Source organism: Euprymna scolopes, chromosome 46 (genome assembly GCF_053919585.1).
Source record: "Euprymna scolopes isolate OS-2025 chromosome 46, ASM5391958v1, whole genome shotgun sequence".
Classification (NCBI taxonomy): domain Eukaryota; kingdom Metazoa; phylum Mollusca; class Cephalopoda; order Sepiida; family Sepiolidae; genus Euprymna; species Euprymna scolopes.
Window position 1 is genome coordinate 205227441 of NC_136527.1, and position 72089 is coordinate 205299529.

Below are 72089 nucleotides of genomic sequence, written 5' to 3' on the forward strand. Positions count from 1 at the left end.
TGGAAATAAGGATAAAACAACGACAGGCTCGCAATGTCCCTTCTGTGAGATATAGGTTGCAGGGAAGAGAAAAGGGCATCCCCCACTAGGCTACGAAGTCTATTTTGTACTCTGTCAAGGAAGAATAGACTATTTTTCGCAGCTTCTGCTCAGATATGGCAGCAGTACTCCATCCTTGAACGTATTTGGCTTTTATATAGATAGAAAATTGCATCAGGAGTGAGATATCTACTGGAGCGGTAAAAGTATCTCATCATTTTCCAGCGACCCTGGCAACAGATTTAATGTACGTGTTCCATTTCAGATCAGGAGTAAAGGTCAAACCCAGGCGCTTATCAAAACATGGAGCCTTCCCAAGACGAGGGCATCCATTTCAATTGATGCCAGATGAGATCAGAGCGTTGATGATGTAAAGATAGAAGCTTGGTTTTAGATGCATTAAAAGTGACCAGCCACCTCTTCCTTACGTTTTATATATTTATATATTTTAAGTAATATTTCTTATGAGGGTATTTGTAATAAGGCGCTTTATATATTTTTAGTGATATTTCAGGTGTGAAAATTTGATTAAGGCGCGTTATATATTTTAAGTGATATTTCCAATGTGAGAATTTGATTAAACGCTTCATATATTTTCACTAAAACTTATTTCTAAACATCCAAGACTGATATAATCTTCTTGAACCTTGTTTCATAATCCGCCAGATAGCATCCTAGGTCTTCAAAAGATGGCAGTTATTTTAAGTGAGATTTCTTTTATTATGGCGGTTGATTAATTCTCCCCGAACCTTATCTCTCATCATTCGAGACTGATGTACTTTTTGGACCATTATGGTTCATCATTTGACTCGTTATATACTCTTTAACTACGAAGTATTTACAGCCAGCATTCTCTCTTAGGTATTCAAAGGAACAGGTGGTTCTCTTGGTTTTGTTGGAAGTTTTAGCTCAGGTTGTTTACATCTTCTCACTTATTGACCAGCAGATTCATTGTTACACAATATGTTGTATTTAAAACCTTGAAAATCTTAGATTATTACATAGTTGGCAGTTTTAGTGCAGTTGTTAATACTTTCTCATGTATTGATTAGCATATGGAACCAATATATTTTCTGTAGCAAATTCATTATGTTTATATTACTTTCACACTATGTTAATATTGTTAATTTCCAGTAAAGTGTTGTAAAAGTTAAAAATTGACAAAGCCATATTTTGGGGAAACATGCATAATCTTTTACTAAGTCTGGTAAATTCAAACAAAGAAAAAAGTCTATAATATTGAGACATAATGCCACAACAAGTCCACATAAATCTGCTGTGCCTCTACAATATATAAGTTTTCACTTTCCTAGTTGCATACTTCATCTATGAACCATTCTTGTCTACATCGTCTATTATAAAATAACCAACAGTATGAAGCAGGAAGTGTTTTGGCATCAAGAATCGGTTGCTGATTAAAAAGAAAATCACTGTGCGTTGTAAGAAGCTGCGGAGAAATCTAAGCATTGCTTGGATTGATTACCAAAAGACATACTATACTGTACTATACACGTATCTACTACGATGCTTTGAATTACCATCAAGTAATAAACACTAATTGAACAAATAATATTTTACATAATGATAAATCTGCTAATTAATTCTCAGTTAAGAAATGTTCATTTGGAAATATTCGTGTTTTACTAGAGAATGTTCAATAAGCCTAGGCGATGGCAAGAGATAGTGTTATGTAGCAGTGTGTACATATATCAGTGTGTGTATGTATATATCGTGTGTACATGTATCAGTGTGTGTGTGTATACCGTGTGTACATATATCAGTGTGTGTATGTATATATCGTGTGTACATGTATTAGTGTGTGTGTGTATACTGTGTGTACATATATCAGTGTGTGTATACCGTGTTAACATATATCAGTGTGTGTGTATATACCGAGTGTACATATATCAGTGTGTGTATATACCGTGTGTACATATATCAGTGTGTGTATATACCGTGTGTACATATATCAGTGTGTGTGTATATATATATATACTGTGTGTACATATATCAGTGTGTGTGTGTGTATCGTGTGTGCATATATCAGTGTGTGTTTGTATATACCGTATGTACATATATCAGTGTGTGTGCATATCTATGTACATCAGTGTGTGTGTGTGTTTGTGTGTGTATATACTGTGTGTACATATATCAGCGTGTGTGTATATACCGTGTGTACATATATCAGTGCGTGTGCATATACCGTGTGTATATCTCAGAGTGTATATCGGGATGAGAGATAACGGGGGAAACATTTTTAACGGGAATGACATTTATATTCTGGGAGAAACATTTATAACTGATGCTGAGAGACATTTATAACTAATGCTGAGAAACATATAAACTGGGGGAGAATTTAAAATTAAATAAAAACTAACTACACTTTTTTTTAAAGATTTCTAAATTTGATTTTTTTTAGCTTTGTAAATATGGATTTAAATTGTATTTTTTGTTAATCCTACTTTGTAAAATGTATTTCTCAAATTATTTCACTTTAAAACCATTTAAAAAAAAGGAATACAATAATATCGAGATTAATATAGCAGAAAAATGCCTTAGGCAAGGCAAGTACCGCCCAGCCCTTGAAATTTTCAAATGCATTTCTATAATTAAATGGAATTTTAATTAGATATTGAGATAAATTTTAAATTTAAAAGGTTAATTTTAAAATAAATATTAGAGTTAATATTTAAAAAAAATGAAATTAGACTTTAAACTTAATAAGGCGCATCCGATAAATATGGGTGGGGGTGGGGGTGTATTTCACAAAACGAGAGTTAAACGTGAACTCCTTATGTATATATATATATATATATATATATATATATATATATATATATATATATATATATATATATATATATATATATATATATATATATATATATGTTTCCACTTCTCGTTATAAAACAGATGAGTATTGGTTGGAGAGACCTTGAACTAATCTAAGCTTTCTGTAAACACACACACACACACACACACACACACACACACACACACACACACACACACACAGCCAATATATATATATATATATATATATATATATATATATATATATATATATATATATATATATATATATATATATATATATATATATATATATATATTGATGTAATGGAATAACCTAACATCCCTCCATAAATGAAATGAACTAGAGATATATTGACCCTCTGACGTGACTGAGATAGAAGGAAAAAGACAGGAAGAGAATAAGACAAGATGTCGAGTAACTCTTCCCTTGTAAATAAACCCCTTTGTTTATTATTGTATTTTTATTTAAAGTAAGGATAGATAGAACAATCCATTCCAACCCGAATTGGAGAATTGTAATGTTTACTAGTAAAGGGACATAACTTTCAGAAGAGTTACCTTTCCCTTGCAATATATATATATATATATATATATATATATATATATATATATATATATATATATATATATATATATAGATATATAAATTAAATAAACAAGTAGGGTCCAAGCAAATTACACGGCGATCTGAATGTTGTTAAATATCGATTTTTTTCTCATATTCACACCTTGGATGCGGGACATTTTACAACATTGCGTTTCTTCTCTATCAAAGGAAGGGGTAATACATGGGTGGGCGCAAAACATGACAAATAAAGCCAGATGTAAACAGTGGGAATTTTGTAAGTCTGGAATTATAAGTTAAGGTCATCGTAAAGTTAACGGAATCAAATCTGATAAAAATAAGTCGCAATTTCATAATGTAATCATTGTTTTGTTTCTTGTTGGTTCAAATCTAATTTTTGTTATTTGATTGACTTCGCTATTTGTTCAATTCCTTCTTTTGAATTGTTTATGTGAAATATTCAGTTTTGCATTTTTTGATATTTGGATTATTTGGATTACTGTTCTCATTGTGGATGTAAACAGTAGTTCGACTAATCCAAATCATAATGAAATGTTCAATCTTTTACACGAGGAACAAAATAATGATTACACCGTTTTACGATGAACATAAGTTCTTTGTTCTGAAGCAGTTGATTTTTTCTTCTTATAATAATTTCACGTTTAAATCGTGTTTTTTGTCTTTTAATTTTGATTCTTTTATATTTTCATATATTTAATTGCTTAATGAATTGGACACACAAAACAAAATTTGTATCAATTTACTAAAGATCATATTAAGAAATCCTAACAAACAAACAAATTTTCTGCGTTGTTGGACACAAAAGAAAAACGTTTTTTTTTTTCGTATTAAATTTCTGGAATGGAAGGTAAGTTTCTTTCTTTATTTTTTTTTTACTTGACAACAATATTATTCAACAACTTTAAAATAATCTTAAATATTAAAATAAGTTTATTTTTTATTGAAATCCAAGTTTGGGGCTAATTAATTTATGTTTTGTACAAACAAGGTGTTTGTTTTTTTGTTTTTTTTATTTTAATTCAATATCTTACGACTTTACTTTACTAATTATCTTTGAAATAGACCCAGAAAACTTATACTTATCTTTTAAAGGATTTTTTACGATGAATTTATTTAACTTCAAAATTTAGCTGAATTGGGTAGCTCGCCGTGAGAACATTTTCATAACTTCTTTTTCACGTGTACAAATATTTTTTTTCCCTTTTGTAAATTAATCTTTCAAATACAATCATAAAGTAATCGGAAACCTACAAAAAATTATGATAAACCTGCTTTCAAAACTGTCCTCCATTTTCCGCATATTTTTGCCCGTACCTATATTCAATGTTTAAGGTTTGGGAATAATGGAATAAGGATGCTTTTATTACGTTTACATAAAATGATTCTTTTATTACGTTTACATAAAATGATTTTTTTTATTTCGTTTACATTAAATGATTCTTTTATTTCGTTTACATAAAATGATTCTTTTATTTCGTTTACATAAAATTATTATTTTATTACGTTTACATGAAATGATTCTTTTATTACGTTTACATAAAACGATTCTTTTATTACGTTTACATAAAATGATTCTTTTATTTCGTTTACATAAAATAATTCTTTTATTACGTTTACATAAAATGATTCTTTTATTTTGTTTACATAAAATTAGGCACCGCCAAAAATGGCCGCAAAATCAAGTTGTTGTTGTTTTTTAAAACGAAATTACATTTATTAAAATCCATTATTTCTGAGTAACTTTTTTTTTCCAGAAAGATAAAACCCTGAATTTTATCATATAGAAAACAGAATAATGTAAAACTTTTTCTACTATTTTTAATTCAATTTTAAATGTTAAATTTTCCCAAAAAGTTAACAATTGACATTTTTTGTCTTGCACAAAAAACGTACTTAAATATTTAAAAAAAAGGGTTTTTGAAATAATTAATTAATTTATTTATTGTCTAACTAAGATTTACGATGATTTTCTAAGAGAATATGCAAAAATATTATAATATAAGTACCTGAATTTCAAATAATTCCACTTATTCATATAGCTAACCAGATTTCGCGTCGATTTCGCGACTCTGTTTACGTTTGCGTCTGATCAGGAGAAAACTATGGAAGACCAAACAGGCCAAAAAAACTTATTTTTCAGTGACGAAAATTTCAATGTATTATTAAGCTGAGGCTGGCCAGTACCAGATGGGTGACCATTTGTATGCGTTTGCTTTTTAATGTGTATGTGTGTGGGGGCCAGGCTCCCCAAAATGGGGGGGGGGCAATTTAAAGCAGAATAAAAAAAAATTATTTCAGCGCGTTTGGTCCACCGTAGTCGAAAGGCGGCAAACGTTTTCAAACGGGATCGAAAAAAATGATGCTATTTTTAACACAAAGGGCACAATATTTATCGAATTTTTTTTTTTTGGTATCGATTATTCAAAGCATGCTCTGTTTAATAATGGTCATGCATTATTCGGCTCGCTAAAAAAAAATTGTTAATTTATTTATCAAAAATTTTAAAATAGCTTTTTTCGTATAAATATTAAAAAAATTTTTTTTTCGTTTTGCTTAACTTAAATTAATTATTTTACTTAACATATTCACCGAATTTCACACTTCAAAACTCAAAAGCGGGATAATTAAACACAATCGAAGTTCTGATATTCAGACGTCAAAATAAGGTATGCAAACAATTTTTTTTTTTTTTTTTTGGAATCTATAATTCTGTCCCTTACAACAACACAATATGTTGATTTCAGTTTCAGATGATTATTTTAAGCATATTTGTTCCCACTTCAAAACAAGGGGGGTTTTGTAAGCAAAAAAAAAAATATATATATATATCGTTTATGAAAAATAAGTACACTGTTATAAAGTTCATTCTTCTCCTAATAATCGCTGAAAATTTCGTATTGATCGGATAATTACCTGATTTTTGGTAGATTTTTAAAAAGACGGTCCGTCAAAAAGTACTGACCTGCCCCCCCAGTTTTGGCGGTGCCTACATAAAATGATTCTTTTATTTTGTTTACATAAAACGATTCTTTTATTACGTTTACATAAAATGATTCTTTTATTTCGTTTACATGAAATGATTCTTTTATTTCGTTTACATAAAATGATTCTTTTATTTCATTTGCATAAAATGATTCTTTTATTTCGTTTACATAAAATGATTCTTTTATTTCGTTTACATAAAATGATTCTTTTATTACGTTTACATAAAATGATTATTTTATCTCGTTTACATAAAATGATTCTTTTATTACGTTTACATAAAATGATTATTTTATTTCGTTTACATAAAATGATTCTTTTATTACGTTTACATAAAATGATTCTTTTATTTCGTTTACATAAAATGATTCTTTTATTTCGTTTACATAAAATGATTCTTTTATTTCGTTTACATAAAATGATTCTTTTATTACGTTTACATAAAATGATTCTTTTATTACGTTTACATAAAATGATTCTTTTATTTCGTTTACATGAAATGATTCTTTTATTTCGTTTACATAAAATTATTATTGTATTTCGTTTACATAAAATGATTCTTTTATTTCGTTTACATAAAATGATTAATTTATTTCGTTTACATAAAATGATTCTTTTATTTTGTTTACATAAAATGATTCTTTTATTTCGTTTACATAAAATGATTCTTTTATTTCGTTTACATAAAATGATTCTTTTATTACGTTTACATAAAACGTTTACATAAAATGATTCTTTTATTTCGTTTACATAAAATGATTCTTTTTATTACGTTTACATAAGATAAGCATATAATAGAAACTTAATAAAGAAAAAAATAATTGATAAATGTTTACAATCGAATTCAACATAGTTTTAATAAAAAAAATTAAATAAAATAAATTTTTTGTTTGCCATTACGTCTGAAAAGCCATTAAAAATATTCCGAAAAATAGAATGAAAAAAAAAAAATTAATACTGACGCCTTTGTTTCATAAATTCAAGTGAAAATGAGCACCCACCCCTTCCTAATCTTTTTAATAATAGATGATTCAATCTGATACTTGGATTTTTTTAATCAAAAATGAGTTTATTTATTTTTGTTATTTCTGAGAAAATAATAATGTTTACCATGAACAAAATAAGTTGATCCAAAGTTTGTCGAATTGTCAGACAACTGAGCACAAAATGTTTTTTTTTTATATTTTTATTCTTTTTTAAAAATATTTTTACAAATACTTTTCTGTCAACATTTACCTAATATGTCACTAGAGAATTGTTTGAATTTTGATATTTTATTCAATATTTGGGATTTTCGAATAAAGATAATTTTATTTAAGTTTACATAAAATGATCCTTCATTTATTGGGCATCACTAATTAACAGAAACTTTATATAGAACAAAATAATTTGTAAATATTTACAATCACAACCAGTATAGTTTTTCGGGGTTTTTTTTAGAGATTTTTTTATTTGTTTCTTTTAGATGTAGTTTTATGTCAACAATTATCTATTATGTAGCTAAATCATAATGTTTATCATAAACACAATAATTTGATTCGATTTGGATTTCTAAGAGTACTAGGAGTCGGAGTCGGAATTTTTTTATCAAACTCCGACTCCTTAAGTCCAATAAATTTACTTTTTTATATGGGTCTCCTGTTTGGTTTTACCCGTTATTTTTTAATTATACAAAACACGGCACATAGGTCCCTGATAGTAGCCCCCTACATCAAAGTGCCAAAGTTGCAGGGATACTATGTAGGGAGTTGAGCAGCAAAGAGTGTGTTTACAGTAGGTGTATCAGAATTTTTGTAGGAATTTTTGACACCCCTAACACGAAACCCTGTATAAAATATTTAAAAAAAAACTCGTAGTTTCTCTTTTAAAAGTGGGTTGTTTATTTTCTTTATGGATTATACTTCAAAAATAAATTATTAAAGTTGTATAAAAAGTCATAGAAATATTTTTAATTTAAAAAAAACAGTAATGAAATCAATTGAATTTTACGAGTTCAGTATTTTTCAATTTTTAAACTTTAAAAATCTATCAAAATTTTTCTATTGATTCTATTTTTACGATATTTTCAGGATCAATTGAAATTTTATGCTCTTTCCAATAAACCGAATATAATATTTTAGACAAACGTTTTTTTTTAATTCACACTACTCCCATTTTGAAATGTCTATTAAAAAGTAAATAATTAATTTATTCACCAAAGTTTATATATATATCACAAATTGGAGATAAGATCAATAAATAATATATCCAAATTTAAAACAAAAAAGTAGTGTTTTTTAGAAATTTACCTGTAAAATCCGAAGTTTAAAACCCCTTTTTTAAACCACGTTGTTTTTTTTTATTAAATGAAACCTTGGTCCTTGCTCCTTTAATTGAAAAAAAAATAGGGGTTGAATTACATTTTTCGAGTAGTTATAACTTGGAAAGACAGGGGTCTAATTAATTCACGCCCCTATTTTGAAATGTCTATTAAAAAGTAAATAATTAATTTACTCATCAAAGTGTTATATATCACAAATTGAAGATAAAAGATCGATAAATAATATATTCAACTTTAAAACAAAAAAAGTGTTTTTTTAGAAATTGACCTTTGAAGTCCGAAGTTTAAAACCTTTTTTTTAACACGTTGTTTGTTTCTGTTTTTTAACTGAAACCTCGGTCCTTGCTCCTTTAATTAAGAAAACATTAGGCGTTTAATTACATTTTTCGAGTAGTTATAAGCTTGGAAAGACAAGGGTGGAATTATTCAATATTTTTCACAAAGTTTCTGACACACCTAGTCTAGAAGTTCTAGGGAAGAAACTATTAGAATAGAAGGTTTTCATACATCTAGGGATTTCTACTGTGTTGGGGTGGGACTTTGCTGCCTGTCGGGTTTGTCGGGGGTATTTTCATTAAGAGGGTTCAAGAGCTTGTAGTTCATCAGAACATATACCATTAAAATACTTGTAAAACAAGCGGATGGATGCAATATTTTGTTGATGGGACAGGGGATGAAGCTTAGATGACAGTTCAGGATCTATCAAGTTGGTGACTCTCTTTTGAACCCTGCCCAGGAGCGATAGACTAGTAGCTGATGCACCAGCCCAAATGTCACAACAATACGCCATACATGGGCGAATGTTAGCTTGGTAGAGGTATAGGATATTTTCAAGTGTAACTAACTTTCTAGCAAGGTAGAGAGAGCCCACATTTGCAGCAGTCTTGGCAATGATCTCGATGTATCTATTCCAACTCATGTTCTCTGCCTTGGCAGAGTTAAAAGTAGACTTCATAGTCTAGTGGGTGATGCCATTTTCTCTTCCCTGCAAACTCTTTCTCACAGCCTGTCTCTGCTTTATCATTATTTTCATGGTACATGCTCGTCTGAGCTTCAGTCTATAGCCCCCTCGCCAAACTTTCACGAGAAACACTCGTCTAGTTGAAAAAAATTATCAATAATTTCCCCCACACTTTATCTGTGCCTGAACATAAACATAGATTCCATGAACAAAGTTTCTTCCTTAGAATGCACACCTCTTCCATTTGCCTCTTTGCCAGTTGACTATAATATCGTCATTTTCAAGTCCTACCTAAGCATGTTCTTAATGAGCCGTTTCCTTTAAGTAATCGAATTTTTCAAATTTCCATTTACAATTAAGACGACAGTGTTCCATTGACCACTGTATGCTTATTAACCCTTATTCTCGAGTGGCATCTGGGCCTTGATAAATGCGGACTCTTTTGTAAAATAACATAAGTCAAACGTAGGTATATAAAATTTCAAACATAAAATTTTCACTGACAAAAAAATATAATAATTTAAAACTTTTCTTAAACTTGAAAAAATATATTAATTATTGTGTAAAACCACTTTTGAAAAATATAATAATTAAAACCTTTTCTTAAACTTGAAAAAATATATTAATTATTGTGTAAATAAAACTTAAAAAATATGATAATTTAAAACTTTTCTTAAACTTGAAAAAATATATTAATTATTGTGTAAAAACAACTTTTGAAAAATATAATAATTAAAAACTTTTCTTTAATTTGAAAAAAATATATTAATTATTGTGTAAAAAAAACTTTTAAAAAATACCAACTCTTACAAACTCTTAAAAGCTGGGGTCACAAATTTAAATCCAAAAGGTTTCAGCACTTTGTAAGAATATATTCTGTGGAGATCATAAAATTCTATAAAGTCTCTCCTGTGAACAACTTGTGCTGTAGTTCTAATTAAATAACTTCATACCTATTAAGTCTGCATCTTATAAACCACACACAAAATGGATAGTGCCAGCTCAGAAATGTTAGGTAAGCCTATCTAATCCAATGCTCACCTAACAATGAAGTACAACCGCACAATATATATATTGTCTGATTATTATGTGAAGATGAATCACTATTGATACAACACATAAACATTTTAAGGCCAATCGATTTGGCAGGTGAGTTGTTACACACTCCGTACACATAATACAATTAAATGTCCGGGTAAAGTTTGCTATACAAACAGTAAAGATGATATTTAATGACAATATGGATACTCAATACTAATGATAATCATATGAAATCCTATTTAATTCAATACAACAAACTCAATAATGATAATCATATAAAATTTTACTTAATTCAATAAAAGCTCAATAGTAATGATAATTATAGGAAATAATATTTAATTAAATATAACAAACTCAATAATAATAATAATATCAAAACACAAACCATGGCCGACAATTAATTTTGTGCTCGTTTGACTTGTTGATCTAGTGTTACTTTTCATCAATTCTCTGTTTAGGTAACTCATTATAATACATCATCATATTCCAGTACCTTTCTATTCAAAGCTGTAAACTTATATGAGTTTTTTTTGTTTCTCCCTTTCAATTTTGACTTAACAATGACAGAAAAAAAGTTCATGAAAACATTTGTAATTCTCTCCCTGTTCCTTGTTTTCCTGACTATATAGACATGCTAAACTTAAATGTGATGTAAACAGACATATCACATCACAACTTACAGGGAAAACCTCTGCTGATATGGCCCATAATCCATAGTATCTCATTATGTTTCAGTTGCAATGTGTGTTGTTTTTGAAACGCCAATAAGGATACTTTTTCAGTATATTTTGTTTATTAAATTTTTACATGAATTTGTAGAATAGTTAACGACACTTGGCTCTTATTCTCCCTCAACAAACACAAGAAAACTGAAACCGATACAACTTCCTCTCTACCACAATAAATTGTAACCATATTGTTTATCATGTTAAATGCGTAAAATATAAACGACATGCAAAATTTGTCTTACTAATATTTAAATATAAAACATTAAATTCGCTTAATATAAAGGTCTATGATTGCAAATTATTTTAACGTTTAGATGAATAAAAAAATGAACAAATATTTTAAGATAAAACATTTCAATCCAATTTTAAATTTGTTTCGTCTCAAACAATAGAAGCCTTACAATCAACAAAGGAGAATGGTTGGATTTTGATGTTTGTCCGATTGGTCGAGAGTAGGTATGTTTGTGCAGAGCGTATATTTGAGACTCTCTTACTATGTGAATTGTGTATTAAAAATATTTTGTTTTAATCAATAGTTAAAGATTAAATATAAACTTGCTGATGAGATATATATTGTCTGATTATTATGTGAATATGAATTAGTATTGATACAACACACAAACGTTTTTAGGCCAATCGATTGGCAGGTGAGTTGTTACACATTCCTTACACATAATACAATTTAATGTCCGGGTAAAGTCTGCTATACAAACAGTAAAGATGATATTTAATGACAATATGGATACTATGGGTTCGTTGAATTAGCATATCTTTCAATATAGCACTTAAAAACTTTCGATGTTAAAGGGAGAAACACTTTAAAGTCGTTAACAAATGATAGTCATATGAAATCATATTTAATTTAATAAAAATCTCAATAATAATGAAAATCATATGAAATAATATTTAATTCTATAAAAAACTCAATATTACTGATAATCATATGAAATATTTAATTCAATAAGAAACTCAAAGATAATGATAATACTAAGAAATCATATTGAATTCAATAAAAAAAATCAATAATAATGAAAACTATGTGAAATCATATTTAATTCAATAAAAAACTCAATAATAATGAAATAATATAATCAAATGAAATAATATTTAATTCAATAAAAAACTCAAAAATCATGAAAATCATAATTCAATAAAAACTCAATAATAATGATGATCATATAAAATAATATGTAATTAAACAAAAAAACTCATTAATAAAAATAATCATATGAAATAATATTTAATACAATAAAAACTCAATAATAATGATAATCATATGAAATATTTTATTCAATAAAAACTCAATAATAATGATAACTATATGAAATAATATTTAATTCAATAAAACTCAATAATAATGATAATCATATGAAATAATATTTAATTAAATAAAAAAATCAATAATTATCATGATCATATGAAATAATATTTAATTCAATAAAAACTCAATAATATTATAATCATGAAATAATATTTTATTCAATAAAAAACTCAATTTAATGATGATCATATGAAATATTTAATTCAATAAAAAACTCAATAATAATGATAATCATATGAAATCTTATTTATACAATAATAATGATAATCATATATCTTATTTTATTCAATAAAAACCCCTATAATAATGATAATCATATGAAATAATATTTAATTCAATAAACAACTCAATAATAATGATAATCATAAAAACTCAATAATAATGATAATCATATGAAATACTATTTAATTCAATGAAAACCTCAATTATAATGATAATCCTATGAAATAATATTTAATTAAAAAAAAACAAATAATAATGATTAGCATATGACATCTTATTTTATTCAATAAAAAAACTCAATAATAATCATAATCATATGAAATAATATTTTATTCTATAAAAAACTCAATAATAATGATAATCATATGAAATCTTATTTATTCAAAAATAATGATAATCATATGAATGTATGAATGGTGTTCAATAATAATGATAATCATATGAAATAATATTTTATTCAACAAAAAAATCAATAATAATGACAAGTTTCTGCTCGTTTGACTTGTTTATCTAGTGTTAATTAATTCACTGTTCAGGTACCTCGTTATAATACATCATATTATTCCAGTACCTTTCACTTCAAAGCTGTAGACGTGGAGCTCTACTCTGTCCGTTTTTATTGCCTATAACAATTCACTATAAAATCTCTTAAAACTATATTCCTTAAAAATAGGAAACAGAATTAACTTTCTAAACATAAAACCATTTTCATAGATTTATTATTAAATGTGCTGATCTTACATGTGATTATGTTTTAAAAAATATGTTAAGCTGAATTAGAGATGAACAAATATTTTTCTTCATTGGTTTGGAATAATAGGATTGACACATTGAGAAATACACGAGAAGAAATAGAAAATGTAATTGTCCCAAGCAAGGAAAATATTAATCTATATGTGGTAGTTGTATTGTTATAAAATGTTTAGTAAAAAATCAAAATAATATAATTAGGTTAAGTGTTTGTTATATGTTAATAATAATTTAAATATTTAGTCTTACTAATATTTAAATATAAAACATTAAACTCACTTATAAGTTAAACGTCTATGATTCCAAATAATTTTAACGTTCAGATGAATTAAGAATGGACAAATATTTTAAAATAAAACAATTCAACCCCATTTTTAAACTTTTTTTCTCAAATAATAGAAGTCTTACAAGCATCAACAAAGGAGAATGGTTGGATTTTGATGTTTGTCTGATTGGTCGGGAGTAAGTATGTTGGTGCAGAGCGTATACCTGAAACTTTTTTAGAAGTCTAAGACAAATATGGTCTTGGTAGTTGCACGAAGCCATATTTGGCTAGAATACATATGGTAATCTTAGCTTTGTTTACGTATAGAATACTCTTATGTAATTTTCTAGCAAGTTTTAAGCAGGCTTTGTAACATCCTTACTATGTAAATTGTGTATTAACAGATTATTAAATAACAATTTTGTTTTAACCAATAGTTAAAATGACGTTAAATGGGCTGGTAAGTCCAGCTAGAATTCGTCACATAAAGATTAAATATTAACTCACTGATAAGTTAAACACGTAGTAACAACAATTTCTATGTTCAGATGAATTAGCGATAAACGGATATCCTTAAACAATCTATAAATGTTAATAATATGCTTTAAATTTGATAAATATATATACGGAAAACAAAAAATAACTAATAAAAAATAAATGTACAGATTTTAATGTAGGTTTTCGAACCGAATTAGTAACGTTTTCGGCATTAAATAAATCCTTTATAAGAAATAGTCGATAATTTTGATAAATTTACATATTTTATATACAGTATATGCATGTGCTTTAGGAAGGCAGAAATAAACCTAGATATATTTCTCTCATTATAACAATGAAAAATATTACATCAAGATTGTCACACACACATGCGCACATGCATATTTTCCTTAAAACAATATACGTTTATAATGTATTTATTCAATAAACATATCTTAAAATGCAACGGTTTATTTAACTCAATGAAAATGATTTACACTTTCAGAGCATATGTAACTTTATTAAGCATTTAATTCACATTCATATTGTTTAAATTACTGCGTCTTACACGTGTTTCATTGCATAAACCAATCAAATTATCAGACATTTTTATCAGTTCATCAAAGAAGAAACTGTTCACTTTTTCTTGGTTCAAAAAGGAAATATATTTTAAAAGCTGCTTAGAAACGTTTAACAGACATAAAAATCCAAAATCCAGTAAAAAAAGTAAATGAAACGTAACTTCAAAGCGAAATAAAAAGGTTTAAAAGACAGTAAGACTTGTTATATATAAAACATTAAAGACAGTAAGACTTGTTATATATAAAACATTAAAGACAGTAAAACTTGTTATATATAAAACATTAAAGACAGTAAGACTTGTTATATATAAAACATTAAAGACAGTAAGACTTGTTATATATAAAACATTAAAGACAGTAAGACTTGTTATATATAAAACATTAAAGACAGTAAGACATGTTATATATAAAACATTAAAGACATACTGATATGCAGAAGAAAGACGTTTAGTTCGTAGAGCATGAATTGAATAGACTCATTTTACAGGCCATATTTAAATTTATACTAAACTTTCAACATTAATACATTTTAATAATTTATACTATCAGAAGGTGAAAATAATCAGAATAAAAAATCATAAAGAAACAAAAAATATATGAATAACAAAAATATGCTAAAAAAGTTGAATTAAATAATTTCTTAAATTGCAATACAAAAATACTTATTTTAATAAAAATTAAAAAAGTAACTACTAAGAATATCAGTTCTGTAATGGAGGTAAGGTAACCAATTTACAGCTTCGAGAGCTTTTTAAGGTATATTAATATGTATTATCAGACGTTAATTAAAAAATAAAACTGCACTAATCGATTATTAAAATAAATAAATAAAACTGCACTAATCGATTATTAAAACGGTTTATATCAGTGGGATAATAAAATATAGGAATTATAGTAATGCATTCACAAGCGTTCGATAAAATAATTCGTTGAATGAAAAACTGTTGATTTCTAAAAAAAGTACAAAAAATAAGAACCTAATTCTGTTGCATTAAATTATTATGAATATTAATAAATATGTAATGTTATGAAAATATTCAGTTTAATATCAAACACATTAGAAATAAGCGGTTATATTTCCACACATATGACTTAAAACGAAAGCTATTTTAAAAGACCATATTAGTATCCATTGCTAAGTAACTAGATTATATATTGATTTGTATTATTAACTTTAATTTAATGAGTATTTAAATTCAATTTTCCTGTAATATAAACTTATAATATTTCTATTGTTTGCAATATATTTTTATTATTATCAGTAGCAACTATGGTAGTTGTATGGGTACTGTTCCTACAATTCTTACTATTATTGTTTATTTTACTTTATTAATTGCATAATTCATTTATCTATTACAAAATACTATGAATAGTATTAAATATTACAACAATATGAATGTGAATTAAGAGTTTTTGTGATTTGGAAATGTTTTATAAGGTTATGTTTCTTGTTTTGTTGGTACGATTAAAATAAACAATGATATTAAAATATTTAATTTAATTTGTTTTTACTTACAGATGTTCCTGCTTGAACGTTTTAATGGATATTAAAGGATCACCTTACTCCTTAAAGAGTATTCTTTACACAATTATATCTTTACGTAGCTGTCAACAGAAAACGTCTGCACACAACTTTATTAGAAAGATATGTGTGAAGAGTTATTTTATCTGGATTGTTTAGCAAATAGTGATAAGAACATCACACATAATTCAATTTGTGAAATTTTTGTTTAATGTTTTAATAAATCATAAGATATCGAATTTAACATTTCAGAAGAATCTCCTAATTTACAAAATAGAATATTTTAACTTTTACACAACGACATATATCTTATCAAATAAAGTAAGTGATACAAATTGAAATTTCTTTAGTATAAAATCTAACTTGCATCAACAACTCAGATTAAAATGTTGTTTATAACTTGGAAGTTATAATCTTGCACCAGGAGCAATTTATGTTTAAATATGAATATACATCTGAAGGGAAAGCCACATTCTTGTAAAGTGTGTGGATATTCGTTTACTCAAAAATCAAATTTAGTGACACATATGAGAACTCACACTGGGGAAAAGCCACATTCTTGTGAAGTGTGTGGATATTCCTTTACTAATAAATCACATTTAGTAAGACATATGAGAACTCACACCGGAGAAAAACCGCATTCTTGTAAAGTGTGTGGATATTCTTTTACTGAAAAATCGAAATTAGTGATACACATGAGAACTCACACTGGGGAAAACCCACATTCTTGTAAAGTATGTGGATATTCGTTTACTCAAAAATCAAATTTAGTGAGGCATATGAGAACTCACACTGGGGAAAAGCCACATTCTTGTAGAGTGTGTGCATATTCTTTTTCTCAAAAATCAACATTAGTTAGACATATGAGAACACACACTGGGGAAAAACCACATTCTTGTGAAGTGTGTGGTTATTCGTCTATTCAAAAATCAACATTAGTTACACATATGAGAACACACACTGGGGAAAAGCCACATTCTTGTGAAGTGTGTGGATATTCGTCTATTCAAAAATCAAAATTAGTGAGACATATGAGAACTCACACTGGGGAAAAGCCACATTCTTGTAAAGTGTGTGGACATTCTTTTACTGAAAAATCAAACGTAGTGAAGCATATGAAAACTCATACTGGGGAAAAGCCACATTCTTGTGAAGTGTGTGGATATTCGTCTATTCAAAAATCAGATTTACTGAGACATATGGGAACTCACACTGTGAAAATAGCAAATAGCAGCCATAAAGGGAACAGCATCTATTCTTAAAAGAGCCCTCAGATATAAATTTAAATCATAGCAGAATCAATTGTTAGCTCCAGGAGGGAGTCCCTTGATCTCTTAATACTTACTGAAGTAAAATAAATAAAAAAAAGGGAAAAACCACATTCTTGTAAAGTGTGTGGATATTCTTTTACTGAAAAATCAAAATTAGTGAGACATATGAAAACTCACACTGGGGAAAAGCCACATTCTTGTAAAGTGTGTGGATATTCGTTTACTGAAAAATCAGATTTACTGAGTCATATGAGAACTCACACTGGGGAAAAGCCACATATTTGTGAAGTGTGTGGATATTTTTTTACTGAAAAATCAACATTGGTGTTGGTATTCTGATATCAAGTTGCAAAGTTCTTCTAGGGGACGGCTACTATACAGCGAGACATGATGGAGTATGCAAGTGCCTCCACTGGATCATCTGTAAAAAATTAAACATCCTGTGTAACAGCAAGTCCTGGGGAACACCAACCTGAAAAAACAGTTGGAAATGATTTATATACCATACATTACGACCATGTAATCCCTACAGCCACCTACCTTGAAAATGCTGCTGTGAAACCTGACATAGTTATATGGAATAAGTCAGAGAGAGTTGCAATCTTGATTGAAGTGAGTGTTCCTAATGATGGCGGTCTTAACAGAGCTGAAAGAGAGAAACAGACCAAATACCAAGATCTCATGTATGATATGAAAAGAAACTGGAACCTAAGGGGATATCGATCATACCAGTTATCATAGGTGCCACAGGACTTATGAAGAAGAACCTGAAGTCCTACCTAACTAATATTCCTGGTGAACCAAGTGCAAAAGAGATTCAGACAATCGCACTTAAGGGAACAGCGAGGATACTAAAAAGAGCTCTCGGTTGGTTTTAATAAAAAAGCGGGGCAATGTTGGCAGCTGGTTTGGCTGCCCCATACCCGACATTACAATCTTCAAAGGAAGAAAAATAAAAAATAAAAATTAAAAAAAAGGGAAAACCACATTCCTGTGAAGTGTGTGGATATTCCTTTACTAATAGATCAAATTTAGTTAGATATATGAGAACTCACACCGGAGATGAGCCTTACAAGTACCTTGCCATTGAGGAAAACGAGAACATACAACATGCCAAGATGAGGGAGAAGATTAGTAAAGAATATGTACGCCGGGTGAGGAAAATATGCAAAACCCAGCTCACCAATAAAAATAAAATTACTGCCATAAACCAGCTTGCTATGCCAGTAATAACATACAGCTTTGGTATCATTGACTGGCCACAAAAATACATCAACCGGCTAGATGTAAAGACACGGAAGCTACTAACGCTTCATAAAATAATATATAGAAATCAGTGTCTACCAAGGCTGTATGTGCCCAGGGGAGAAGGAGGTCTGGGACTCTCAGAGATTAATCATCAACATAGGGCAACTATTGTGAGCACCGGTCAGTATCTGAGAAGCTCCCAGAATGACACCCTCTCAATAGTATATGAACATCAGGAGACAAGAGCCAGCAGAACAACATCAGTCACCCAGCTGACCAAACATTTTGGTAAGAGTTGTCTCTCAGATGAGGACGAAACACCAAACAAGTGTGCCACAGAAATAGCAAGAAAGAGCCGTCAGAAATATACCGAGACCTTTCAACAGATGAACCTTAAATAATGGGAACAACATCAGCGTGCAAAGTATTTTCTGGGGGAACTTTCTCGGGAATACATAGATAAAGAAGGTTCTTTGGACTGGCTCAAAAGAGGATCCCTCCACCACGATCAGGAAAGGGTCATAATCGCGTCCCAAGACCAGGGATTGATGACCAATGCATTCAAGAAGATGGCAGGGATCAGTAATGACAATAAATGCAGATTCTGCCACACAGAATTGGAAAGTATTGGTCATCTGATATCAAGTTGCAAAGTTCTTCTAGGGGACGGCTACTATACAGCGAGACATGATGGAGTATGCAAGTACCTCCACTGGATCATCTGTAAAAAATTAAACATCCAGTGTAGCAGCAAGTCCTGGGAACACCAACCTGAAAAAACAGTTGGTAATGATTTATATACCATACATTACGACCATGTAATCCCTACAGCCACCTACCTTGAAAATGCTGCTGTGAAACCTGACATAGTTATATGGAATAAGTCAGAGAGAGTTGCAACCTTGATTGAAGTGAGTGTTCCTAATGATGGCGGTCTTAACAGAGCTGAAAGAGAGAAACAGACCAAATACCAAGGTCTCATGTATGATATGAAAAGAAACTGGAACCTAAGGGGATATCGATCATACCAGTTATCATAGGTGCCACAGGACTTATGAAGAAGAACCTGAAGTCCTACCTAACTAATATTCCTGGTGAACCAAGTGCAAAAGAGATTCAGACAATTGCACTTAAGGGAACAGCGAGGACACTAAAAAGAGCTCTAGGTTGGTTTCAATAAAAAAGCGGGGCAATGTTGGCAGCTGGTTTGGCTGCCCCATACCCAGCATTACAATCTTCAAAGGAAGAAAAATAAAAAAAAAGAGAAAAACCACATTCTTGTAAAGTGTGTGGATATTCTTGTTCTCAAAAATCAACCTTAGTTAAACATATGAGAACTCACACAAGGGAAAAGCCACATTCTTGTAAAGTGTGTGGATATTCTTGTTCTAAAAAATCAACCTAAGTTAAACATATGAGAACTCACACAAGGGAAAAGCCACATTCTTGTAAAGTGTGTGGATATTCTTGTTCTCAAAAATCAAATTTAGTGAGTCATACTAGAACTCATACTGGGGGGAATTGAATGCGTACTAGACACCAACCTCGGGTTTCAGTCTCTTGGTATAGGGGTCTACCATGAACTCTGGTATGGAGAAACTGTCAATTGTCATTTATGTAAACCTTGATCATATATTAAAATTTAAATGAAAATAAAAAAAATAAAACTAAATCAATAAACTGGCAGGACGTCGTCCAAAATAAAGAAAAATCCCTTTAGCTTTGCTATTTACTGGGTTATATGAGAAAAATAACGGTGCACCTTCTTCTAGTGATGTTTCCACAAGTAACAACACTAAGCTGGACACTCCACCAGACAAGTCAAATTCTAGTCCTGAAATCCGGCAAGATAAAACAAAGACTACTAGGAAAAGACACTATAACCAAGTAAGTGATCTATTGAGGAGACGAAAATTATTTTTCATTGTTTCGCATATTCAAGGTATGAAAAATGGAGGAGGAAGAAACGGTATTTGAGGTTCAATTAAAAACTTATCCCTTGACAAAAGAAAAAACATTACTAAATACAAGTAAGAACATACTTTCAATTATATCTAAAATACATAAATATCTCCAAAAATATGTTAGAGAGTACATTAAGAAAGATTTTAGTGAAGCAACGATTGATTTCACCAAATTTAACACTGCTGAAATTGCCCAAAGCCAGTGGAATAGGGAGAAAGATTGGACAGTGATTTGGTCAATGGAATACGCAAATATAAAATATCAAAAATTCGCAGAAAGTTGTAAGCAAGCTTTGAGAAGGAAAAGTTAACATGTCAGAAGTCTAATTCTTTGAGGAACAATGTCTGTCCTGTTTAGCAAATGTTCCAACTAAAAAAATATCCATGAAATGGCTAAAAACGTCATTTGTCAAATCAGCAATACACTCGAATCTCGTCGATGGGGTTTGCATCTTATAAGAATGTGAAGTTTGCATGAATAAGAATGCAGCGGTAAAGCAATAACGTTATCGAGTATTAATTAGGGAAAAGGAGGACGATAATAAAATTCGAGATTTAAAAAGACGAATGAAAATCGGGAAACCGTCCAACATGGAACAAAAAACTTTATAGTAGACGAAGTCGTATATTATTTGTTTGTTCTTTGGTCGTAATTTTTTGTTGATTATATTAATCTGATTACGGAATAAAAACTCATGACGGTAAATAGCATTTCGGTAAATAACTTAGATGTAAGTTGTCTCCTATTTGCGTCATTATCAGAGCAAATTGATAGCGTTAAATAGTCATTCCATACTGAGAACCGTCATTCGTGTGTGCATGTATATTTCAGAGTGTTTATATATATTATTCGTGTCTATATTGGCGGGGGCATAGAGAACGAAAGAGTGTATATTATAGACAAGTTTATTCTTCATCCGGATGAGATGATGCCAGAAACTCAAGCTTTTATGGCTACATGGTCTCATTTTCCCTCCTTCGCCTCCAACGGACATCAGCTCCCAGTCTGACGGACTCCTCTGGTCGATCTTGCCTGCTCTCTCCTAACCTGTCTTTCAACTGACTCGAACACATCTCAATATATTGGGAATTCCATTTTCCGGCATCAGTGTGGTTTCTTCACGTTTCAAATTACACGTGTGCTTTGAACATGCATTCACATGCCTTTGGTAAACAAAGAAATTCCTAAATTGAATTGTATCGTTTTTAACCTATTTTGTTAATCATTATTTCTAACCTCGTATTGTCCATTCTTTTAACTGACATATTTAATATCCAGTTATTTCTAAAAGAATGAACAATCGCTGCATTCCTAAATTGAATATCCATTATCTGTTTAAACTTTGCTTACTGGGTTCGATTCTATCCTTTTCAAATATCATCTTCAAACATATCTATTTAATTACTGGGGTCTGTCCCCTCCTCATGTAGCAATAGTATTATGGTTCAAACGGAGATAAATAGGAGTGGCACTGAGAAAGAGGGAATCAGATAGACCAGGAGAAAGGGAAGGATCCGGAGAAAGGGAATTGCTAAGGATGGGTAAAGATTATAAATTCTGATTCTATATTATTCTCTATTCTAAGATAGACATTACAGAAATTAACTTGCGGATATCAAATGTTATTTAACTGGTATAAATTTAACAAATGCAACGCGGTTACTATTGATGCTTAATGAATATACGTCAGAGATATCTCCAGAAACAAACAAAGTACGAAAATAACCACCTCCCCTAAAAAACTGGACTTGTTTTATTGTCTGTAAAATATAAAGACTGGTGTGTTTTTAAATTAAAACCCGTTATAGAAATTGTGATGAACACACACACACACACGAGGAAAAAAGATAAAACTGTATAACAGAAAACAGAAAAACAAAGAAAAAGACAGAAAATCATCGATTCAATTGGAAAAAATACTAATGTGATATTTTGTATTATTTTTGAAAATATGGAATGCCTTGTTTTAAATAATTTATTTGTTTTGTTGATGTAAATATTTAAAAATTGGAATGATAAAAAATATAAAATATTTTTTTTTGTAAATGAGGGTTTCGAATGGTGGATATTGAGCCGGGGCGACGCCGGTAAAATCGAAGGTGTATGCACACGCCAGATTTTTTACTGGCCTATAAAAATGACCTGAATTGTAATTATCACCGAAAACAAAGAAAAGCTTACATTTCAGGTTGGGAAGTTAGAATTGCTTAATGCCAAATAAAGAACAATAAAAACTTGTAAAGTGAAAACAGTTGTCTGCTTTGATTTTGAGAACAACAAAAGAATTGTCAGGTATAGATATAATTTTGCAAGCATCTGAAAAGGGCAAACCAGAAAATATTATATATATATATATATATATATATATATATATATATATATATATATATATATATATATATATATGATAAGGGAACATAAGATCATGATATTATTAATATGGGAATAGATACTTAATCGAAGGGGCATTCTCATTCGAAATAAAAAAAAACGAGGGCATGTTAGCATTACGGACCCTCAGTATATTAAAATTAGCTACTTCTCATTTTGGGCAGAGTTCACAAGAGAGTCGCCAACCTGATAGGTTGTGGACTGTCATCTAAGTTTCAGCCTCTGTCCCATCGACGAAATGTTGCATCCCTCTGCCTGTTCTACAAGTATTTTAATGGTGAATGCTCCGACGAACTACAAGACCTTGCACCCCTCGACGTAAATACCTCCAACAGACCAATCAAGCAGATAAATCTCACCCCTACACAGAAGAGATAAGAAGGCCGTCTACTATAATAGTTTCTTCCCCCGGAACTGCTAGACTTTTGAACTCGCTTCCGGGTTTTTGTTTTCCCAACTGTACTGACATGCAGATGTTCAAGTGTAATGTGAACAGATATCTTGCTACTCAACTCCCTACATAGAAGGATATTCGACACTATAAAACACGAACAAGGAAGCGTTAGACAAAACATCTCATATAAACAACGCTGCACACTTAAGAGCCTCAGCAGTAGCCCTAATCACCGACCACATCTCCTCCTACAACTTACACTGCTTCGGCCTGATTCCCTCAGACATCCGCAAACTCCTACTTATAATAGTAGACAACACATACTTCACCTACCAACGCCAAAAATACAGACAAATTACAATGCTGCCCATAGGTTCCAGCCTCTCAGGAATATTGGCCATCTCATACATGGACAGACTCGAACGCCGAGCCCTCAACACGTGCAACTCTATCATATTCCTCTCGAGATATGTTGATGTTCTGATCCTCACATCATCACGCACCGACGCTGAGAACATCTACGCTATCTTCTCTGATTCTGACCAACACATAGAATTCACCATCGAATACCCCAGCGATGACGGATCCCTATCACTCCTAGACTTCAACCTAAAAATATCAGATGACGGGGCCAGCATTACTAAATTCTACCGAAAACCAGCCAGCCGAAGTATATTTATACACTACAAGTCTGCCCTCCCTACTAAGGTCATCATCAAATATAGGAATGAGATAACCCGCATCCAAAGCAAATGCAGCAAGCCAAAAAACAAGACAGAATGCACAAAACGGTTCCACCAGGTCCTAGAGGCTAACGGATAACCCAGCACTGTCATTAAACACCTTTGGAACACGAGAAAACATGTAAGAGGTTTCTCCACTAATACTTGCTTCCTTAAAATGCCCCATCTCAGCGACGAGATCACAACGGCTATCTGCAGGGCTATCAGAAGAGAGGGTCTCAATATGCAACTAGCCCACTCTAGAAACTTAATAAATAAACAGCAGTATATATTTAAACGAAAAAAAAATTAAAATTAAAATATAGCTAGCTGAAGTAATACAAACCAACTAAAAAAAAATCTACCACTCATGAAAATAAATAAATTAACAACTCCCAAGGAATGTCATCCCTATTCCACTCCCCTTCCCCTCACCTATTTTCCTACCCCCAGCAACACTAACCTAAACACCCAGCTGCCGACCGAGAACACATCACCCCGCACCCCACCTCCCTCCTCTCTCACATCCGACCCCTACAGTAGTCGACCGGACACAGTCCAGTGGCGATTTACGTGAGGCAGAAAAGCAGAGACACCGCACACGTCAGCAGAAAAAATAAATAAATAATAGTAATAATAATAAAGACAACATAACAGAGAACATTAAAAAAAGCTCACGCTAAAACAACAAGTTATAAACAAAAAATAAAGACAAATAAATAAAAATAATAAAATCATAAACATATTAATTACCACACCATACCTTACACAAATCCCTTACTCACATTTGCCCCGAGTCCTACACAATTTCCGCTCCATCATCCAGCATGCTTTGAATCGACCTGTTACGCACACCATTTGAAAAGGGAAAATTTCCGACATTAATAATGGAATACGTCGCAGAGACTAACAAGTAAGACATTTTACCAATACAACTGAAAAAAAAAATATATATATATATATAATAAAAACAGATATCATAAAACTCTAATACAAAAAAAAACTATCTAAAAATTATTGCGGATCAATAAGTGCACTAGAAGCTTTTTATTATTATTATTATTATTATTATTATTATTATTATTGGCGTCTGTTATAAAGCAATATTATTTTTTGATCGGTTACATTGAAAACAAACTTGTTATAATATTTAAAACTATTTTAAAAGTTACTTAATTGAATGTATTTAAATTGTAAAAAAAAACCTTACCTTTCATTCCAGGAATTCAATACGAAAAAAATCGGAATTAATTCTTTGTTCGATTTGTTTTTCTTGCTATGATTTCTTTAATAAATTGATACAACTTTTGTTTTGTGTGTCTAATTCATTAAGAAAAAAAATATATGAAAATATAAAAGAATCCAAATTAAAAGATGAAAATCACGATTTAAACGTGAAATTATTTAAAGAGAAAATCAATTGCTAAAGAACAAAGAATTTAGGTTATCGCAACACGGTGTAATCATGATTTCGGTCTTCGTGTAAAAATGTTCGTTCATTAGGTAAGTGTGCCGAATTTGTTTCCATATGAAGTTAAAATTATATTTGCCAATGATTAAAGCTTATTAGGTTAGTTCAGTGTTCGGATTTGTTTTCCTATCAAGTTTGAATGATATTTGTTAAATTTCTTCAGTGAATTTTTTTTGTGTGTCAACTTCATTAAAAAATAAATTATATGAAGATATAAAAAAACTTTTTTTAAATTTCCATTTTCACCCCAAACAAGGTACAGTGCCACTTTGATGTAGGGGCAATATGTTTCAGAGATACTATGTAGGGAGTTGAGCAGCAAAATATCTGTTCACATTACACTTAAACTTCTGCAGGTCAGTACAGTTGGGAAAGCAAAAACCCGGAAGGGAGTTCAAAAGTCTAGCAGTTCCGGGGGAAGAAACTATTATAGTAGACGGCCTTCTTATCTCTTCTGTGTAGGGGTGAGATTTATCTGCTTGATTGATCTGTTGGAGGTATTTACGTCGAGGGGTGCAAGGTCTTGTAGTTCGTCGGAGCATTCGGCATTAAAATACTTGTAGAACAGGCAAGGGGATGCAACATGTCGTTGATGGGACAGAGGCTGAAGCTTAGATGACAGTTCACAACCTATCAGGTTGGCGACTCTCTTGTGAACTTTGCCCAGGAGCGAGAGCCTAAAAAATATATATATGTACTTATTGATTTGTAAATCGCCACTTGTTCTCGTCTCCTCTTACCAACAACGACTATAATTCATTTCTCGCATCGTGACAGCCTTCGAAACCTCTATTACATACCTATCCCACACAATGCTCAAGCAAACTACATATCAAACATAATAATGTTTACCATAAAAAATAGTTTAATTTTAAGTTGCTCGAATTGTTAGTCAATTAAGTAGAAAAAATAATTTGATGTTTTTTACACTTACCTAAATATCTCCTCAAAAAAATCTAAAAATATATTATTGTAGAATATTTGATATATATATATATATATATATATATATATGTGTGTGTGTGTGTTTTTACTATAAACACAATAATTTCATTCAAAGTTAGTCGAATTATAAACAAACTGAACACAAAAAATAAATGAATTTGTTTTAACATGTTTAAAAGCTTTTTTCTGTTTACACTTATCTATTATGTGGCTTAAAAATTCAATTAGCTTGTTTATAGTTCATCCAATATTGTATATTTTAGAGTGCTGATCACTTTCTTTTATAAAATTTACATCAACTGAGCATTCTTGTATCTGTCACAACCAATTAGCAGAAACTTAATGTAAAAAAATGGTAAATCTGAATAAATAAAAATCGATTTTATTACGTTTAAAAAAAGCCACAATTTATTCACAAAATAAATAATTGATAAAAAATGACAAACATTTTAGAGTGGAGTATCATTTAACCTGTAAAATGTTTTTTACTTGTGATGGGGGTATGAGACGAATGGATTCGCCAATCATTTTTTTAACCAACGGCTGTGCTAAACAACCAATCAAAACGTCGCAAAATTATTATAAAAATTGTCGAATTTTGGATTCAATCAGTTTGCTGTTAACCACGCCACAGACCGCATTTGATTCTTGACCGCCATCTTGGTTACTGATCTGAACAACGCCGCCATCTTTGTTCAACACAATGTCTTAAAACTTAACAGGTTATGGGCCCAGCCATCATCTTTTCTTTGACGGATCGGAATCTAAAATCGAATTGTGGCAGTTAAAATTTCCGGGATATCTAAGGATTCGAAAACTACACAAAGTGATACAATCTCAAACGAGCCGAATTTCTCGAAAAGAACGTGACTGTTTTTGCAGAACTGATTCAATGTTTAGACGATAGTAGTCTTTCTCTGATTATAAGAGACGCCTTGGTTGATGGACGAAAAGCATAGAACATATTAAGAGAACATTATTTATCAAAAGGGAAAATGAAAATTATATCCTTATATACCGAACTAACGTCTCTGAAACGTAACGAGGATGAAACGATCACCGACTACGTCATAAGGGCAGAAACAATCGCCAATGCCTTAAAACTCTCAGGTGGAATAATAAGCGATAGCTTCTTGATATCGATGACCCTCAAGGGACTTCCAGCCGATTTTAAACCATTTACAACTGTTATAACTCAGAAAGACAAACCCATAAATTTCAGCAAATTTAAAGTGGCATTGCGCAGTTACGAAGAGACTAATTGTATGCTCGTGGACAATAATAACTCCAGCAATATTATGAAGTTCAAAAATGCTTCTCGAAAGCAGACACCACCAAATTACGCAACTCACCGCAACGTATTCTCCAAAAGTAATTTTCCCAAGAAAAAGAAAATTATCTGGTATAATTGTGGACGACCCAACCACAAAAATCTCCAATGCCAATATAAACGCTCTAAAATGGACTCGGTAAAAAACGTTGAGAACTTTGAGGAAGAACATACATTTCTATTCACATGTAACTTTGACACAAACGGAAAAAATCTCCTTGTAGACTGTGGTGCTACAGCGCACGTTATCACCAAGGAATCTGATTTTATTAATTTTGATTCAAACTTTAATCCTCAAAGTCATTTTGCCGAACTTGCCGACGGCAGTGAAATAAATGATATAGTCTTGAAAAGAGGCGATGCTAAAATATTCCTAAAAAATAATAAAGGCGAAATCTGTAACTAAAAAATGCTCTTTCTTAAGCAAGACATATTTTCCGTGCAGTCTGCAATTAAACAAGGCGCGAATATACAATTTGGCCAAAATAAATCAAAATTGGCATACCCCAATGGAACTGTATTTGACATTAAAGAAAATGGCCGACTATATAATTTAAAATGTATGGTTCCCGCAAAAACTGCCTGTCACGACTTGGAAACCTGGCATAAAATTTTAGGACAGTGCAATACATCTGATATTAAAAAATAACCAAATGTAGTCGAAGGCATGAAAATAATACCTTCAGACGATCTCTCAAATTGTGATGTGTGTGCACAGGGGAAAATGACAAAAGATATAAGCTGAACGCCAGACAAAAAAACTACGAAAATTCTCTTACTTGTGCATTGTGACTTAGCAGGTCCGATCAATCCGATGGGGAGAAACAATCTAAGGTACGTTTTAAACCTTATTGATGATTTTTCCGGTTTAATTATAGTTTATTTTCTAAAAAACAAATCCGACACTATCCTCGCCACTAAGAAATATTTAGCTGATGTTGCCCCGTACGGTTCAGTAAAATGTATTCGCTCAGACAATGGGACTGAATTTACTAGTAAAGACTTAAAACTTCTATTAATTAACCACCGTATTAAACACGAGAAATCTGCGCTGTATTCCCCTTTCCAAAATGGCATGGCGAACCCTTTTGGAGATGACAAAATGTCTATTTATCGAATCGAAATTAGTGCATACTTTATCGACATACGCTTTAATAGCAGCAGCATATATAAGAAATAGATCGTTCAATAGAATATTAGGCAAACCACTGTGTGAAGCGTTTTGCGGTGTAAAACCCAAAATCAACCGAATGCATATATTTGGTTCAGATTGTTTTGCATTTATAGAAAATACCAGTAAACTAAATACTAAAACCGAAAAAGTTATTTTCGTAGGTTACGATAAAAAGAGTCCAGCATATTTAATCTACTTTCCAGCCTAAAATGCCATAAAAGGGTTAGATGTGTAAAATTCAATGATACATTAAATTTTAAAAATGGCGATTCAGTGGATGAACAACATGAAAGATACAAGACTACGCAGTGGATGACTGTTACTCGTTGAAAAACGCACCGGAAAGTTATAATAAGGCGATTAATTCAGAAAATCATCAAGAATGGGAACAAGCTATGATGTCCGAATTGAAAACTTTATCTGAAAATAACACCTACGAAATAGTGGCAAAACCAACTGATTAAAATATTATTTCTTCATGCTGAGTTTTTTCCAAAAACTTAACAGCTTCTGACAGTGACACTTTTAAAGCAAGATTTGTTGCAAAAGGTTTTTCACAAATTTCTGGAGTGGAATATTTTGCAACATTTTCACCAACGACAAATTTAACGACAATTAGAATTTTATTACAACTTGTCGCTCAATACAATTTAAAAATACATCAAATGGATGTAAAAAATTGTTATTATAATGCTCCGATTACTATGAAATCGATATTCACCCTTCAGAGGGATTTAAAATGAAAAATAAAAATTTCGTGTAGAAACAGAAAAAATCGTTATATGGACTAAGACAAAGTGCTCATAATTGGAATTTACTCATGCAATGTCCCGTAAACTCGTGCATATGTAGAAAATATGTAGGTAATAAACTATTGATTTTGGTTTTTTGGGTTGACGATATATTACTCGCCTCAAACTGTGACAATACTTTAAAAGATGTTAAAAATAAATAAATAAAAAATTTAAAATGGTCGATCTTGGAAGACTGTCGTGGTTCCTCGGTATAAAATTTACCTGTGAAAATGAAACGATAACCATGAATCAATCACGATACATTGAAAAAATTCTGCTCAAGTTCGAAATGCAAGATTGCAAACCGCGGACAACTCCCATTGAAATCGACGTAAATAAAAATATAGAGACTGAAACAAAATAATTGGTCTCATACTCCCCCATCAGGAGTCAAAAACATTTCACACATTGTTCCTCAGAAAATTAAATTTCTGACGTAGTAAGATTTCTTTCTCAATCTACTTCTTATTTGGGCAGTGGTGCTTAAAAATCTTTTGCCATTGCTTATAACTTCTGTTAATTTTTGATATTTTATTTTTACATATTCCATTGACCAAATCAATGTCCATTTTTCTTCCTATTCCACTGTGTTTGGGCAAATTCAGCAGTGTTAGATTTGGTGAAATCAATCGTCACTTCACTAAGAGCTTTCTTCTCAATTGACTCTCTAACATCTTTTGGGAGATATTGATGTACTTCAGATACAATTGAAAGTTCTTAGTTGTAGTTAGCGATGGTTTTTCTTTTATCAAGGGTGAAGATTTTATTTGAGCCTCAAATACTGTTTTTTATTCCTCCCCTATTTCTCATTCCTGGAGTATGCGAAACAGTGAAGAATATTTTTTCTCCTCAAGAGACCACTTTACTTGGTTATAGTGTCTTTTCTTAGTGGTTCTTGTTTGGTCTTGCCGGATTCCAGGACTAGAATTTGATTGGTCTGGTGAAGTGTCCAGCTTAGTGTTGTTACTTATAGCAACATCACTAGAGGGTGCACCGTTATTTTCTTCACATGACCATACTGAATGTACGTTTGTATCCTGGGCGACATCCTGCTAGCTTTTTGATTTAGTTTTATTTTTCATTTTCATTTAAATTCGAATATTTGTTCAGGATTTACTTTAAATTGAAAATTGAAAATGTCCTCATACCAGAGTCCAGTGTAAATCCCTTATACAGAGAGACTGAAGACACCCGAGGTTGGTGTCTCGTAGGCATTCAATTTTCCCCCGAGTGTGCGTTTTCATGTGTCACTAATGTCGAATTTTGAGAATAAGAATATCCACACACTTCACAAGAATATGTCTTTTTCCTTTTTGGTTTTATTTTCCTTCAGTCGAAGTTCTCAGAAATCAAGAGGCCATAACCTGGGGCTAACACTTGAAGTCTATATGAGATATATAGATATGCGAATGTTCCATTAAAGTTCTTTATCTCTCAAACACTGAGTTAGTAAAGAAATTGAGAACATAGTTTTATTCTCCCCAATTAACCATTTTTATAAGTTGTATATTTCATTTGGTCTCTTGGTTATGCAGTATATCTTTTATTTTGGTCTCTTGGTTATACTGGATTCCATGACAAGAATTTATCAAGTCTGGTGAGTGTGAGTTCTCATATGTCTCACCGTTATTTTCCTCATATGACCATATTGAAGGGATCTGTTTATCCCGGGCGACATTCTGCCAGTTGCTTGATTTAGTTTTATTTTTCATTTTCATTTAAATTCGAATATTTGTTCAGAGTTTACTTTAAATTGAAAATTGAAAGTATCCTCATACCAGAGTCCAATATTAATTCGTGAGTTCTCATATGTATCACTAATGTCGAATTTTCAGAACAAGAATATACACACATTTCACATCAAAACAAGAATATCAACACACTTCGCAAGAATATGACTTTTCCCTTTTTTATTTTATTTTACTTCAGTCGAAGTTCTCAGAAATCAACAGGCCCACGACCTGGGGCCAACACTTGAACTCTATATGAGATACTTAGATATTCGAATGTTCCATTAAACTTCTCTCAAAGTTAGTAAAGTTAGTTAAGGAATTGTGAACATAATTTTCTTCTCCCCAATTTACCATTTTCATACATTGTATTATATCTTTGATTTTGGTCTCTTGATTATACTGGATTCCATGACAAGAATTTATCAAGTCTGGTGAGTGTGAGTTCTCATATGTCAAACTAATGTTAATTTTTTAGTAAAATACTTCACACGAATATGGCTTTTCCCCAGTGTGAGTTTTCATATGCTCCACTAACTTTGATTTTTGAGAAAAAGAATATCCGCACACTTCACATGAATATGCCTTTTCGCCAGTGTGAGTTCTCATATGTCTCACTAATATTGATTTTTGAGAAAAAGAATGTCCGCATACTTCACAAGAATATGGCTTTTCCCCAGTGTGAGTTCTCATATGTTTCACTAAGTTTGATTTGACAGAACAAGAATATCCACACATTCTACAAGAATGTGGCTTTTCCCCAGTGTGAGTTCTCATATGGTTCGCTAATTGTGATTTTTGAGAAAAAGAATATCCACACACTTCACAAGAATGTGGCTTTTCCCCAGTGTGAGTTCTCATATGTGTGACTAAAAGTGATTTTAGAGAAAAAGAATATCCACACACTTCACAAGAGTGTGGCTTTTCCCCAGTGTGAGTTCTCATATGTCTCACTAATGTTGATTTTTGATGACAAGAATATCCACACACTTTACAAGAATGTGGCATTTCCCCAGTGTGAGTTCTCATATGTCTCACTAAAAGTGATTTTCGATAAAATGAATATCCACACACTTCACAAGAATGTGGCTTTTCCCTAGTGTGAGATCTCATATGTCTCAGTAAATTTGATTTATCAGAACAAGAATATCCACACACGCCACAAGAATATGGTTTTTCTCCAGTATGAATTCTCATATGCCTCACTAAATATGATTTTCGAGAACAAGAAAATCCACACACTTCACAAGCATGTGACTTATCTCTAGTGTGAGTTCTCATATTGCTTACTAATGTCTATTTATAAAAACAAGAATGTAGGTTTTTTCACCAGCTTGTGTATCTATCTTTATTGCAAAAGTTTTCTTCCACACACACGTCTTTTTTTATTTTAATTTTTTTTATAATTCAAGCTGAGGCACTATACAGATGCCAAACACCTATAACTATTACATATATTTACACCGAGATATTTCTTTTTAAATTATATATTGTCTTTGAAATAGTAATTTTAAACATTACTTGTCTGTAATTTGTGATTCGATTTCTTATTACCTTTTGATTTATTTGAACATTAAATATCTTTTTCACAAACATTTATGTTACCTTCATGCCGTGGTTTGTTTTCACCATTTCGTTGTTTTCAAAAATTCCTTAAAAAGTAATGTCCAGTATAATAATTTTCTCACAGATGTTACTGTAGTGTTGCAAATAAAGCAATAGATGTTTACACCTTAATGTTTATGGGTCATGATACTTCATTCACATTGAATAATAGGGTTCAATCCGGATCATCTGGAAAATATAAATAAATTCAATATTTTTAGTATTTGCATTCAGATATGTGTTTGTTTATTGTTGTCAGTATTATTAAATTGAACTCAATACATGTAGATTAATTTAATCTTAATGATTAATATAACATGACAAATATGACCGGATATTTTCAAATTTGGCACAGAGTTAATCGCTTTTTTACGCTATAATAGTCTAATTGACATTGTATCTAGCGTTTTGTTGTATTTCATCTTAGTGAGAATACATACACACACACACACACATATATATATATATTAATGATACAATAAGTGTAAATTACAATAAGTCCATGAAAATGTGCCTTGTCCAAGAACATAATTGATATATGAATATGCAAAAGTATAAAAAATATATTGAAACATTTCCTTAATCTGTGTTTGTTTTATACTTCCCCACTTGTGAAAATTTTTATTTTTTTTATTTTTGTGTTATTTTTTCGTATATATTTGTAAATTTTTAGTTCATCTTAGGTTTGTTCGAGTATATAAAGCCGTTTATTCATCTGAATATAAATATATGACTGTAATTTTTTTGACATTCTATAAATTATAATTTTAATTTTTTTTTTACTAATTCTCACCTGAAAAAAAGCACTTGGACGTAAGGGGATTAGTGATTGAGAACACACGGATAATAAAGATGTTGATTTACATTACATTTATACTTCTGTCTATCAGTACAGTTAGTGAAACAGGCAGCATGAAGACTAGCTGTTCTAAGGAAGAAGCTATTAAAGTAGGAAGCTTTCTGGCATTCAAGAACCTCAACAGTGAAAGGATGTGATTTTGTTGTGAAGCGGATTTGTTGTGGATATGAACGTCGAAAGGGCACACATGTAATGAGTTCATCAGAGCACATTCCATTAAACATGCTTATAAAACAGGCACTAGGCTGCAACATTGCAAGAATGTAAAAGTACAGGATTCTCTTTGGTGTGAGTAGTTTTCGAGCATGATAGAAGGAGCCATCTTCCTTGTGGCAACCTTCACAATGTGCTCAATGTATTTGTTCAAATTTTCCTTAAAAGGCTATGGAACCCCATCCAGAAAGAGAAGGTGTCACGGTTTTGCTCATCTGGAGATGAGCATTGGAGGTTCAGAGGGTGTTTATCTGATGCGCAAGAGATACTACACCTGAACATGATAGAAGGAGCCATCTTCCTTGTGGCAACCTTCACAATGTGCTCAATGTATTTGTTCCAGTTTTCCTTAAAAGGCTATGGAACCCCATCCAGAAAGAGAAGGTGTCACGGTTTTGCTCACCTGGAAATGAGCATTGGAGGTTCAGAGGATGTTTATCTGATGCGCAAGAGATACTAGACCTAAACATAGTAGGAGCCATCTTCCTTGTGGCAACCTTCACAATGTGCTCAATGTATTTGTTCCAGTTTTCCTTAAAAGGCTATGGAACCCCATCCAGAAAGAGAAGGTGTCACGGTTTTGCTCACCTGGAAATGAGCATTGGAGGTTCAGAGGATGTTTATCTGATGCGCAAGAGATACTAGACCTAAACATAGTAGGAGCCATCTTCCTTGTGGCAACCTTCACAATGTGCTCAATGTATTTGTTCCAGTTTTCCTTAAAAGGCTATGGAACCCCATCCAGAAAGAGAAGGTGTCACGGTTTTGCTCACCTGGAAATGAGCATTGGAGGTTCAGAGGATGTTTATCTGATGCGCAAGAGATACTAGACCTAAACATAGTAGGAGCCATCTTCCTTGTGGCAACCTTCACAATGTGCTCAATGTATTTGTTCCAGTTTTCCTTAAAAGGCTATGGAACCCCATCCAGAAAGAGAAGGTGTCGCGGTTTTGCTCACCTGGAAATGAGCATTGGAGGTTCAGAGGGTGTTTATCTGATGCGCAAGAGATACTAGACCTAAACATGATAGAAGGAGCCATCTTACTTGTGGCAACCTTCACAATGTGCTCAATGCATTTGTTCCAGTTTTCCTTAAAAGGCTATGGAACCCCATCCAGAAAGAGAAGGTGTCGTGGTTTTGCTCACCTGGAAATGAGCATTGGAGGTTCAGAGGATGTTTATCTGATGCGCAAGAGATACTAGACCTAAACATGATAGTAGGAGCCATCTTCCTTGTGGCAACCTTCACAATGTGCTCAATGTATTTGTTCCAGTTTTCCTTAAAAGGCTATGGAACCCCATCCAGAAAGAGAAGGTGTCACGGTTTTGCTCACCTGGAAATGAGCATTGGAGGTTCAGAGGATGTTTATCTGATGCGCAAGAGATACTAGACCTAAACATAGTAGGAGCCATCTTCCTTGTGGCAACCTTCACAATGTGCTCAATGTATTTGTTCCAGTTTTCCTTAAAAGGCTATGGAACCCCATCCAGAAAGAGAAGGTGTCACGGTTTTGCTCACCTGGAAATGAGCATTGGAGGTTCAGAGGATGTTTATCTGATGCGCAAGAGATACTAGACCTAAACATAGTAGGAGCCATCTTCCTTGTGGCAACCTTCACAATGTGCTCAATGTATTTGTTCCAGTTTTCCTTAAAAGGCTATGGAACCCCATCCAGAAAGAGAAGGTGTCGCGGTTTTGCTCACCTGGAAATGAGCATTGGATGTTCAGAGGGTGTTTATCTGATGCGCAAGAGATACTACACCTAAACATGATAGAAGGAGCCATCTTACTTGTGGCAACCTTCACAATGTGCTCAATGCATTTGTTCCAGTTTTCCTTAAAAGGCTATGGAACCCCATCCAGAAAGAGAAGGTGTCGTGGTTTTGCTCACCTGGAAATGAGCATTGGAGGTTCAGAGGATGTTTATCTGATGCGCAAGAGATACTAGACCTAAACATGATAGTAGGAGCCATCTTCCTTGTGGCAACCTTCACAATGTGCTCAATGTATTTGTTCCAGTTTTCCTTAAAAGGCTATGGAACCCCATCCAGAAAGAGAAGGTGTCGCGGTTTTGCTCACCTGGAAATGAGCATTGGAAGTTCAGAGGGTGTTTATCTGATGTGCAAGAGATACTACACCTAAACATGATAGAAGGAGCCATCTTCCTTGTGGCAACCTTCACAATGTGCTCAATGTATATGTTCACGTTCATATTTCTTGTACATATTAAGCCAAGAAGTTTTAAGGAATAATTCTCAGGAAGGTAGTTATTTATACTGTTTTATTGTTTGTCTCATCTATTTGTCAATTTTCTTAACTGTATTAGTCTTAGGTTTCTTTGATGAAATATATTCGTTCATTCACTTGAATATACATTATTTGTAACTGCATACTTTTATCTTATCAGTTGTGTTTTTTTAATTATCAAATAATTTGAGAATATTACAAAACGTATTGAAAAGTGTATTTTTCAATTTTATAGAATTTGCTCTTATGAATTTATAGTAATTGTACCCCTCTATGTACATACTTCCTAATAACCCAACAAGCAGCAAAAGCACACACCTTCCTTGTTGATGTCTAAATTTTCCGGAAATCCTTTTACACAAATAGCTACATCCCTCGCTCAAAAACGATTTTAAATTCCTTTCCTATTTCTGGCTTCTCTGGTTAAAACGAAGCAATTTAAATGACATCTCTCTACTCCCATATTTCTTAGTAGATTGTAATAATTAATTCATTAGATCATTGCGTTTTTAGAATTCACTTTGAAGGTATGATTCAAAGTGTCGTTACAATATTTTGTTTGTGTCCCATCAATACTTGTTTAAGTATTGTCTCAAGATTTTTTTTTTCTATTTTGTACATGCCACTATTCTGTGTGTTGTTTATAAGACTTCAAACATATGAAATTATTGTTTCCCCTTCACATAATAATAATAATACAGTATGTAGTGTGCATTGGATAAGACAGGGTTACATAACAATTTTTGTCTATGCCACTATTTTGTGTGTTGTTTATAAGATTTGAAATGTATTAAATTATTGTGTCTCCTTCACGTAATAATAATATTACCTTATGTAATGTGTATTGATTAAGACAGGTTTACATAACAAATTTGAATATGCCACTATGTGTGTGATTTATAAGACTGCGAATGTATAAAATTATTTGATTCGAAGTAGAGCACAAATTATTCAGGATAGACACCAGTGCTTTGGGTAGAGGTGGGACCTGGTGTCGCAACGATATTGCAAGACAGTTTCAGCAACACTCTCAAAATTCAACAAACACTGAATACCCATATTGTAATTTATTATCCTCTTACAGAACACTTAATCACTCATTAAATTAAGATTATGTGACTGAGAATTGTATGCGTTTCACATATCATGTCTTCAGGAAATGTTGAAATATGTTGCAATCAAATTTGTGACACCAGCTAAACGGACATTTTAATAGTTACTTTTTAAAGAACAGTTAAAACGTTTTAGTAAATTTAAGACAATTGTAATTCTGATATATTTTTGCGAATGAAATAATTTTCTGTTTGTAATTTTACACATCTATGTTAGATCTTTGTTATTTCCATTCATATATTCCTGTATATCTGCTTCTGTTTATAATTTGTTTTGTGAGCATCAAGTAACCGTTAATCTATGAACCCCAAACAAAAAATTATATCAATTTAAAAGCTTTTTAAACTTGTAAATAGTTTATTCCTATTCTATAAAAATACTCTAAATCCTACACGAAGATTGGTATATCGTTGTCAATTGTTTTCAATCCTTTTATCACAGCATAAAGACGTTTTTTGTATTTTCCAAAAAATATTTGAAGCATTTTCATTAATTAAAATGTTAGTTTACAACTGATAATAAATAACGTTAATTTTGAAACGCTCAAGTTTATAGAACTTGCATTTATTAGTTGAACACAAAAATACGTTTAACGTCTTATTTGTGTTGTATGCAATTATTCAAAAATTTGGGAGAGAGGGAGAAAATGATAGACGACATTGTAGAACATAGATTATTGATGTGTTTATTGCAAAGTTAATTAAAACAATTAAAATGGACTTTTATCAAACATAACTCAATCCCTACACAAACTAACATCGTGATGTTATATTTTATAATATTTATATACTTTTAACACCACTGGCTAAACTCATGGGAGCAGCTCTGCATAGCTAGTACATATCCTCTCGCTCATCAAGACTCCTACAGTGCCTCCATGTTAGCCACACACGGTAACTGTGTTCCTTGCGGCCCCAGGCTAAACCTGTAGGATATCTCATAGTAGGGGACCCGTGAGATAGTGTGTTATGGCCCACCGATGTATGGGCATGCCATGGCACACTACCAACCCCTACTACCAACTCCATCCAGAAAGAAAAGGCGTAGTAGCGGACACGATAGGGTGGCTGTCTAGCTCACTGAGATTATTTTCGACCAGAAGCTGTGGCCTCCTCTGCTGCCATTCGTTGCGGTTTTGCTCACCTGAAAATGAGCATTGGAGGTTCAGAGGATGTTTTTTGGATGCGCAAGAGATACTACACCTAAACTGTGCGAACAAATTAGGAGCCAATGTGCAAAGTTGTGTACCGATGATGATGATGCTTTTAAGATTTAAATGAATATATTGACATATATAGAGATAAGTTACTTGACGAAGTAATTTCAAACTGAAACTTTTTAGAATTAAAATCATTTTTTAAATGTAATGCAATCCTGATAATGTTATATATTTTTAATACGTATTTTATTGGATTCAAATCTAAACGTTAGTGTAACAACTGCTGATTAAAATAGTTAATCATTAATAAGATACTTCTAATACATTGTTATTTACTTAATAAACAATTTACATTCACACCAAATAAAGAGCATTGAGACATAATTGGATGCTATGTGAGAGAGAGGCATACAAATGAAGGCACCGTAAGTAATTAAACTAAATGTAAAAAATTGTTTCCCACTTTTTTTACGATCACCAATGTAAACAGGTTTTTATGTGAAACACTTAACGTGCATGCGGCTAGATAAACAGTTTAAATTAAATTTAATAGATAAACCGTTTGGTTTTTTCATCTTAAAATTTTATCTTTTTGGCTTTCCTTTGTTTTTTTAAGGAGGGATAACAGCCTGTGTGTTGTTTGGAGAGAGTGCATGTATTAATAATACATTCTATGTTTTGTGGTTTTAAATAAAAAACACATGCCATCATAAATAATAAAATTTCAATTTAAATTCTATTTTTTATTGTTTTAAATAAACACCTCCCTTCATAGGTAATACAATTTCAATTTAAATTCTATTTTTGTGGTTTTAAATAAAAAAAACACCCCCCTCATTAATAATAAAATTTCAATTTAAATTCTACTTTTTGTGGTTTTAAATATAAAAAACACCCCGCTCATTAATAATAAATTTTAAATAAATTCTATTTTTTCTGTTTTCAATAAAAAAAAAAAAACAGCGCCTCTCATTAGTAATAATGTTATCATTTAGAAAGCTATTCTTACCACGAAAAAGGAGGTCCTTGCTTATTAATTTATACTTTCACCCAACAAATAAATATACGGACATTTTCTGTGTGATGACTTATTTATTTTTTTTAATAGTACTTTACGTTACGTTAGAAGAAAAAATGGTTGATACAAAAATGATCATCTCGGAAGTCCCGATAATCGTCCAAAAAATTGCAAAAACAAAAAATACTTATAGAAAACAATAAGAATCAGGATGACAGTTTTTGCAAAATGTTATGTCAAACGATTTTTACAATATTTTTTTTTTTTTTGCTTTTTTTTTTTCAAATTATGAAGTGAAAGTACAGAATAGTTAACATCATATGTCATCTAATCCCCATCTAAAAAACGTAAGGAACCAAAAACTAATATGAATCCCCCGTCTCCTCCCCTGCAACAAAAATTTGAAACTGCGAACGATTACAAGTACCATTGACTGGTAACTGGTCATAAAGTGAGTGTTAATTTTACATTAAATAAAATAGGAAAGTGATCCCCACTCTAAAATCTGAAATAAGTATTATTAATTTATAATTCCTTTAGTGGATATTGTTAAGGCTGTATAAACGTAATAGCAAAAAATAAACTCATTTTTTTTAAAGGGTTAAACTATGCTGGGTTAGATTGTAAAGACTTACGAATATTGTTTTCTATATTAAGTAAGTGTTAATTGATGATAATTGATCATTTTGTGTGAACTTTATAAAAGACAATGACGCATCTTTTAAAATATTACATATTGGATGAAACATAAAAATTAAAACGGAATTCTCCAATGATATAATATATTTCTTTAAATCTTAAAACAATGAAATATAAAAAAAAAAAAAAGTTTTCGTGATCAGATGTATTAACAAAAAGCTTAATTCAATCAACTTCAAATTAAATTATTTTCTCAGAAATCACACAAGTTTTACAAAAATAATCATATTTTTAAGAAAAATCTAAATATCACATTGAATAAAATATTTTAAAGATATTTTTTTAAAATCATACTATTATTATCATATTTTATTGGATTGCAAAAACAAAAATAAATGAACTTATTTTGATGGTTAAGATTATATCAAAAGTTATAGATTGGATTTTTTAGTGAAAAAAAAAAAGAAAAAAAGATACAAACTTACGTATATTTCCAGGATTTCAATACGAAAAAAAAAAAAACATCGGGATGAATTCGTTTTTCTTTTGTGTTCAAAACACAAAAATTGTTTTTTTTTTTTTTTAAGATTTCTTTAGTAAATTGAAACAAATTTTGTTTTGTGTTTTCAATTCAAGATTTTCAAGAGATAAAATATATGAAAATATAAAAGAATCAAAATTAAAAGAGGAAAAACATAATTTAAACGTGAAATTATTTAAATAGAAAATCAACTGCTAAAGAACAAAGAACTTAAGGTCATCGTAATAACACGGTGTCATCATTATTTCGTTCCTCGTGTAAAAAATGTCCGTTTATTAGTTAAATGTGTCGAATTGTTTCCATATCAAATTTAGATTGTATTTGTCAATGTTTGGGAATTTCTTTATAAAATGTCTTTTCGTTTTTTTTTTTTTGTTTTTTTTTTGTATGTCTCATTTATTAAAATAAAAAAAAATAAGATACATGAAGATTTAAAAATCAGGTTTATTTTATTTTATTTTTATTTATTTATTTTTTGAAGACTGAACATTTCATTAATAATTGAATTAGTCAAACTACTGTTAACATCCAAGATGAGAAATGTAGTCAAAATAATCAGTAGATTTACCGTTTAGTTGTACAAATAGCCTCGAACCATATAATCACTAAAAGGTACTCTTAAAGGTCAACACCGGTATCGAGCAGAAGTTTGTTTACATGTTTCACAAAGTTTAAATGGCTAAAATATAATCACGTAATTATTGAAAATGTGATCATGTGATTAAAATTTAATTTTTTTAACCACGGTGTTAAACAAATTTTAAAAAATAATGAAAGATGAAGTTTTAAAATGATTAAACGTGTTTTATTTTATAATTTAAAATGAAAAACGTTGAACAATAAAAATAACATTTTCAGTACTTATGTATTGTTAGTACTGTGCTGCTGAAATGATATTGTTATTTTATTGAAAGCCATTCTTAACATGGGGAGGGTGATTTGTAACTATTCTGTGATTCCACCATACAATTAAAAAAGAAAAAAAAAAGATATCGTAAAACTTTAAGTAAACCTGAAAAACTATTCAAAAATAGCGCGGTAACAAAAATGCACAAGCATCAAATTTTGATTTAATTTTACAATAGATATTTTTCTCGGATGCATATGTCGGCAAATGGTACCGTGCTATTTTTATATAGTTTTTATTTTTTCAGTTTAAATTCAAGTTTCAAGATTTTTTTTTTTATTACATAAAGTTGTAATGTGGAAGCATAAATTAGTTACAAAACACCATCACCTCCTCATATTAAGAATGGTTTTCAAAATAATAACGGTATTATTTCAGCTCGGCACCAAAAATACATAACTACCTAATATTTAATTTTTATTGCTCAATGTTTTTTTCATTTTAAAGTATAAAATAAAATGTGTACTCGTACAGTTTATTAAAGACATTAAAAATGAAAATATCGAGAAAATAAAAGAGGTTATATTGTACGTATCCATTATGGAATGAAGTTCTCTGGAAAAACTTTCACTTAATTTGGTCAAGTAGTTTTTTTGTTTTGTTTTTTTCTTTGCTAAAAAAAACAAACAATTTGTTATGAGACCAATCAAAAGGGGCAGTGTTGTACTTTGTCCCGAAAATGTTCGATAACTCTTGGCGGTTCACAATTTACTATGACACCGTCTAAGCAGGTGCGCGTTCATATTAATTTAATTTTACACAGACGAATTTGAATAAATAACCCGACGCTTTTTCATTAAAGTTTCGATAAATTTGCACTTTTTTTTTAATACGCACGTTAAAGTTATTTCAAGTTATTACAAATACAAAATTATTTAATTTATTTTTAATTTTCACGTTTTAATTTTTTTTAAGTTATTTCAAGTTATTACAAATAAATTAATTTCGAACAAACAAAATATTGAATAAAATGACAATTGTATTAAGTTTTTGAATAAAAATTATTTAACACGAACTAACAAAATATTGAATAACATGAAAATTATTTAACAGGAACATTTTTATTAAGCATCTTGCTCTCGAAACAAAATATTGAATAAAATGGTACTTGTGCAGTTTTGCATAGACATTAAAAAATGAAAAATATTGAATAAAATTTATTTAACACGAACAAACAAAATATTGAATAAAATGATAATTATTTAAGAACATTTGTTTAAGCATATTGCTCTCGAATGCATTTAATGATGCGAGGAAATGCGTGCTCCTTCTCACGTCGTCTCCACAACTCTTCCATGAGATGAGTGGAACAAATTCTCATTTGTCGCTAACTCTCCTAAGTTTTCTTTTTATGTGGGACCAAAATCCCTCCACAGTTTGTGTGTGGACTAATGAGTCTACTGGATTTATGAAATTTTGTTCGTGGAGCACCTTATCGTGACTGCTAGGCATACTTCCGTAGGCCGCCCATCCGTCACTGATGATCCTGGTCCCTGGCAGAATCCAAGATCTTATAATTGGAAGTAGTGTGTCCCGATCCCTTCGTTCTACCACTGTAAGGTTGCATCGACTACTTCCTCTTTCTACGGCTCCAAAAACCCACACTCCATTTTTTGCTCTCCCTCTATTATATTTCCTTCTGAAGAATAGAGACTCGTCGATCTCAACTTCTTTTGGTACATTTGTCTATTTGCATTCCACCCAGTTGGGTTGTCTATGATATCTTTTGCACAGACTTCTCGGATGAAAGACATCCAGTTAACTATTGCGTGTTCCGATACACCGAATTCATCTTTTATTCTGCGCTGGATCATTTCCATGCTCCACCAGAATATTAATGTCAGCAACTTACTTATTGGCAAGTGGCTTCTTTCGAAGAAGGAGCCTTTCCTGACAGTGGCTGTGGATTTGCAAGAATCTGAGGGACAATTCCACACATATCCATCAGAAGTTTTTGACCGTTTATGCAGAACCCTACGATTGTTGCAACTTTGGCATACGCTGGTATTCTGTATCAGGCCTAAAGAAGCTGCAGCGTCTGATCAGTTCCAATGACTTCGGTAAACTTTGCAAATGTCCAACTCGTTTCATGTATTTCGGCAATTGTTAACACACGGTTAACAATTTCTGTTCTCATATTGAACAGATAAATAAAAAATAAATAAATAATATAAAGATAAATTAATTAATTTGTAATAACTAGAAAGAACTTAAAAAATTAAAACGTGCAAATTAAATAAATTAATTGTGTATTTGTAATAAATTGAAATAACTTTAACGTGCGTATTTAAAAAAACGTGCAAATTTATCGAAACTTTAATGAAAAAGCGACCGCGTGCTGTTTAGACGGTGTATTTTATTCAATATCATTTGCATAAAATCAAATTAATATGAACGCGTACCTGCTTAGACGGTGTCATAGTAAATTGTGAACCGCTAAGAGTTATCGAACATTTTCGGGACAAAGTACAACACTGCCTCAAAAGGTAGCCGTGTTTCGATTTTTAAGAAGAAAATCTATTATTTAAAATTCGAAAAGATGTATCGGCACTTTAAACTGAGTTATCTCCCCGTGACGTATTCTAACAATCCAAACACGGCCATCTTCAACGCGCTGTCATATTAACATGTTTCCCCGCTGTAAAAAAAAAAATAAATAAATAACTTCTCTGAATTTTTTTTCAGAGAACTTCAGTCCAAAACGGATGCGTACAATATAACCTTTTTCCGATATTTTCATTTTTTAATGTCTTGGTTCAACTGTACAAGTACCAATAAAATATATTTAATCATTTTCATAATTTTGGTAACGAAAAATACCCGTGCACATCATTCAACTTTGTTTGGATGACCAATTTTCGAGGTGATGGGTGGGATTCAATCAATTGACACACTAATTATGCGGTAGTTTTCCAGAGGTTTTCATTCATCAATCAATATCGAAAGAAGACACTTGCAGTTGTTGAAGGCGACAGCTCGGCAGATTTCTTACGCTTACGAGATTGATATGTTCAGAGCAAACGTTGGTAATGTATACATGCAGATTAGATAATATCAGAACGTTGCGATTGAAGTGGATGATAAACTGGTCGAGAGAATTGGCCTTTTTGTGGCGTGTATAGAGACGGGCGATTGGGAAAACAGAAACAAGGACGTCCTTACACACGTCTGTGAAAGCCGAGGACATACAGACAGGAGGTAGCTGGGAATTAAAGTAGTTTTCTGCTCAGAAGGAGAAACATGGTGGAATTTCTGATTTTGATTATATTATTGGGGTGAGCGCGGACGCAGACCCCACACTTAGAAATAATGCGTCCGAGTCGTCCACATTTGAGACGATCGCAAAGGTCAACCCAACCGCAGTGCAATGGAAGGGCCTCACTTTGAAGGAACGACCTAAATGATCATCGTTGACCTTTACGCCAGGTAAGTATAATATTTAGCCCCTCGTCCCCGGCCTTGACATTATCTACTGCCAAGGCCTCATTTGGGGTACGAGGAAGCTTAGGCACTAAGGCCAGTAAGGGGGAGTGGGGAAAAAAGGGGTCTTTTCTAATCCTTAGCTAGACTTGCGTAAGATAGCAAGTACTTTATTATAAAACCTACACTAGAATTTCTATCATGCACTGTTTCGCCTAACATTCTTACCCGGACCTACTTAAAATAACAGCTCCCCAGCTTACGGGATGGCAGGCGACATTCACGCTGTGATAAAAAAAGAGGAAAAAACATGTAACATTATATACAAAAAAAACTAAAAGGGAAAGATATGTACAAACTAAAGAGTTTTAATATTTTTTTATTTTTTTTTGTGATGGGGGTGAGATGATGGGGAGGGGGGCAGCTAGAATACACCCAAAAAGAAAGAAAAAGAAAACAAATTAGCAAAATGCCTATGGGGGCGGGTTAGTAAGGGGACCCTCCCTACCTAACGGCTGGTCTGTCGTTATGAAACGCCCACTGTCTTCCGGTCCTCTTCCCCCGGGGGTAAAGGGTGAAAGCAAGCAGGTCGTTCCCTAAAGGGGAGTTGAGGAACTAGGGACATGTATGAAAAAATAAATTAGGGTCGGGGATAATAGGGATTGATGGCGTCTTCCAAGATAAAGTACGTAATGGGCGAAATAGGCCTGGGACAAAATAAAACAAGTGGACTTTTGGGCATCTTTGGAAGCTCTCCTAGTGCCAATCTATCAAAAAATAAAAAGCTATGGGAACAGGATCCACACGCATACTACCTTAATCTAGGCCCTATAAAAAGCACAAGCTCTCCACTCTCACTACCCAATATTATAAGGTGAACCTTATATTACTTGTCTTGATGGGGCTGGGTTCCGAGAAAAAAGAAACCTCAGCACCCTAGGACCAATACCACTAGGGTGGAAACACGAACTTAAATCTAGCGCCTCGTCGGATGCACAAACTAGTGTTGTGCACCCATCTTCTATCAAAGTCGATGTGGGGCAATCTTTTCCAATCACATCTAATTTTCGTTTTAAGTTGATGCTTAAACCGAACAACCAGATCGTGATCAGAAACGGATTGCCCCCTATAGACAATGTCCAGACGTGAAACCCACGTCACTAACCTAGCCACCGCTAGGATCGCTAGAAACCCCAACCGTTTCTCCCTATCAAACGGCGGATCCACATTGTCGACTACGTACGCTAAATCAAGTGGCACCGACCGCTCGGGGTCGATGCGAGCCGTTACCCCTTCGACATACTCCCAGAGACTCCGCACCCCGCTGCAAAGAAAGAACGCGTGTTCTCTCGTCTCCTCCTCTTCTTCATCATCGCAGCGTGGGCACGGGGGATAGTAATAATCCCTATCATAATCGTCCCTGGCTAGTTTGCCAAAGAGTGGCAGCGCGTCTCGGACTAGCCTCCACGTAAGAGAAAATTCAGCATTGTTGATATAGCTACTGGCAGGCGCCCAACTCCACAGCGAGAGAACTTCCCCCCTCGACAGATGTAGCCGCTCCACCAGCGGGTCTTTCGCAGTCCCCTCCACTACATCCCTATATAGCAACCACCTACGCCGTGCAAGGTCACTGGACCCCGGCAATGCCCTAAGGGCGGCTCGGCATTCGGTCAGGAAACACCTTTCCCCCGCCGGTCTTCTGCGACCTTCAGCGGCAGGGTTGGATATGAGCCGTGGGAAAGCTTGCTCCACGACTGGTACCCAGGGCGTTTCCTCCATCAGTGTCCGACTCAGGAATGCCAATCTTTCTGCGTGCTTGTGACTTAGCAGATCAGGCATCCCCAAGCCTCCCTCGCTAAGCTTCTGTGTACAGACCTGTCTACGGACATACGGTTTTCCTCCTACCCAAAGAAGTTTGAATAGGAGTTGCTCTAAAGCCTTACAGCGGTCCGCAGGCAGGGGAAGAACAGATAAACGGTAAAGGATCAGCGGAAACACGTATGTAGCACATGCCTCCGCACGACCCTTCAAGGGCAATTTCCTCCGAATCCAAGTCCCTACTGCCGACTCGACCTTAGTCTGTACTTCCGACCAATTCTTGTCCAGCTGGAGGTCCGGCCCGAACCACACACCGAGGATCTTTACTGGGCCATCTGTCCAGCCGAACGCACCTGGAAGCGAGTTTACCCCGGTCCAGGCGCCCAACCGCAGGCCAACGGACTTGCTGCGATTGATCACGGCCCCTGTGACAACTTCATACTCAGCGATCGCCTCTATCACCGCTTTAATGTCGGTTCGTCGTGCGACGAACACGGTGACGTCATCGGCGTACGCGGACACCCTGGCAACTTTGCCGCCAGGCAGAGCTATGCCGCGTAGGACTGGTCTCGCCGCCTCGTCCCTTAATTTGCGAAGGAAGGGCTCCAACGCCAGGACATAAAGCAGAGGCGACAGCGGACAACCCTGCCGCACCGACCGGGAGACCCCAAAGGACTCCGACAACCTACCATTAACTTGCACCACCACCGCGGGATCACGATACAGGGCGGAGATCCACTTGCGGAAGTCCGGACCAAAGCCGGCGGTTTCCACAACAGCCCTCAGGAACCCATGGTCCACCCTGTCGAACGCCTTGGACTGATCTAAATTGATCAGCGCGGCTTCTGTGTCGTCTTCTACCCCCTCTAAGATCGTGCGAATCAAGTGCAGATTGTTTTGAATCGATCGATCCTTCACAGCGTAGTTCTGATCCGGTTCGACCAAGTCGCCGATAACAGCCTGCAGTCGATTCGCAAGAACGCGGGACAAAATCTTGAAGTCTGCGTTAAGCAGAGTGATGGGCCTATAGTCATCTAGATTCCCCCCTCCATGTTGGTTCCCCTTCTTCAGAAGCGTGACCACTCCTTTGGTTACCTGCCTCGGGATCGAGTCCTGGGCAAACCAGTGGTTAAACACGCCCGTCAGAAGGGGCACAAACATGGGCGACAGCCTCAAGAACAGTTCGTAAGGTAAACCATCGAGCCCCGGAGATTTGTTGCGGCCAACCTGCTTCAACGCAGTAATGACCTCACGCTCCGTAACCATCCCCTCGCAGCTAGCCGCTCGGGCCGCAGTAAGGCGGGGCGAGCCAGCTAAATAGCTGCCAAACTCCTGGCCGCGGAGTCTGGGTAGTTTGGTGAAGCGCTCCTCCAAATGTTGCCGAAACCCATTGCAGATCTCCCGTGTCGACACGAGAGGACGCCCTCCCAGGTTATTCACCTCCCGAATGTACCCGTCCGAGCCACGTCTTAGGGCAGCCTTACGCTCAACAGCGTCAACGTTCACGGCTTCGTTGGAAACTCTTTCTAACCTAGCCCTAATTAACTGACCTTCATATCGCTCGCTAGCCAAGCGATTGAGGTCCCCCTTAACTCGAGCTAGTTCTAGGGAATCCCCCCTGCCACCGCCCGGGTCAATCTATCCTCTAAGTGCCTTTTGGTCCGAGCCCTAGTTAACGCGAGGCGTTGGCTGTATTGGACACAAAAGCGCCTAATGGTAGCCTTAAGGTTAACCCACCATCTACTCCCGGTAACCGCCCCCACTAACTCCCTCTGAATTAGTAATGTCAGCTGCTCCCGGAAGTCGACCGACTCCAATAAGGAGGCGTTCATCTTCCAGTAGCCTGCCAACCTAGGCCTATTACCTAATTTCAAACGGGCCAAAACAAGTTTGTGGTCCGAATGACCTAACCAGTGGAACGTGGGGCAAGATAGGAAATCTGTGTCGCCCCTTCTAATTAACATCCTGTCCAAGTATGAACTTGTAAAGGCGGCCGAGCTAGATTGCCACGTCCACATCTCCCTCCCGGGGTGATCCAGACGGAACCTATCGACCAGATCGCACGAGGCCATCAGGTCAGACAGGCTGCTTTCACACCCTCCCGACCCTCTAACCCCCCCGACCCTATCTATGCTGGGGTCCAGGATGGCATTCCAGTCCCCCATTAAAACTACCCGCTCCGGACCCGAAGAGAGAAACACCTCCACCCGCCGAAAAAAGGAAACCCTCTCGCTGGGGATGTTAGGCGCATAAACTGCCACGATCCGAAACGCGCCGCTTTTAACGGCAACATCGACCACGACCAACCTCCCATGAGCATCCGCGTGGACAAGTGTAACCGTCGCAGACAGAGTGCGACTCACTAGTACAGAAACCCCCCGGCTATAGAGACTGCCATATGCTGAGTAAACATCAAAATCGTTCACCAGCACATCGCAGTCCCCGGCCCCAACAAAGTGGGTCTCTTGCAAGGTGGCTATGTCTACCTCAAGGGCCACGAGATCCCTCAGCACGCGAACAGCCTTGCTTCGGGATCTCATGCCCCTCGCATTTAAACTAGCTAAATTTAAGCTCGTTTCCATGTTTCCACTACCTAGTAGTATTCCTCTACTAGGGGTCTAAAGTCCTCGGGGGTCAGGACGTCGAAGGCCTGACCGAGACTGCCCGTGAGCAGGTCGGACGTAAGCCGTCCGTCTCGAGCCAGGCCTCCCACGTCCAGGGGGAACGTCATCTTTAGTGCCCTATAAAAGGAAGGGTGAACATAAAGTGGGACCCTCCCTTCACACTGTTTGGCTATCTTGCCTAGTGATGGGTGCTCCCCGTCGACAATTTTAAATTCTTTGAAGGCCTTTTTGCCTTCTTCTATCATTTTCCAAAGAGCTTTTGCTCTGCCTCCCCTGTTCACACGGACGAAGGTTATAAGAGATGGAGCCTCACTGAAATTCTTTGGGTCAGTGACCTCCTTCCCATCAACGACCTTTAGGGCTTCCAGTTCTTTTAGAAATTTTTTCTGACGGCCGTTGAGGTCACTGACCGTGTGGCTTAGGTCGGCGGAGCAGATTTTTTCCCCGGGCCAGAAAGGGAGTTTCCTGGTCCTTTCCTCCCTCGGGGCCGCCGACTTTATCAGTTCTTGTTCTTTCGGTGCTTCTATTCTGGGTTTCGGATTTTCAGGAGCTCCCGATTGCTCCATTTCTGAATCCTGGGTGGTGAACAGGGGAGGGGTGGGCTGAACTTCTTTCTGGGGGGGTGTTTTATCAGGAAGCTCAGGGCGCTGGTCTTTTTGCTCCTCCTTTCTCTCTCTTTTCTCCTGGTGCTGGTCTTCTTCACTCTCGGAGCCGGAGGAGCTGCCCCTTTGTTTTCTTTTTGTCGTGGTTGCCGTCGGTCGTGGTGGTGATTGTGGAGCCGGCTCGGCCTTCTTAGATTTTTTTGCTGCGACCGTACTCCATTTACTGGTGCCAGCTTCGGCCTCTTTTGGTGTTTCTTTTTCTTTTTCTGCAGGTTCTTCTGTCTTTTTGGTCGTCTCGGCCGTTGACTTCTTTAGAGGGCAGAATTTGGCAACGTGGCCCGTTTTCTGGCATTGCCAGCATTGTGGCCTTCTGCCCTCTACAATGACGACCATCGACCAGCCCTCGCAGGTAAATTGTGCTGGAATTGCAAAGAATTCTTTGCGGGTCAACCGCATCTGGAGCCGGTAGTCCCCGGTGTGGATGTTTCTGGGTCCTTTTATGGGTTGAATGTCTTCCACGTCCCCATATTGGGATAAGATGGCCCCCAGCTGCTCCTCGATGAGGAAGCACGGTACCCCTGTTACCGTTACGGTGGTTCTCCTCTTGGAGAGGTACTCTGGGCGAATCTTAATGTCTTGCCAGACGACGTCTCCTCTTGCCAATTTCTCGGCATCTTCTTTTGTTGGCAAGAGTACCTTCCACATTGCATTGAAACGCCTGACTGCATATTGGGCGTTGATGTTTAGTTCGCCCAGCAGCACCATCATCCTATCCTTGGGCACTCCTTTTAACCCCTTGCCCTTGGCGTCTAAGGTCAACAGGGATACGGACCTTTCCCGGATCTTGTCGAGGGCTTCCGGGATGACTGAGATGTTGTTGCCCTCGACGTAGTTCTTGTATTTCTCATCGAAGAGCTGCTTGTAATACTGGGGGGGATCTTGTTTCCTTTGGTTGGGGACCCCAGCTCCGCTGTTCTTGTTGTTGTTGTTGAGTTGTCCACCCTGGCGCCGCAGGGGTTGCCGGTGGTGTCCTTTGCTCCTGTGGTATTGGAGGCGAATCTGTGCCTGCGAGGGCTGGCCACTCCTCCTTTCCTGCCGGCTCGACGCTTTTGGCTTTCCACCCCCCCGGAGAGCACCCATCTACCACAATAACATCCAGTAATTTGGTCTTCCTGAGGTCGGTTTCGACTTTCTGGGGGCTGCTGGCTTCCGACTGAGATGGCCTAATGGCTGCTTGGTCGTCCAGGGCCCACCATTTCTTTACTGGTATCCTCTTCTTGCCGGGTGCGCCTTCTCCACCAGGTGTGCCCTGGACGAGTTTCCTCCACGCAGCCAGCTCGTCCTCCCTCGTGGTGTCGACTAATGATGGGGATGATGTTTCTGGCCTGTCGAGGTCCACCCAGGCAGCAGCCCCCGAACTAGCATTCGACCTAACGACCCCTGGTACCGCTCTCGAACTGGGGGTGGCGACCCCCGGGACAGCCCACTGCACTGGAGCACCACCGGATGTGGTGCCCCCCGTCATCGGCACAGGGATATCACCAAAGGTGATGTCCCCAGGTATCGGCACTGGGGTGTCACCGGGTGTGACACCCCCCTTTCTCGGCACTGGGGTGTCACCGGGTGTGACACCCCCCTTTCTCGGCACTGGGGTGTCACCGGATGTGACACCCCCCCCCCTTCTCGGCACTGGGGTGTCACCGGATGTGACACCCCCCCCCCTTCTCGGCACTGGGGTGTCACCGGATGTGACACCCCCCCTTCTCGTCACTGGAGTGCCACCGGATGTGGCACTCCCCCTCCTCGTCACAACACCAGGGGCGTCCCCCATGGTGTTAGAGGCAGAGGCCTGCCTCTTTTTTTTGTTGGCCCAGTGCCCTTCACCGACCCGCCGATTCGGAGCTAGAGGGCCTTCACCACAAAAGGGTACGTGGGTAACCTCTAGTCCTGCCGGCTGCTTAAGTCGGATCCAGACACTGGACGGACCTGCAAAAAAGAAAGAAAAAGCAAGCAGTTAGTGAGCCGAAAGGACCACTCTCCCAAAGAAGGGGTCGGTCCTTTTTGGCTGGACAAAGAAAAAACCCTTAAATGGTCAAAAGGCTGACCAAGTGGGCACCTTCTATAGAGCACTTTGTCTGGTCTAGTGAGTGTCTTGGAACAGATACTACACTTTGATCCTGACTCCGTTACCCGGAGGAAGGTGAGTATGATATTTAGCCCCTCGTCCCCGGCCTTGGCATTATCTACTGCCAAGGCCTCATTTGGGGTACGAGGAAGCTTAGGCACAAAGGCCAGTAAGGGGGAATGGGGAAAAAAGGGGTCTTTTCTAGTCCTTAGCTAGACTTGCGTAAGATAGCAAGTACTTTATTATAAAACCTACACTAGAGTTTCTATCATACACTGTTTCGCCTAACATTCTTACCCGGACCTACTTAAAATAACAGCTCCCCAGCTTACGGGATGGCAGGCGACATTCATGCTGTGATAAAAAAGAAGAAAAACATATAACGTTATATACAAAAACTAAAAAGGGAAAAAATATGTACAAACTAAAGAGGTTTTTTTTTTTTTTTTTTTTTTTTTTTTAATGGGGGTGAGATGATGGGGAGGGGGGCAAACTAGAATACACCCAAAAAGAAATAAAAAGAAAACAAATTAACAAAATGCCTATGGGGGCGGGTTAGTAAGGGGACCCTCCCTACCTAACGGCTGGTCTGTCATATGAAACGCCCACTGTCTTCCGGTCCTCTTCCCCCGGGGGGAAAGGGTGAAAGCAAGCAGGTCGTTCCCTAAAGGGGAGTGGAGGAGCTAGGGACATGTATGGAAAATAAATTAGGGTCGGGGATAATAGGGGTGGATGGCGTCTTCCAAGATAATGTACGTAATGGGCAAAATAGGCCTGGGACAAAATAAAACAAGTGGACTTTTGGGCATCTTTGGAAGCTCTCCTAGTGCCAATCTATCAAAAAATAAAAAGCTATGGGAACAGGATCCACACGCATACTACCCCAATCTAGGCCCTATAAAAAGCACAAGCTATCCACTCTTGGTGGTTACTGCCTATCTAGCCTTAAAACTACCCAATATTATAAGGTGAACCTTATATTACTTGTCTTGATTGGGCTGGGTTCCGAGAAAAAAGAAACCTCAGCACCCTAGGACCAATACCACTAGGGTGGAAACACGAACTTAAATCTAGCGCCTCGTCGGATGCACAAACTAGTGTTGTGCACCCATCTTCTATCAAAGTCGATGTGGGGCAATCTTTTCCAATCACATCTGATTTTCGTTTTAAGTTGATGCTTAAAACGAACAACCAGATCGTGATCCGAAACAGACTGCCCCCTATAGACAATGTCCAGACGTGAAACCCACGTCACTAACCTAGCCACCGCTAGGATCGCTAGAAACCCCAACCGTTTCTCCCTGTCAAACGGCGGATCCACATTATCGACTACGTACGCTAAATCAAGTGGCACCGACCGCTCGGGGTCGATGCCAGCCGTTACCCCTTCGACATACTCCCAGAGACTCCGCACCCCGCTGCAAAGAAAGAACGCGTGTTCTCTCGTCTCCTCCTCTTCTTCATCATTGCAGCGTGGGCACGGGGGATAGTAATAATCCCTATCATGATCGTCCCTGGCTAGTTTGCCAAAGAGTGGCAGCGCGTCTCGGACTAGCCTCCACGTAAGAGAAAATTCAGCGTTGTTGATATAGCTACTGGCAGGCGCCCAACTCCACAGCGAGAGAACTTCCCCCCTCGACAGATGTAGCCGCTCCACCAGCGGGTCGTTTGCAGTCCCCTCCACTACATCCCTATATAGCAACCACCTAGGCCGTGCAAGGTCACTGGACCCCGGCAATGCCCTAAGGGCGGCTCGGCATTCGGTCAGGAAACACCTTTCCCCCGCCGGTCTTCTGCGACCTTCAGCGGCAGGGTTGGATATGAGCCGTGGGAAAGCTTGCTCCACGACTGGTACCCAGGGCGTTTCCTCCATCAGTGTCCGACTCAGGAATGCCAATCTTTCTGCGTGCTTGTGACTTAGCAGATCAGGCATCCCCAAGCCTCCCTCGCTAAGCTTCTGTGTACAGACCTGTCTACGGACATACGGCTTTCCTCCTACCCAAAGAAGTTTGAATAGGAGTTGCTCTAAAGCCTTACAGCGGTCCGCAGGCAGGGGAAGAACAGATAAACGGTAAAGGATCAGCGGAAACACGTATGTAGCACATGCCTCCGCACGACCCTTCAAGGACAATTTCCTCCGAATCCAAGTCCCTACTGACGACTCGACCTTAGTCTGTACTTCCGACCAATTCTTGTCCAGCTGGAGGTCCGGCCCGAACCACACACCGAGGATCTTTACTGGGCCATTTGTCCAGCCGAACGCACCTGGAAGCGAGTTTACCCCGGTCCAGGCGCCCAACCGCAGGCCAACGGACTTGCTGCGATTGATCACGGCCCCTGTGACAACTTCATACTCAGCGATCGCCTCTATCACCGCTTCAATGTCGGTTCGTCGTGCGACGAACACGGTGACGTCATCGGCGTACGCGGACACCCTGGCAAATTTGCCGCCAGGCAGAGCTATGCCGCGTAGGACTGGTCTCGCCGCCTCGTCCCTTAATTTGCGAAGGAAGGGCTCCAACGCCAGGACATAAAGCAGAGGCGACAGCGGACAACCCTGCCGCACCGACCGGGAGACCCCAAAGGACTCCGACAACCTACCATTGACTTGCACCACCACCGCGGGATCACGATACAGGGCGGAGATCCACTTGCGGAAGTCCGGACCAAAGCCGGCGGTTTCCACAACAGCCCTCAGGAACCCATGGTCCACCCTGTCGAACGCCTTGGACTGATCTAAGTTGATCAGCGCGGCTTCTGTGTCGTCTTCTACCCCCTCTAAGATCGTGCGAATCAAGTGCAGATTGTTTTGAATCGATCGATCCTTCACAGCGTAGTTCTGATCCGGTTCGACCAAGTCGCCGATAACAGCCTGCAGTCGATTCGCAAGAACGCGGGACAAAATCTTGAAATCTGCGTTAAGCAGAGTGATGGGCCTATAGTCATCTAGATTCCCCCCTCCATGTTGGTTCCCCTTCTTCAGAAGCGTGACCACTCCTTTGGTTACCTGCCTCGGGATCGAGTCCTGGGCAAACCAGTGGTTAAACACGCCCGTCAGAAGGGGCACAAACATGGGCGACAGCCTCAAGAACAGTTCGTAAGGTAAACCATCGAGCCCCGGAGATTTGTTGCGGCCAACCTGCTTCAACGCAGTAATGACCTCACGCTCCGTAACCATCCCCTCGCAGCTAGCCGCTCGGGCCGCAGTAAGGCGGGGCGAGCCAGCTAAATAGCTGCCAAACTCCTGGCCGCGGAGTCTGGGTAGTTTGGTGAAGCGCTCCTCCAAATGTTGCCGAAACCCATTGCAGATCTCCCGTGTCGACACGAGAGGACGCCCTCCCAGGTTATTCACCTCCCGAATGTACCCGTCCGAGCCACGTCTTAGGGCAGCCTTACGCTCAACAGCGTCAACGTTCACGGCTTCGTTGGAAACTCTTTCTAACCTAGCCCTAATTAACTGACCTTCATATCGCTCGCTAGCCAAGCGATTGAGGTCCCCCTTAACTAGAGCTAGTTCTAGGGAATCCCCCCCTGCCACCGCCCGGGTCAATCTATCCTCTAAGTGCCTTTTGGTCCGAGCCCTAGTTAACGCGAGGCGTTGGCTGTATTGGACACAAAAGCGCCTAATGGTAGCCTTAAGGTTAACCCACCATCTACTCCCGGTAACCGCCCCCACTAACTCCCTCTGAATTAGTAATGTCAGCTGCTCCCGGAAGTCGACCGACTCCAATAAGGAGGCGTTCATCTTCCAGTAGCCAGCCAACCTAGGCCTATTACCTAATTTCAAACGGGCCAAAACAAGTTTGTGGTCCGAATGACCTAACCAGTGGAACGTGGGGCAAGATAGGAAATCTGTGTCGCCCCTTCTAATTAACATCCTGTCCAAGTATGAACTTGTAAAGGCGGCCGAGCTAGATTGCCACGTCCACATCTCCCTCCCGGGGTGATCCAGACGGAACCTATCGACCAGATCGCACGAGGCCATCAGGTCAGACAGGCTGCTTTCACACCCTCCCGACCCTCTAACCCCCCCGACCTTATCTATATTGGGGTCCAGGATGGCATTCCAGTCCCCCATTAAAACTACCCGCTCCGGACCCGAAGAGAGAAACACCTCCACCCGCCGAAAAAAGGAAACCCTCTCGCTGGGGATGTTAGGCGCATAAACTGCCACGATCCGAAACGCGCCGCTTTTAACGGCAACATCGACCACGACCAACCTCCCATGAGCGTCCGCGTGGACAAGTGTAACCGTCGCAGACAGAGTGCGACTCACTAGTACAGAAACCCCCCGGCTATAGAGACTGCCATATGCTGAGTAAACATCAAAATCGTTCACCAGCACATCGCAGTCCCCGGCCCCAACAAAGTGGGTCTCTTGCAAGGTGGCTATGTCTACCTCAAGGGCCACGAGATCCCTCAGCACGCGAACAGCCTTGCTTCGGGATCTCATGCCCCTCGCATTTAAACTAGCTAAATTTAAGCTCGTTTCCATGTTTCCACTACCTAGTAGTATTCCTCTACTAGGGGTCTAAAGTCCTCGGGGGTCAGGACGTCGAAGGCCTGACCGAGACTGCCCGTGAGCAGGTCGGACGTAAGCCGTCCGTCTCGAGCCAGGCCTCCCACGTCCAGGGGGAACGTCATCTTTAGTGCCCTATAAAAGGAGGGGTGAACATAAATAGGGACCCTCCCTTCGCACTGTTTGGCTATCTTGCCTAGTGATGGGTGCTCCCCGTCGACAATTTTAAATTCTTTGAAGGCCTTTTTGCCTTCTTCTATCATTTTCCAAAGAGCTTTTGCTCTGCCTCCCCTGTTCACCCGGACGAAGGTTATGAGAGATGGAGCGTTGCTGAAATTCTTCGGGTCAGTGACCTCCTTTCCATCGACCACCTTGAGGGCTTCCAGTTCTTTCATATGTTTTTTCTGTCGGCCGTTGAGGTCACTGACCGTATGGCTTAGGTCGGCGGTGCATATTTTTTCCCCAGGCCAGAAAGGGAGTTTCCTGGTCCTTTCTTCCCTAGGGGCCGCCGACTTTCTTGGTTCTGGTATTTCGACTTCTGTTTCCTCTATGATGTTTTCCGGAGCTCCTTGTTGCTCCATCTCTGAATCCTGGGTAGTGAAAAGGGGAGGGGTAAGCTGAACTTCTTCCTGGGGGGTGGTTTTTTCTGGAAGCTCAGGGTGCTGTTCTGTTTGTTCTTCTTTTCTCTCTCTCTTCTCTTGATGCTTGTCGTCCTCGCTCTCAGAGCCCGAGGAGCTGCCCCTAAGCTTCCTTTTTGAAGTAGTGGCCGTAGGTCTTGATACGGTTTGTGGAGCCGGCTCTGCTTTCTTTGATTTCCTGGCTGTTACGGTGCTCCACTTACTGGTCCCAGCTTCGTCCTCTTTCTTCTCCTCCCTTGATTTTCTTCCTGCTTCCTCCTCGGTTTTCTTGGTCGCCACTGTTGTTGACTTCTTTTGAGGGCAGAATCTGGCAACGTGACCCGTTTTCTGGCAATGCCAGCATTGTGGTCTTCTGCCCTCAACTATGACGATCATCGACCAGCCCTCGCAGGTAAATTGGGCGGGGATCCCATGGAATTCTTTGCGGGTTAGCCGCATCTGGAGCCGGTAGTCTCCGGTGTGGATATTTCTAGGTCCTTTTATTGCCTCAATTCCTTCCACATCGCCGTATTGGGACAGGATGACCCCCAGCTGCTCTTCGACGAGAAAGCACGGTACCCCTGTTACCGTTACGGTCGTTCTCCTCTTGGAGAGATATTCCGGCCGAATTTTGATATCTCTCCACACGACGTCACCTCTTGCCAGCTTTTCGGCGTCTTCTTTTGTTGGTAATAGGACCTCCCACATGGCGTTGAAACGCCGGACCGCGTACTGGGCCATGATGTTGAGTTCGCCCAGCAGCTCCATCATTGTATCCTTCGGCACACCTTTGAGTCCTTTTCCTTTCGCGTCCAAGGTCAACAGGGATACCGATCTTTCCCGTATTTTTTCGAGGGTTTCCGGGACGACTGTGATGTTGTTCCCCTGGACGTAACTACTATATTTCTCCTCGAAGAGCTGCTTGTAGTACTGGGGGCGTCTGGTTTCCTTGGGTTGGGGACCCCAGCTCCGTTGTTCCACTGCAACTTTTCCGTCCCACGCTGCTGCCACAGGAGTTGAAGGTGGTGTTTTTTGCTCCTCTGGGATTGGTGAGTCTGTTCCTGCGAGGGCTGGCCACTCCTCGTTCTTAGCCGGCTCCACGCTTTTTGGTTTCCACCCCCCTGGGGAGCACCCATCCACAACAATGACCTCTGCTGATTTAGTTCTTCTGCGGGTCTCTGTGGCCGACTTTTGGGGGCTGCTCCTTGCCGACTGTGTTTGGTCCGGCACTGTTGGTGTCTCGTTGTCGAGCACCCACCAACGTTTTACAGGCCTCCTTTTCTTTTTCTTAGTCGCAGCTGCCTTGGATATATCATCCTCCTCTCCGCCTGGAGTCTGCTTGATGAAATCACTCCAGGCCTTGACGACTTCCTCGCGGCTCCCGGTTGTAGGCGGCATCCATGGCCTGTTAGTGTCGACCACAGAGACCCGTTCGCTCGTCCCGGGGGCGCCTTCCTGGGTGGCGATCCCCTCATCCGCAACGCTACCGAACTCTTGCGACCCTTCCGAACTGGGGGTGACGACCCCCGGGACCTTCCACTGTACTGGAGCACCACCGAGTGTGGTGCCCCCCGTAATCGTCGCTGGGATATCACCAAAGGTGATATCCCCAGGTATCGGCACTGGGGTGTCACCGGGTGTGACATCCCCCCTTCTCGGCACTGGGGTGTCACCGGATGTGACACCCCCCCTTCTCGGCACTGGGGTGTCACCGGATGTGACACCCCCCCTTCTCGGCACTGGGGTGTCACCGGGTGTGACACCCCCCCTTCTCGGCACTGGGGTGTCACCGGATGTGACACCCCCCCTTCTCGTCACTGGAGTGCCACCGGATGTGGCACTCCCCCTCCTCGTCACAACACCAGGGGCGTCCCCCATGGTGTTAGAGGCAGAGGCCTGCCTCTTTTTTTGTTGGCCCAGTGCCCTTCACCGACCCGCCGATTCGGAGCTAGAGGGCCTTCACCATAAAAGGGTACGTGGGTAACCTCTAGTCCTGCCGGCTGCTTAAGTCGGATCCAGACACTGGACGGACCTGTAAAAAAGAAAGAAAAGCAAGCAGTTAGTGAGCCGAAAGGACCACTCACCCAAAGAAGGGGTAAGTCCTTTTTGGCTGGACAAAGAAAACCCTTAAATGGTCAAAAGGCTGACCAAGTGGGCACCTTCTATAGAGCACTTTGTCTGGTCTAGTGAGTGTCTTGGAACAGATACTACACTTTGATCATGACTCCGTAACCTCTATGCAAGGTAAGTATTATATTTAGCCCTTCGTCCCCGGCCTTGGCATTATCTACTGCCAAGGCCTCATTTGGGGTACGAAGAAGCTTAGGCACAAAGGCCAGTAAGGGGGAGTGGGGAAAAAAGGGGTCTTTTCTAGTCCTTAGCTAGACTTGCGTAAGATAGCAAGTACTTTATTATAAAACCTACACTAGAGTTTCTATCATACACTGTTTCGCCTAACATTCTTACCCGGACCTACTTAAAATAACAGCTCCCCAGCTTACGGGATGGCAGGCGACATTCACGCTGTGATAAAGGAAAAAAGAACATATAACATTATATACAAGAAATAAAAAGGGAAAAATATGTACAAACTAAAGAGGTTTTTTTTTTTTTTTTTTTTTTTTTGTAATGGGGGTGAGATGATGGGGAGGGGGGCAAACTAGAATACACCCAAAAAGAAATAAAAAGAAAACAAATTAACAAAATGCCTATGGGGGCGGGTTAGTAAGGGGACCCTCCCTACCTAACGGCTGGTCTGTCATGTGAAACGCCCACTGTCTTCCGGTCCTCTTCCCCGGGGGGAAAGGGTGAAAGCAAGCAGGTCGTTCCCTAAAGGGGAGTGGAGGAACTAGGGACATGTATGGAAAATAAATTAGGGTCGGGGATAATAGGGATGGATGGCGTCTTCCAAGATAATGTACGTAATGGGCAAAATAGGCCTGGGACAAAATAAAACAAGTGGACTTTTGGGCATCTTTGGAAGCTCTCCTAGTGCCAATCTATCAAAAAATAAAAAGCTATGGGAACAGGATCCACACGCATACTACCCTAATCTAGGCCCTATAAAAAGCACATGCTATCCACTCTTGGTGGTTACTGCCTATCTAGCCTTAAAACTACCCAATATTATAAGGTAAACCTTATATTACTTGTCTTGATTGGGCTGGGTTCCGAGAAAAAAGAAACCTCAGCACCCTAGGACCAATACCACTAGGGTGGAAACACGAACTTAAATCTAGCGCCTCGTCGGATGCACAAACTAGTGTTGTGCACCCATCTTCTATCAAAGTCGATGTGGGGCAATCTTTTCCAATCACATCTGATTTTCGTTTTAAGTTGATGCTTAAAACGAACAACCAGATCGTGATCCGAAACAGACTGCCCCCTATAGACAATGTCCAGACGTGAAACCCACGTCACTAACCTAGCCACCGCTAGGATCGCTAGAAACCCCAACCGTTTCTCCCTGTCAAACGGCGGATCCACATTATCGACTACGTACGCTAAATCAAGTGGCACCGACCGCTCGGGGTCGATGCGAGCCGTTACCCCTTCGACATACTCCCAGAGACTCCGCACCCCGCTGCAAAGAAAGAACGCGTGTTCTCTCGTCTCCTCCTCCTCTTCATCATTGCAGCGTGGGCACGGGGGATAGTAATAATCCCTATCATGATCGTCTCTGGCTAGTTTGCCGAAGAGTGGCAGCGCGTCTCGGACCAGCCTCCACGTAAGCGAAAATTCAGCGTTATTGATATAGCTACTGGCAGGCGCCCAACTCCACAGCGAGAGAACTTCCCCCCTCGACAGATGTAGCCGCTCCACCAGCGGGTCTTTTGCAGTCCCCTCCACTACATCCCTATATAGTAACCACCTAGGCCGTGCAAGGTCACTGGACCCCTGGCAATGCCCTAAGGGCGGCTCGGCATTCGGTCAGGAAACACCTTTCCCCCGCCGGTCTTCTGCGACCTTCAGCGGCAGGGTTGGATATGAGCCGTGGGAAAGCATGCTCCACGACTGGTACCCAGGGCGTTTCCTCCATCAGTGTCCGACTCAGGAATGCCAATCTTTCTGCGTGCTTGTGACTTAGCAGATCAGGCATCCCCAAGCCTCCCTCGCTAAGCTTCTGTGTACAGACCTGTCTACGGACATACGGCTTTCCTCCTACCCAAAGAAGTTTGAATAGGAGTTGCTCTAAAGCCTTACAGCGGTCCGCAGGCAGGGGAAGAACAGATAAACGGTAAAGGATCAGCGGAAACACGTATGTAGCACATGCCTCCGCACGACCCTTCAAGGACAATTTCCTCCGAATCCAAGTCCCTACTGACGACTCGACCTTAGTCTGTACTTCCGACCAATTCTTGTCCAGCTGGAGGTCCGGCCCGAACCACACACCGAGGATCTTTACTGGGCCATCTGTCCAGCCGAACGCACCTGGAAGCGAGTTTACCCCGGTCCAGGCGCCCAACCGCAGGCCAACGGACTTGCTGCGATTGATCACGGCCCCTGTGACAACTTCATACTCAGCGATCGCCTCTACCACCGCTTCAATGTCGGTTCGTCGTGCGACGAACACGGTGACGTCATCGGCGTACGCGGACACCCTGGCAACTTTGCCGCCAGGCAGAGCTATGCCGCGTAGGACTGGTCTCGCCGCCTCGTCCCTTAATTTGCGAAGGAAGGGCTCCAACGCCAGGACATAAAGCAGAGGCGACAGCGGACAACCCTGCCGCACCGACCGGGAGACCCCAAAGGACTCCGACAACCTACCATTAACTTGCACCACCACCGCGGGATCACGATACAGGGCGGAGATCCACTTGCGGAAGTCCGGACCAAAGCCGGCGGTTTCCACAACAGCCCTCAGGAACCCATGGTCCACCCTGTCGAACGCCTTGGACTGATCTAAATTGATCAGCGCGGCTTCAGTGTCGTCTTCTACCCCCTCTAAGATCGTGCGAATCAAGTGCAGATTGTTTTGAATCGATCGATCCTTCACAGCGTAGTTCTGATCCGGTTCGACCAAGTCGCCGATAACAGCCTGCAGTCGATTCGCAAGAACGCGGGACAAAATCTTGAAGTCTGCGTTAAGCAGAGTGATGGGCCTATAGTCATCTAGATTCCCCCCTCCATGTTGGTTCCCCTTCTTCAGAAGCGTGACCACTCCTTTGGTTACCTGCCTCGGGATCGAGTCCTGGGCAAACCAGTGGTTAAACACGCCCGTCAGAAGGGGCACAAACATGGGCGACAGCCTCAAGAACAGTTCGTAAGGTAAACCATCGAGCCCCGGAGATTTGTTGCGGCCAACCTGCTTCAACGCAGTAATGACCTCACGCTCCGTAACCATCCCCTCGCAGCTAGCCGCTCGGGCCGCAGTAAGGCGGGGCGAGCCAGCTAAATAGCTGCCAAACTCCTGGCCGCGGAGTCTGGGTAGTTTGGTGAAGCGCTCCTCCAAATGTTGCCGAAACCCATTGCAGATCTCCCGTGTCGACACGAGAGGACGCCCTCCCAGGTTATTCACCTCCCGAATGTACCCGTCCGAGCCACGTCTTAGGGCAGCCTTACGCTCAACAGCGTCAACGTTCACGGCTTCGTTGGAAACTCTTTCTAACCTAGCCCTAATTAACTGACCTTCATATCGCTCGCTAGCCAAGCGATTGAGGTCCCCCTTAACTAGAGCTAGTTCTAGGGAATCCCCCCCCTGCCACCGCCCGGGTCAATCTATCCTCTAAGTGCCTTTTGGTCCGAGCCCTAGTTAACGCGAGGCGTTGGCTGTATTGGACACAAAAGCGCCTAATGGTAGCCTTAAGGTTAACCCACCATCTACTCCCGGTAACCGCCCCCACTAACTCCCTCTGAATTAGTAATGTCAGCTGCTCCCGGAAGTCGACCGACTCCAATAAGGAGGCGTTCATCTTCCAGTAGCCTGCCAACCTAGGCCTATTACCTAATTTCAAACGGGCCAAAACAAGTTTGTGGTCCGAATGACCTAACCAGTGGAACGTGGGGCAAGATAGGAAATCTGTGTCGCCCCTTCTAATTAACATCCTGTCCAAGTATGAACTTGTAAAGGCGGCCGAGCTAGATTGCCACGTCCACATCTCCCTCCCGGGGTGATCCAGACGAAACCTGTCGACCAGATCGCACGAGGCCATCAGGTCAGACAGGCTGCTTTCACACCCTCCCGACCCTCTAACCCCCCCGACCCTATCTATGCTGGGGTCCAGGATGGCATTCCAGTCCCCCATTAAAACTACCCGCTCCGGACCCGAAGAGAGAAACACCTCCACCCGCCGAAAAAAGGAAACCCTCTCGCTGGGGATGTTAGGCGCATAAACTGCCACGATCCGAAACGCGCCGCTTTTAACGGCAACATCGACCACGACCAACCTCCCATGAGCGTCCGCGTGGACAAGTGTAACCGTCGCAGACAGAGTGCGACTCACTAGTACAGAAACCCCCCGGCTATAGAGACTGCCATATGCTGAGTAAACATCAAAATCGTTCACCAGCACATCGCAGTCCCCGGCCCCAACAAAGTGGGTCTCTTGCAAGGTGGCTACATCTACCTCAAGGGCCACGAGATCCCTCAGCACGCGAACAGCCTTGCTTCGGGATCTCATGCCCCTCGCATTTAAACTAGCTATATTCAAGCTCGTTTCCATGTTTCCACTACCTAGTAGTATTCCTCTACTAGGGGTCTAAAGTCCTCGGGGGTCAGGACGTCGAAGGCCTGACCGAGACTGCCCGTGAGCAGTTCGGACGTAAGCCGTCCGTCTCGAGCCAGGCCTCCCACGTCCAGGGGGAACGTCATCTTTAGTGCCCTATAAAAGGAGGGGTGAACATAAATGGGGACCCTCCCTTCACACTGGTTTGATATCTTACTGAGTGATGGGTGCTCCCCGTCCACTATTTTTAATCCCGCAAATGCGGATTTTCCAGCTTCGATCATGCGCCACAGCGCCTTTGCTCTACCCCCCCTATTCACCCTAACGAAAGTGATCAATGATGGGGCATCGCGGAAATTCCTTGGGTCAGTGACCTCTTTGCCATCGATGGATTTAAGGCCTTCTAACTCTTTCAAATATCTTTTTTGTCTGCCATTGAGGTCACTGACCGCATGGCTCAGGTCTGCATTACAAATCTTTTCCCCGGGCAGGAAGGGGAATTTTTTGGACCTCTCCTCTCTCGGGGCCGCCGCCTTTTCTTGCTCCTCCTGTTTCTCCTGGGTCTTACTACTTTCCGCTTGGTCGGAATCTATTGGAATTTTTTCCGGGTTTTCTAGGGTTTTTTCCACGGTAGTATCTTCCTCAGGAGCTTCCACTTGCTCCATCGTGGAAATCGGAGTGGTGAATAGGGGAGGGGTGAGCTGAACTTCCTCTTGGGGGGGTTGTGATTCCGGGAGTTCAGGATCCTTTTCTCTATCTTTCTTTTCTCGTTTGCCTTTTTGGCCCTCGTCTCCACCATCGCTCTCCGAGCCGGATCCACTGACCCTGGCTTTTCTTTTAACGGCTGTGGGCATACTTCTGTTTGCGGCATGTGGAGCCGGCTCAGGCTTCTTTCCTTTTTTTCCTGCAACCGTACTCCATTTAGTGGAGTCTTGTTCTTCCGGTTTCTTTTCGGCCTTCTTGGATCCCACTCCCGTTTCTGGCCTTTTTCCTGCTTCTGCTTCTACCGTGTTCGTCTTCTTCTGAGGGCAGAATCGTGCCACGTGGCCTGTCTTTTGGCACTGCCAGCATTGTGGCCTTCTGCCTTCGACAATTACTATCATGGTCCAGCCCTCACAGGTCAGCTGAGCTGGGATTTCGTGGAACTGCTTCCGGTTGAGGCGCATTTGGAGTTTGTATTCCCCGGTCAATATATTTCGGGGTCCCCTTACTGCCTCTATGTCTTCTACTTCTCCAAATTGGGACATTATGGCCCCCAGTTGTTCCTCAATTAGGAAGCAGGGGACCCCAGAAATAGTTACTTTTGTTCGCCTTTTGGAGAGGTATTCAGGTCTTATTTTTACGTCTCTCCACGTGAGGTCTCCTCTTGCCAGCTTTTCCGCGTCTTCCTTCGTTGGCAAGAGGACCTCCCACATCGCATTAAATCTTCTGACCGCATACTGGGCTGGAATTCGGAGCTCTCCAAGCAGCTCCATCATGCGGTCCTTCGGGACGCCTTTTATCCCTTTCCCTTGGCATCAAGCGTAAGGAGAGAGACCGACCTCTCCCTTATCGTTTCCAGGGTTTGTGGCACGGCTTTGATGTTATTGCCTTCTATGAGTCCCTTGTACTTTGTTTCCAGCAGTTCTTTGTAAAACTCCGGGGACTTGGTCTGTTTTTGTTTTGGTCCCCAGCTCAGCTGTTCTTTTGATGTCTCTCCTGTAGGTGTTGCTGCTGCTACCTCCGCTGCCGATGTTGTTGGCGGCGTCCTTTGTTCTTCCGGGATCGGGGAGTCGGACACTGCGAGGGCTGGCCATTCCTCCTTTGTTGCCGGCTCCACATGCTTAGTTCCCCCCACCCCCGGGGAGCACCCATCAACCACAATAACATCCAGTGACCTGGTCTTCCTGAGGTCGGTTTCGACTTTCTGGGGGCTGCTGGCTTCCGACTGAGATGGCCTAATGGCTGCTTGGTCGTCCAGGGCCCACCATTTCTTTACTGGTCTCCTCTTCTTTCCGGGTGCGCCTTCTCCACCAGGTGTGCCCTGGACGAGTTTCCTCCACGCAGCCAGCTCGTCCTCCCTCGTGGTGTCGACTAATGATGGGGAAGATGTTTCTGGCCTGTCGAGGTCCACCCAGGCAGCAGCCCCCGAACTAGCTTTCGACTTAACGACCCCTGGTACCGCTCTCGAACTGGGGGTGGCGACCCCCGGGACAGCCCACTGCACTGGAGCACCACCGGGTGTGGTGCCCCCCGTCATTGGCACAGGGATATCACCAAAGGTGATGTCCCCAGGTATCGGCACTGGGGTGTCACCGGGTGTGACACCCCCCCTTCTCGGCACTGGGGTGTCACCGGATGTGACACCACCCCTTCTCGGCACTGGGGTGTCACCGGATGTGACACCACCCCTTCTCGGCACTGGGGTGTCACCGGATGTGACACCCCCCCCCTTCTAGGCACTGGGGTGTCACCGGGTGTGACACCCCCCCTTCTCGGCACTGGGGTGTCACCGGATGTGACACCCCCCCTTCTCGTCACTGGAGTGCCACCGGATGTGGCACTCCCGCTCCTCGTCACAACACCAGGGGCGTCCCCCATGGTGTTAGAGGCAGAGGCCTGCCTCTTTTTTTGTTGGCCCAGTGCCCTTCACCGACCCGCCGATTCGGAGCTAGAGGGCCTTCACCACAAAAGGGTACGTGGGTAACCTCTAGTCCTGCCGGCTGCTTAAGTCGGATCCAGACACTGGACGGACCTGCAAAAAAGAAAGAAAAGCAAACAGTTAGTGAGCCGAAAGGACCACTCTCCCAAAGAAGGGGTCGGTCCTTTTTGGCTGGACAAATAAAACCCTTAAGTGGTCAAAAGGCTGACCAAGTGGGCACCTTCTATAGAGCACTTTGTCTGGTCTAGTGAGTGTCTTGGAACAGATACTACACTTTGATCATGACTCCGTAACCTCTATGCAAGGTAAGTATTATATTTAGCCCTTCGTCCCCGGCCTTGGCATTATCTACTGCCAAGGCCTCATTTGGGGTACGAAGAAGCTTAGGCACAAAGGCCAGTAAGGGGGAGTGGGGAAAAAAGGGGTCTTTTCTAGTCCTTAGCTAGACTTGCGTAAGATAGCAAGTACTTTATTATAAAACCTATACTAGAGTTTCTATCATACACTGTTTCGCCTAACATTCTTACCCGGACCTACTTAAAATAACAGCTCCCCAGCTTACAGGATGACAGGCGACATTCACGCTGTGATAAAAGAAGAACATATAACATTATATACAAGAAATTAAAAGGAAAAATATGTACAAACTAAAGAGGTTTTTTTTTTTTTTTTTTTTTTTTTTATTTGGGGGTGAGATGATGGGGAGGGGGGCAAGCTAAAATACACCCAAAAAGAAAGAAAAATAAAACAAATTAACAAAATGCCTATGGGGGCGGGTTAGTAAGGGGACCCTCCCTACCTAACGGCTGGTCTGTCATATGAAACGCCCACTGTCTTCCGGTCCTCTTCCCCCGGGGGGAAAGGGTGAAAGCAAGCAGGTCGTTCCCTAAAGGGGAGTGGAGGAACTAGGGACATGTATGGAAAATAAATTAGGGTCGGGGATAATAGGGATGGATGGCGTCTTCCAAGATAATGTACGTAATGGGCAAAATAGGCCTGGGACAAAATAAAACAAGTGGACTTTTGGGCATCTTTGGAAGCTCTCCTAGTGCCAATCTATCAAAAAATAAAAAGCTATGGGAACAGGATCCACACGCATACTACCCTAATCTAGGCCCTATAAAAAGCACAAGCTATCCACTCTTGGTGGTTACTGCCTATCTAGCCTTAAAACTACCCAATATTATAAGGTAAACCTTATATTACTTGTCTTGATTGGGCTGGGTTCCGAGAAAAAAGAAACCTCAGCACCCTAGGACCAATACCACTAGGGTGGAAACACGAACTTAAATCTAGCGCCTCGTCGGATGCACAAACTAGTGTTGTGCACCCATCTTCTATCAAAGTCGATGTGGGGCAATCTTTTCCAATCACATCTGATTTTCGTTTTAAGTTGATGCTTAAAACGAACAACCAGATCGTGATCGGAAACAGACTGCCCCCTATAGACAATGTCCAGACGTGAAACCCACGTCACTAACCTAGCCACCGCTAGGATCGCTAGAAACCCCAACCGTTTCTCCCTGTCAAACGGCGGATCCACATTATCGACTACGTACGCTAAATCAAGTGGCACCGACCGCTCGGGGTCGATGCGAGCCGTTACCCCTTCGACATACTCCCAGAGACTCCGCACCCCGCTGCAAAGAAAGAACGCGTGTTCTCTCGTCTCCTCCTCTTCTTCATCATTGCAGCGTGGGCACGGGGGATAGTAATAATCCCTATCATGATCGTCCCTAGCTAGTTTGCCAAAGAGTGGCAGCGCGTCTCGGACTAGCCTCCACGTAAGAGAAAATTCAGCGTTGTTGATGTAGCTACTGGCAGGCGCCCAACTCCACAGCGAGAGAACTTCCCCCCTCGACAGATGTAGCCGCTCCACCAGCGGGTCGTTTGCAGTCCCCTCCACTACATCCCTATATAGCAACCACCTAGGCCGTGCAAGGTCACTGGACCCCGGCAATACCCTAAGGGCGGCTCGGCATTCGGTCAGGAAACACCTTTCCCCCGCCGGTCTTCTGCGACCTTCAGCGGCAGGGTTGGATATGAGCCGTGGGAAAGCTTGCTCCACGACTGGTACCCAGGGCGTTTCCTCCATCAGTGTCCGACTCAGGAATGCCAATCTTTCTGCGTGCTTGTGACTTAGCAGATCAGGCATCCCCAAGCCTCCCTCGCTAAGCTTCTGTGTACAGACCTGTCTACGGACATACGGCTTTCCTCCTACCCAAAGAAGTTTGAATAGGAGTTGCTCTAAAGCCTTACAGCGGTCCGCAGGCAGGGGAAGAACAGATAAACGGTAAAGGATCAGCGGAAACACGTATGTAGCACATGCCTCCGCACGACCCTTCAAGGACAATTTCCTCCGAATCCAAGTCCCTACTGACGACTCGACCTTAGTCTGTACTTCCGACCAATTCTTGTCCAGCTGGAGGTCCGGCCCGAACCACACACCGAGGATCTTTACTGGGCCATCTGTCCAGCCGAACGCACCTGGAAGCGAGTTTACCCCGGTCCAGGCGCCCAACCGCAGGCCAACGGACTTGCTGCGATTGATCACGGCCCCTGTGACAACTTCATACTCAGCGATCGCCTCTATCACCGCTTTAATGTCGGTTCGTCGTGCGACGAACACGGTGACGTCATCGGCGTACGCGGACACCCTGGCAACTTTGCCGCCAGGCAGAGCTATGCCGCGTAGGACTGGTCTCGCCGCCTCGTCCCTTAATTTGCGAAGGAAGGGCTCCAACGCCAGGACATAAAGCAGAGGCGACAGCGGACAACCCTGCCGCACCGACCGGGAGACCCCAAAGGACTCCGACAACCTACCATTAACTTGCACCACCACCGCGGGATCACGATACAGGGCGGAGATCCACTTGCGGAAGTCCGGACCAAAGCCGGCGGTTTCCACAACAGCCCTCAGGAACCCATGGTCCACCCTGTCGAACGCCTTGGACTGATCTAAATTGATCAGCGCGGCTTCAGTGTCGTCTTCTACCCCCTCTAAGATCGTGCGAATCAAGTGCAGATTGTTTTGAATCGATCGATCCTTCACAGCGTAGTTCTGATCCGGTTCGACCAAGTCGCCGATAACAGCCTGCAGTCGATTCGCAAGAACGCGGGACAAAATCTTGAAGTCTGCGTTAAGCAGAGTGATGGGCCTATAGTCATCTAGATTCCCCCCTCCATGTTGGTTCCCCTTCTTCAGAAGCGTGACCACTCCTTTGGTTACCTGCCTCGGGATCGAGTCCTGGGCAAACCAGTGGTTAAACACGCCCGTCAGAAGGGGCACAAACATGGGCGACAGCCTCAAGAACAGTTCGTAAGGTAAACCATCGAGCCCCGGAGATTTGTTGCGGCCAACCTGCTTCAACGCAGTAATGACCTCACGCTCCGTAACCATCCCCTCGCAGCTAGCCGCTCGGGCCGCAGTAAGGCGGGTCGAGCCAGCTAAATAGCTGCCAAACTCCTGGCCGCGGAGTCTGGGTAGTTTGGTGAAGCGCTCCTCCAAATGTTGCCGAAACCCATTGCAGATCTCCCGTGTCGACACGAGAGGACGCCCTCCCAGGTTATTCACCTCCCGAATGTACCCGTCCGAGCCACGTCTTAGGGCAGCCTTACGCTCAACAGCGTCAACGTTCACGGCTTCGTTGGAAACTCTTTCTAACCTAGCCCTAATTAACAGACCTTCATATCGCTCGCTAGCCAAGCGATTGAGGTCCCCCTTAACTAGAGCTAGTTCTAGGGAATCCCCCCCTGCCACCGCCCGGGTCAATCTATCCTCTAAGTGCCTTTTGGTCCGAGCCCTAGTTAACGCGAGGCGTTGGCTGTATTGGACACAAAAGCGCCTAATGGTAGCCTTAAGATTAACCCACCATCTACTCCCGGTAACCGCCCCCACTAACTCCCTCTGAATTAGTAATGTCAGCTGCTCCCGGAAGTCGACCGACTCCAATAAGGAGGCGTTCATCTTCCAGTAGCCTGCCAACCTAGGCCTATTACCTAATTTCAAACGGGCCAAAACAAGTTTGTGGTCCGAATGACCTAACCAGTGGAACGTGGGGCAAGATAGGAAATCTGTGTCGCCCCTTCTAATTAACATCCTGTCCAAGTATGAACTTGTAAAGGCGGCCGAGCTAGATTGCCACGTCCACATCTCCCTCCCGGGGTGATCCAGACGGAACCTATCGACCAGATCGCACGAGGCCATCAGGTCAGACAGGCTGCTTTCACACCCTCCCGACCCTCTACCCCCCCGACCTTATCTATATTGGGGTCCAGGATGGCATTCCAGTCCCCCATTAAAACTACCCGCTCCGGACCCGAAGAGAGAAACACCTCCACCCGCCGAAAAAAGGAAACCCTCTCGCTGGGGATGTTAGGCGCATAAACTGCCACGATCCGAAACGCGCCGCTTTTAACGGCAACATCGACCACGACCAACCTCCCATGAGCGTCCGCGTGGACAAGTGTAACCGTCGCAGACAGAGTGCGACTCACTAGTACAGAAACCCCCCGGCTATAGAGACTGCCATATGCTGAGTAAACATCAAAATCGTTCACCAGCACATCGCAGTCCCCGGCCCCAACAAAGTGGGTCTCTTGCAAGGTGGCTATGTCTACCTCAAGGGCCACGAGATCCCTCAGCACGCGAACAGCCTTGCTTCGGGATCTCATGCCCCTCGCATTTAAACTAGCTAAATTTAAGCTCG

General features: G+C 39.2%; 1 long non-coding RNA gene and 1 other non-coding gene across 2 annotated transcripts; both read right to left on the reverse strand.

Annotated features, from left to right (window-relative positions):
* Positions 1-27385: 27385 nt before the first annotated feature.
* Positions 27386-41789, reverse strand: LOC145270966 (uncharacterized). The gene is made up of 2 exons (XR_013865634.1): positions 41387-41789; positions 27386-33841 (listed from the first exon to the last, which is right to left on the reverse strand). It is a non-coding gene; the product is annotated as an uncharacterized LOC145270966 (long non-coding RNA).
* Positions 41790-45619: 3830 nt separating this feature from the next.
* Positions 45620-45783, reverse strand: LOC145271544 (U1 spliceosomal RNA). Its single transcript, XR_013865954.1, has one exon. It is a non-coding gene; the product is annotated as a U1 spliceosomal RNA (small nuclear RNA).
* Between the last annotated feature and the right edge of the window lie 26306 nt (positions 45784-72089).